The 72,089-nt window shown below is 41.0% G+C and overlaps 2 protein-coding genes across 6 annotated transcripts in view; both read left to right on the top strand.

Annotated features, from left to right (window-relative positions):
• The window catches only part of LOC134345208 (collagen alpha-5(IV) chain-like), a 205,084-nt gene extending 183,956 nt beyond the window's left edge, over nucleotides 1–21,128 (top strand). The window contains exons 46-52 of the mRNA XM_063045494.1: nucleotides 1,773–1,898; nucleotides 6,837–6,935; nucleotides 7,194–7,400; nucleotides 9,365–9,542; nucleotides 10,974–11,088; nucleotides 11,947–12,119; nucleotides 17,214–21,128. Of these exons, the coding sequence (XP_062901564.1) occupies nucleotides 1,773–1,898; nucleotides 6,837–6,935; nucleotides 7,194–7,400; nucleotides 9,365–9,542; nucleotides 10,974–11,088; nucleotides 11,947–12,119; nucleotides 17,214–17,289 (974 nt within the window). The 3' untranslated portion in view covers nucleotides 17,290–21,128. The remainder of the gene's footprint in view (nucleotides 1–1,772; nucleotides 1,899–6,836; nucleotides 6,936–7,193; nucleotides 7,401–9,364; nucleotides 9,543–10,973; nucleotides 11,089–11,946; nucleotides 12,120–17,213) is intronic.
• Nucleotides 21,129–32,365: 11,237 nt separating this feature from the next.
• mffa (mitochondrial fission factor a) lies at nucleotides 32,366–71,885 on the top strand. 5 transcript variants are annotated; one of them, XM_063045490.1, is made up of 8 exons: nucleotides 32,366–32,606; nucleotides 37,880–38,061; nucleotides 42,334–42,497; nucleotides 44,957–45,045; nucleotides 52,916–53,092; nucleotides 61,589–61,651; nucleotides 69,159–69,243; nucleotides 70,680–71,885. In XM_063045490.1, the coding sequence occupies exons 2-8, from the start codon at nucleotides 37,884–37,886 to the stop codon at nucleotides 70,809–70,811; spliced, it is 888 nt and encodes a 295-aa protein (XP_062901560.1). In that variant the 5' UTR covers nucleotides 32,366–32,606; nucleotides 37,880–37,883; the 3' UTR covers nucleotides 70,812–71,885. The 5 variants fall into 5 exon arrangements, with proteins under 5 accessions (XP_062901560.1, XP_062901559.1, XP_062901562.1 ...); XM_063045489.1 differs by having other exon boundaries at nucleotides 37,830–38,061; XM_063045492.1 differs by lacking the exon at nucleotides 52,916–53,092 and having other exon boundaries at nucleotides 37,830–38,061.
• Nucleotides 71,886–72,089: the final 204 nt, after the last annotated feature.

Genomic DNA, 72,089 nt, shown 5'->3' with positions numbered 1-72,089 from the left:
ACTACCTCAAGGGGCGCAAGCTGAAGGTTTTGCCGTGGCCCTCACAGTCCCCTGACCTAAACATCATCGAGAATCTGTGGATAGACCTCAAAAGAGCAGTGCAAGACGGCCCAAGAATCTCACAGAACTAGAAGCCTTTTGCAAGGAAGAATGGGCGAAAATCCCCCAAACAAGAATTGAAAGACTCTTAGCTGGCTACAAAAAGTGTTTACAAGCTCTGATACTTGCCAAAGGGGGTGTTACTAAGTACTGCCATGCAGGATGCCCAAACTTTTGCTTCGGGCCCTTTTCCTTTTTTGTTATTTTGAAACTGTAAAAGATGGAAATAAAGTTTTCTTGCTTAAAATATTAAAGAAATGTGTCATCTTTAACTTTATGCCTTTTGGAAATCAGTTCATCTTTTATTTGCTTAGCTGTTCACATAAGAGAAATTTTGACCAGGGATGCCCAAACTTTTGCATGCTACTGTATCTATTCAAAGTTTTGTTTTAAATGTTACAATTGAACTCTCATCCGCCACTTTCACTGGCAGCTGTTCCATACTTGCCCACCCTCTCAACTGAATAAATTCCCCCTCAGATTCCCTTTAAGTATTTCACCTTTCAACTTAAACCTATGACCTCTCACTCATCTTGAGGGGGAAAAGCCTGCAATTAGTCATCCTATCTATACCCTTCACAATTCTGCATACCTCTAAATGATCCCCCCCCCCACCACCACCACTGTTCTCCTGCGCTCCAGTTCTAACCTAATCAACCTTTCCCTATAATCAGGTCCTCAACACCTTTGTCTGAACTCTTACAACTTTATTGACACCTTTTCTGTAAATAGATGACCAGAACAAAACACAATGCTCCAAATTTGGCCTCACCAGTGTCTTAAACAACTTCCAACATAAAATCCCAACTCCTATACTCAACGTGCTAATCAACAAAGGCCAATGTGCCAAAAGTTCTCTTTATGACTCTATCTACCTGTGATGCCACTTTCAAGGAATTATGAATCTGTATGCCCAGGTTGCTTTGTTCTACCACTCACCTCAGTGCCCTACCATGCAATGTGTAAGTCTTACCCTGGCTCTTATTCTCCCAAAGTGCAACACCTTGCGCCTGTCTGCATCAAATTCCATCCGCCATTTTTTAGTCCATTTTCAGCGCTGATGCAAAACGCTTTGCAAGCTTTGATAGCCTTCCTCACTGTCCACTACACCCCCAATCTTGATGTCATCTACGAGTTTGCGGATCGACTTTGCATTATCATCTAAATCATTAAGATAGATGATAAGGAACAACGGATGGACCCATCTCCAGCCCTTGCTGCACGCTACCAGCCACTGCTCTTTAGGCAGAAAGACTAACATCCACATGGGCCCTTACTATAATCAATTCAGTGTGAACAGTGTCCGAATAATGTATATTCAGAGCCCTCTCCCAATGGATACCGATGAGGCCTTGGTCATTTAGTGGCTTTCAATTTTTGAAATTCATTTCTTCTAGAAGACATATTGTTTCAGTGAACTACATTTTTCTGTGAACAATGTCTTCCCTGTGTCCATTAATCAGGCCTACGTTCTGGTTCATTGGCAATAGAAAAGGTTCTATGCATTAGTGTCATCAAAGGAGGCCATGGCCTGTGTATTTCTTCAATTGGTTGCTGAGTTAATTACATTGAATAATGGGCATCTCTTTGAACAAAACTAAAATTAATAAAAAATGGGTTTGTCTACTTGGGATTGCTTCAACTTCTACTGTAAATGGTTATATTTCTCATAGGCCCGAAAGGATTTCCTACTGTCACCAACAGACCAGTTGTTAAGGGTGACCCAGGACCACCAGGTGAACCAGGGCCCAATGGGGAATGTGGGAGTCCTGGAGATCCCGGCCCGCCTGGATACCCCGGTATGTTCAAAACTCGGAACAAGTTGTAATTGAATTTCACTACTGTATCATTCACAAATAATTTTTACCATAGAGAAAGTTGAACCGATTTAGCATGGTTTGCAGTTGTAAAATGTGAAAGAATGCAGCCAGTTTTCATTTTCTTTTCTGTATTCCAAAGGGAACTAAAAGGATGTGGAAAGGCCTGCTACTATTCAAGACATTTATTGTCACACTCAATTGGATTGGGAATAGTCTCACTTCCTCCAGATATTCCAATTTTCTCCCACAGTTCAAGGATGTACGGGTTAGGGTTATTAAGTTAGTAAGTTGTGAGCATGATAAACTGCCGCTGGAAACATGACGATATTTGTAGGTTGCCCCTAGCACATATTCGGACCGTGTTGGTCGTTGACGCAAATGACACAATTCATTGTAATTTTCAATGTGCATGGGACAAATAAAACTAATCTTTCATCTTTAGTTGTACAGTATGGGAACCAGAACTGTGCACAGCTTTCCAGCTGAGATCCTGTCTCTTGTGGCAGACAGGGTGAAGATGCTGAACGTAGTTGATTTTTTGTTAGATAGCCACTTGAAACTAAACTAGGCTGTTAATAAACTGATTGAAACATGTAAGATTATTAAGAGATTGGACACGCTAGAGGCAGGAAACATGTTCCCGATGTTGGGTGAGTCCAGAACCAGAGGCCACAGTTTAAGAATAAGGAGTAGGCCATTTAGAACGGAGTTGAGGAAAAACTTTTTCACACAGAGAGTTGTGGATCTGTGGAATGCTCTGCCTCAGAGGGCAGTAGAGGCCAATTCTCTGGATGCTTTCAAGAAAGAGTTAGATAGAGCTCTGAAAGATAGTGGAGTTAAGGGATATGGGGAGAAGGCAGGAATGGGGTACTGATTGTGGATGATCAGCCATGATCACAGTGAATGGCAGTGCTGGCTTGAAGGTACGAATGGCCTACTCCTGCACCTATTGTCTATTGTCTATAATTTAATTCTTTAAAAATATCAGATTCTGCATGAGTATGATTGAAATAAGTCCTATTTCACCTGAATGACCCTTAGGGTTGTGGTGGGAGATTTTAATATCCCGAATATCGATTGGCATCTCCCTAGAGCGAGGGGCTGTAGTTTGTTAGGTATGTTCAGGAAGGCTTCCTGACACAATATGTAGATAAGCCTACAAGAGAAGAGGCTATACTTGATCTGGTATTGGGAAATGAACCTGGTCAGGGGTCAGGTCTCTCAGTGGGAGAGCATTTTTTGGAGATAGTGATCGCAATTCTATCTCCTTTACAATAGCATTGGAGAGGGACAGGAACAGACAAGTTAGGAAAGAATTTAATTGGAGTAAGGGGAAATATGAGGCTATCAGGCGGGAACTTGGAAGCATAAATTGAAAACAGATGTTCTCAGGGAAACGTACAGAAGAAATGTGGCAAATGTTCAGGGGATATCTGTGTGGCGTTTTGCATAGGTACGTTCCAATAAGGCAGGGAAAGGATGGTAGGGTACAGGAACCGTGGTGTAAAAACAGTGTTGAAAATCCAGTCAAGAAGAAAAGAAGAGCTTACGAAGGGTTCAGAATGATAGAGATTTAGAAGATTATAAGGCCAGCAGGAAGGAGCTTAAGAATGAAATTAGGAGAGCCAGAAGGGGCCATGAGAAGGCCTTAGTGGGCAGGAATAAGGAAAACCCCAAAGCATTCTACAAGTATATGAAGAGCAAGAGGATAAGACGTGAGAGAATAAGACCAATCAAATGTGACAGTGGAAAAGTGTGTATGGAACTGGAGGAGATAGCAGAGGTACTTAATGAATACTTTGCTTCAGTATTCACTACGGAAAAGGATGTTGGTGATTGTAGGGATGACTTACAGTGGATTGAAAAGCTTGAGCATGTAGATATTAAGGAAGAGGATGTGCTGGAGCTTTTGGAAAGCATCAAGTGGGATAAGTCACTGGGACCGGACAGGATGTACCCCAGGCTACTGTCGGAGGTGGGGGAGGAGATTGCTGAGCCTCTGGCAATGATCTTTGCATCAATGAGAGAGGTTCCGGAGGATTGGAGGGTTGCGGATGTTGTTCCCTTATTCAAGAAAGGGAGTAGAGATAGCCCAGGAAATTATAGACCAGTGAGTCTTACTTCAGTCGTTGGTAAGTTGATGGAGAAGATCCTGAGAGGCAGGATTTATGAACATTTGGAGAGGCATGGTATGATTAGGAATAGTCAGCATGGCTTTGTCAGAGGCAGGTCGTGCCTTACGAGCCTGATTGAATTTTTTGAGGATATGACTAAACACATTGATGAAGGTAGAGCAGTAGATGTAGTGTATATGGATTTCAGCAAGGCATTTGATAAGGTACCCCATGCAAGGCTTATTGAGAAAGTAAGGAGGCATGGGATCCAAGGGGATCTTGCTTTGTGGATCCAGAACTGGCTTGCCCACAGAAGGCAAAGAGTGGTTGTAGACGGGTTATATTCTGCACGGAGGCCGGTGACCAGTGATGTGCCTCGGGGATCTGTTCTAGGACCCCTACTCTTTGTGATTTTAATAAATGACCTGGATGAGCAAGTAGAGAAATGGGTTAGTAACTTTGCTGATGACACAAAAGTTGGGGGTGTTGCGGATAGTGTGGAGGGCTGGCAGAGGTTACAACGGGACCTTGATAGGATGCAAAACTGGGCTGAGAAGTGGCAGATGGAGTTCAACCCAGGTAAGTGTGAGGTGGTTCATTTTGGTAGGTCAAATATGATGGCAGAATATAGTATTAATGGTAAGACTCTTGGCAGTGTGGAGGGTCAGAGGGATCTTGGGGGCTGAGTCCATTGGACGCTCAAAGCAGCTGCGCAGGTTGACTCTGTGGTTAAGAAAGCATACGGTGCATTGGCCTTCATCAATCATGGAATTGAGCTTAGGTGCCGATAGGTAATGTTGCAGCTATATAGGACCCTGATCAGACCCGACTTGGAGTACTGTGCTCAGATCTGGTCGCCTCACTACAGGAAGGATGTGGAAACCATAGAGAGAGTGCAGGGGAGATTTATAAGGATGTTGCCTGGATTGGGGAGCATGCCTTATGAGAACAGGTTGAGTGAACTTGGCCTTTTTTCCTTGGAGCGACGGAGGATGAGAGGTGACCTGATAGAGGTGTATAAGATGATGAGAGGCATTGATCATGTGAATAGTGAGAGGCTTTTTCCCAGAGCTGAAATGGCTAGCATGAGAGGGCACAGTTTTAAGGTGCTTGGAAGTAGGTACAGAGGAGATGTCAGCGGTAAGTTTTTCACACAGAGAGTGGTGAGAGTGTGGAATGGGCTGCCGGCGACAGTGGTGGAGACGGAAACTATAGGGTCTTTTAAGAGACTCCTGGATAGGTACATTGAGCTTAGAAAAATAGAGGGCTATAGGTAACCCTAGGTAATTTCTCAGGTAGGGACATGTTCGGCACAGCTTTGTGGGCCGAAGGGCCTGTATTGTGCTGTGGGTTTTCTATGTTTCTATGATTTTTGATCGGCAATCTGACTCTCTGCAACGACATTGCAAATCATTGTTTTAAATGTCCTTTGTAGAATTTTGCCACCTGATTGAATATCTGCATCTTTATGTCTGCCAGTTTTCTGTTTAGTTAATCATATTGCACTGCACATTGGGATTTTTCCCTCTCTAACTCTGCTGCGTGTCAGACTGCTGCACCAGTAAGTGTCACTGCTTCACAGCTCCAGCGATTTGAATGGATTTGAATGACATTTTGCCTGGTGGTGACTCTGACATTTGCATGTTTTCACTGTGACAATGCTGATTTGTCCTGGTAGGTGAACTGACTATTATGTCATCCCCCTTGGTGTGAGTAGGTGGTAAAAAGAACCAAATGGTTTGATAGGGTCAATCTTATGCAGGATAGCATGGCTGACTAGCCTTCTATACTGTTGTAAGTTTGCTAAAGACACCATTTTTCTGCAAGCTTTTATAATGTTTTCTCAGAATGGGGGCTTCTCTAGCAAGGCTGGCAATTAGTCCCCATCTTTACGTGCTCTCAGAGCATGGCAGTAATTTCCATTTTGAACTGCTGACCTCCTTCTACAGATGAGTCCTGTCGGACAGAGAGTTGATATAAATGAGTTCCTAACTAGACTTTTTCCCCAGTACTGTTAATAATCTCTGACGTCGTAGAGCATCCAGTGTCATATATAACCCAGCCCAGGTAAGGATAGTATATATTTTTCCCTTAAGAACATTTGTATTTGATTACAAGTTTCATCATCACCAATACTGAAACTAGCTTATTTAGTTCCAGATTACATGGTTAACTGAATTGAATATTACAACTGCTCAGTTGGGAATTTGAACTCATCTCTCCAGCTCTTTTGAACAAGACTCTAGAATATGGTCCAGCAATACTGTTAGTGCCAATTTTAAGAATTATGGCATGTAGCCAACCACCACTCAGGGCAAGACACACGATGCTGGAGGAATTCAGCAGGCCAGGCAGCATCTATGGAGAAGAGTAAACAGTCGATTCTTCAGGGCGAACCCCTTCATTGTCCTGATGAAGGGTCTCTGCCCAAAACTTTGACTGTTTACTCTTTTCCCATAGATGCTGCCTGCACTGCTGAGTTCCTCCAGCATTTTGTGTGAGTTGCTTTGCGTTTCCAGCATCTGCATATTTCCTCATGTAGAGGAACCACCGTTCAGATGTCCTTTTAAACAATTCTGTATGGAACCAGTCCCCCCAAGTATGGAAGTAATCCACCATAAGGACGCTGTTCCTCAAAGTTTGTTTCACCCTTGTTTACTGGAGCAACCTTGTTGTTAATTAAAATCATAAACTATTTTCCAGTATCATATCTGAAAAAACTGAGACACTGAGATATTTTACTGCTATTGCCAGAGTCTTATTATAGGATAAACAAGTTTGTCTTGTTTTGGTTTACACATAGGAGAAGAGGGTCCAACTGGTCCATGTGGTCCAAATGGGCCTCCTGGAGATCCAGGACCTCCAGGACCAAAAGGCTCCCCAGGTTGTGATGGACAACCAGGTAAGCTGGGCAACTGTTTCAAATACTGTACTTCTTAATAAATTCCCACAAATCCTTTCTATTAATATGGAAAGGGATAGTGATTGCAGTGAGATCTTTTCTTATATTATCTTTTAAACATTTAATGTGACATTAAAGCTTATGCAATAATATGTTTGTAACAAGCATAAGTCAATCAATATGTCTCAGTCAAAACTCTGACATTGTTTCAAATAAGACAACATTAATTGGAACAAATATACTTTTGTTTAACATTAGGACTGAAGGGGTTTCCAGGTCAAAAAGGAAAGCAAGGAGCTAAGGGGCAACCTGGCCAGTGGAAACCGGTTATCCACAGGTTCACTTTTACAAGACACAGTCAATCCAGGGAGATACCGCTGTGTCCAAATAACACAAATGAGCTGAGTGTTGGCTACTCTCTCCTCTTTGTGCAGGGCAATAGACGTGCATACGGACAAGATCTAGGTATGCTCAAAGATACCTCTGAATATTTTTTAATTAATCAAAACATGATTCTTGACAGTATTGCTCAAGGTATTTGAGATTAACGTATATAAGACAATGAGAGTAAATTCATTTGTTTTACATTTATGATAATGTGGAGGTAAGCTGTTTGAGTCCGTGCTGACTCTATTTATCAATTCCTGGCACCTCTGTGCTGCAGTCAGTGTCAAACTTACCTGCTCATTGAAAGTCACCCCCCCCACCCCCCCCGTGGGAAGCAGGGAACGGCCTGACTAAGGAGCATTGCCACCCCTCTCACTACCTGCCGTTTATCTGATGACACCATGGCCACGGTAGAGTTTAAATCAAGCACATGGTAACCTTTTTGCTGTCCGGGTCACCACGGGCTGAGGGTTGCAGTAAACAGTGGGGGTGTGCTGCAGTAAAGGGGGCCTGGGTGCACACTTTAAATAAGTATTTGCCACTGTGTCTGTTTTATCCTGCCACTTTGGGTGCTCAATTTAGATATGTATTTGTAACCGAGTGTAACCTGAAGGGTTTACTGAATGTTTAGTGTCTATCTTGTCCTGTAAATAAATAGTTAACTTACTTACTAGTAGTTAGTGCCTTCTGTCCCCACTCATCGGACCAGTGAATCCGATTTCACACAATTGGTGTTGTGAGCAGGAATCAGTGATTGAACAGAAGATGAATACCTTTAGAAGGAAAAATAAGAGAGAGGACCCCCTCTGTGAGGTGTGCCAAGTCCTGGGGTGGTCCGGCAACGGTGCGGGATTTGGGAGTCCCACCAACGAGCAGAAATCGGGGAAGTTTTGGGTGCTGCACCCACACGGGCCACCAGAGCAGGGGGAGATCGTGGAGCACAATCTGTGGCATAAGGTTGTGGCAGCGACCAGTGTGTGAGTAAGCCAGTGTTAGAGTGAGGCTTTGGCTCAGCGGGGAGAGACGTAGGCTGTAGGTAAATTTATTTTGGTTATTGATTCTTCCTTTTTTATTGCACACTTAGTGCAGTGGGGATGCCAGGCAGGATAGTGGAATGCTCCTCTTTCGGAGTGTGGGAATGAAGGGAGACTTCCAGTTTCACTGACAACTACAGCTGCAAGATGTGCATCCAGCTGCATCTTCTACCAGACCACGTTAAGGAGTTGGAGCTGAAATTGAATGAACTCCAGATCATTTGGGAAGCTGAGGGGTTGATTAATAGCACATACAGGGAGGTAGTTACACCCAAGGTGCAGGACATAGGTGACTGTCAGGAGGGGGAAAGGGGATAGGCAGAGCACCCCTGTAAGGATTCGACTGAATAAAAGGTATACCACATTGGATACTGTTGGGGGGAATGACCTAGCAGAGGAAAGCCACAGCATTCAGGTCTCTGGCACTGAGTTTGGCTCTGTGTCTCTTGGAGGATTTACTGAATGTTTAATGTCTGTCTTGTCCTGTAAATAAATAGTTAATCTACTGACCAGTAGTGAGTGCCTTCTATACCCCCACACTGACCCACAAACCTGATCTCACACAACACTGTAGTCCTTGTGTTTTGTCCTCTTGAATGGAATTTGAATCTGCAGCCTTTTGAAAGTGCAAACAACTGAGCCAAAACAGTGCAGAGCAGACTCTGTGGGCGAATGGCCTAATTCTGCTCCTATGTTTTACAGTCTATACCCTAATGTCTACATTGGTGTTTCAGTGAACTTCCTGATATGTTTGCTGGTGTGAATAATGCTCATGTTTTCTGACTCTGCATAATGATAACCGAAGGTTTGAGACAGAGCAAAGATTTTAGAATTCCATGTGACATTTAACCCCAGCTCTTACATATCATTCATTTCCATGATCCTATTCAATCTTAAAAAAAAAGACATTTCTCCTTGGCATTTAAGATGAATATTTGAAGATTTTAGTAAACAGTGCACATATTGTACAAATCCTTTTTAATACTTCTTTGTATCTGTGGCTTTCAGGAACAGCTGGTAGCTGCTTGCCAAAGTTTAGTGTGATGCCATTTTTGTTCTGTAATATAAATGACATCTGTAACTATGCATCAAGAAATGACTACTCCTATTGGCTGTCAACTTCAAAACAAATGCGTGCGGACAAAGCTCCAATTAGAGGGCAAGAGCTGCAGCAGTATATTAGCAGGTACTGTCTTCCAAAACCAAATCTCTGTATTTTGAAGAAGTTTATGGATACCACCTAGAATTTAAAAAAAATTGAAACTTAGCCCAGGGCTAGCAAGTTAACCTGTGAATTGTTTGATCAGAGAAGTTCCAAATTCAATCCCTGCAGGTATAGAGACCAAGTCAATCAGGGTAATATGGTGGGGCTGGTTCTACAAATGGGCTTTGTGTACCTGACTGAGGGAGGGAAAATTAGGCAATACTCCCATTCCTGATTGAAAACCATGGCCAATACTAGAAATTTCTGTGCTAAAATGTGGGATGAGGAAAGGGTTAGGCTCAACATTGGTTGAGACGAGTATACTATCCTCAATAATGGCCTTTGCTTTAAAAAAAAGATATCTGGAATGTGCTGCTACAAGAGTGGATGGAATCAGAAACAATTATCACATTTAAGAGGAATTTAGACAGACACTTAATTAGTCAAGGCATAAAAGTATACAGCCTAATGAGGGCAAATGGGATAGTGTGTAGATGGGCAAGTGTGCCAGAGTGGACATGGTGGGTCAAAGGATGCTGTTAGAATCTATGGGAGGTCATGCTTTATAATAAAAATAAATTGTTGGCTGTTTTAACATAATGAAGTTTTCTTTTTTTTCCCACATAGATTGATATGAAATCAGTCTTCACTGTGGAAGACACTAGCAGTATGCTGGAAGTCCCAGGTGTCAAATGGCATGAAGTGTGTGAAGTTACCTTAACTAGAGAGAAACTTCTTGGGAAACTGAAAGGTCTGAAGGTAGATAGGTCACCTAGACCAGATGGTATACACTTCACAGTTCTGAAAGAGGTGGCTGAAGAGATTGTGGAGGCATTAGTAATGATCTTTCAACAATCACTAGATGGTTCCAGAAGACTGGAAAATTGCAAATATCATTCTACTCTTCAAGAAGGGAGAGAGAGGCAGAAGAAAGAAAACTATAAGCCAGTTCATCTGTTTCCTATGGTGCGGGAGTCTAAGACCAGAGGACACAGCCTCAGAATAGAGGGACGTCCTTTTAGAATGGAGATGAAGAGGAATTTCTTTAGCTAGGGAGTGGCGAATCTGTGGAATTCTTTGCCACAGGCAGCTGTGGAGGCCAAGTCTTTATATATATTTAAGACAGAGGTTGATAGCTTCTTAATTGGTCAGGGCATGAAGGGTTACGGGGAGAATGGAGCCGAGAGGAAAATTGGATCAGCCATGATAAAATGGCGGAGCAGACCTGTTGGGCCAAATGGCCTAATTCTGCTCCTATATCTTATGGTCTCATGGAAATCAGCCATTTCTCACACACCAGATGGAATTTCCAATGATGTGAAGAACCTGACAATTTGAGTTATGTAACCCCATTTTCAGGAAAGCTGACCATGTCTGAGGCTCATGCTAACTAGTGATGTGTGTCATTCCCAGGTGTGTTGTTTGTGAAAGTCTGGCAATGGTCATAGCTGTGCACAGTCAATCAATTCAGACCCCACCCTGCCCAAATGGCTGGAAATCCTTGTGGACTGGCTACTCATTTGTAATGGTATGTACATAAAGGAATGCCAATCCAAGTTTGGCAAGAAACTGAACTGAAAGTTGTCTTAAACTCTGGCTTGCAATTTACAATCAGGACATGGATATAAATGTCACTTAATTTGTATTTTGGTAAGCCCAATATGTGGTAGAGGAATGAAGTAAAACTGTTTTTAGTTTTAAACTCTGCAATAATCCTCCTACTGACCCAAGTTTCTCATCTTTTCTCTCCCCGTGCAGTCTCAGCTCCTTTTTTTAGAAATCTTCCCACCTGCTAGTGGACTTTGCCTTATAAATCTGCACTTAACACTTATATATTTAATATTTCTGTAGTATTTGAGTAATATTGTAAAATAATTGTTTGAGTAAGCATTCATTGTTGTTTATATAATTCATCATGTTTATATGTAAAAATATGTGAAATGCATATGTCATGACCCTACCATGTGAAATGTGTGTCTCTTGGCTCTCTTGATTTCCTTTAAATTGGTTTAATATTTTGAAGTTACAAAACATAACAGGCATGCACTATTACCCTAACCCCTACACAACAATTGTCAATCCTAGGCTTGACAATTTTGCCCTGGTGTTTCTTTTCTCAGGAAGCTGGAATGCTTCAAGTCTTTCTTGGTTGTCTCACTGGACTCTACTTTTTCTGTGGTTCATAGACTGCAGGATGACATGGAAGATTAGTTTCTCTCCATCCTGTAGGTGATCAATAAGAAAAATAAGGCATCAAATAAACAAAGTCTCCCTTTTCTGTGTTCCAGTTGACTGACTGGCTGCAACTCTATTCTGAAATAATTTCTCTGATCCTTACGTTGTGTGCGTATTCACAGAAACATGTTTCCCTCCACTCCTCTTATAGCACAGAGGCTCGGGTGCCCAGGGATCAGGTCAAGCTTTGGCTTCACCTGGTTCGTGTTTGGAAGAATTTCGCGTTGTGCCATTCATTGAATGCCACGGGAGGGGGACATGCAACTACTATGCAAATACCTACAGCTTTTGGCTAGCAACGCTGGATCCCTCAGAGATGTTCAGGTATAAACACTACACTTCAGAAAGGTTCGGACTGATTGCATGCTTTGATTAGAACTTATTCTCTAGTCCTTCCTGAAATTGTAAAGTTAAATTCAAAACCAAAAATCTCTGAAAACAAGATATTAATTTCAGTCTGTGTGTGAGATTGATTTGGCCGCCATTGATAAACTGTATAATGAAGAATAGATAGTTTCTTACTTTTTTAAGTGGATGCGATATGATTAAGATTTTGGAGACTCTAGAGACTTCAGGCACTGATGCAAAGTTTCCACCCAAAAATGTCAACGATTCCTCCGCACCCTGCCCCCAAACTCCTCCCCAGCTGCTCTAGCAGAGTAAGTTCAACAAAAATTTCAGTCAGTAATTTGCTTGTTGGATTGCATATTTCCTCAAGAAGCTGGCATTTTCGGGTAGTTTCCTGGGTGCTGACAAGGCCCTAGGTGACCTCTCCGGAAGCACATGCGGAGCGCTGATCCATGTTTCCAAACTCCCTTCAGATAACGAATGTCAATGAATGACCTTGTATATCAGTAGGCAGCAAGCTGCAGGATAAATTGGTAAAATTGGTAAACTGGTTTATTATCATCATGTACCAAGGTACCATGAAAATCTTTGTTTTGCATGTGCATTCTGAGAGATTATTTCATCACATCAGTATATTGTGGCAGTACTGAGGAAAAGCAATAACAGAATACAGAATAAGTGTTACTGTTTGGAAAAAGTGCAGTTTTGACAGTCAGTTAGGTTCATGATGGGGTGAATTGTGAGGTCATGAGTCCATCTTATTGTTCAAGGGTCAATAGTCTTCCAATAGCAGAGTAGAAGCTGTTCTTGAGCCTGATTGGAGTCAATGACTAGTCTGACGTAGCGATGAATGTAGGGCCATGGAGATGGCTTCAGCTATGGACCTGTTCCAGTGATAGGTGAACTACAATGGGTCCAAGGCTGCCTGAGATGCTGGGGTTGATGTGTACTATGACTGGCCTCTTGATGGTGTTTGTCAGATCCACAAGATGATACTAATTAAGGCAGGTGTTAGTATAAGGCAAGATATTGCATATAATTCCAACCTAGAGAGAGACAGGCACAGAGAAGTTCACTGCTATACTCTCATTCACAGCATCCCTTACACAAGCTGCAGACAGTGAAAGATTTCAGTGAGGAGATCCCTATCAATATTCAGGCATTGGTGCAATGCTCCCCCTTAATGTTCGGACAGGGGCCGTAACTCCCTGAACAACTTGGGCAGGTACGGCCTCCCGCTGAGGCCATTTTCTGTTTTCCTCTCTTTCAGCAGCCATCCCTGCTCCACTCATTCTCTCAGGAATGCTGGGCTCCGAGATGGGATGGCTATTAATGTCTGAAAACAAAGTCAGGACCGTCTGGCTTTGATTGGTGGTGAACTGGGAACTTAACTTCAAAAAGTGGGTGGAGATAATAGCTGTTTAAATAACCTTCCGGCCACTGTGTGCTCAGTAGTGCACGGTTAAAGGTTGCTTCATTTCTGAAGTCCATTCGGTGTTATGTGTTGACTGATGCCTGTTCTGTACTTCACCAACAGGCTTCCACTGTATTTGCATCAACTTCACTGGTGCAGTACATCTTTTTTTCTGGTTCTGATGAAGGGTCTCGACCCGAAACGTCGACTGTTCACTCTTTTCCATAGCCCAGCCTGCTGAGTTCCTCCAGCATTTTGTGTGCATTGCTTGGATTTCCATCATCTGAAGATTTTCTTGTGTTTGTGGTGCAGTACCCCGTTCAATTGGTCAAAGTACATTTGGAAAAGTATGTGGATAAGAGAGATTTAGAGGCACATGGGCTACGTGCAGGTAAATTGGACTGTCTTGGTCGGCAACGTAGTAAGCATGGATGAGTTAAGCCAAAGGACCTGTTTCCATGGTGTATTAGAGTCTGTGATTCTATATAACCATATAACCATGTAACAATTACAGCACGGAAACAGGCCATCTCGCCCTTCTAGTCCATGCCGAACTCTTACTCTCACCTAGTCCTATTGACCTGCACTCAGCCCATAACCCTCCATTCCTTTCCTGTCCATATATCTATCCAATTTAACTTTAAACGACAACATCAAACCTGCCTCAACCACTTCTGCTGGAAGCTCGTTCCACACAGCTACCACTCTCTGAGTAAAGAAGTTCCCCCTCATGTTACCCCTAAACTTTTGCCCTTTAAATCTCAACTCATGTCCTCTTGTTTGAATCTCCCCTACTCTCAATGGAAAAAGCCTATCCATGTCAACTCTATCTATCCCCCTCATAATTTTAAATACCTCTATCAAGTCCCCCCTCAACCTTCTACGTTCCAAAGAATAAAGACCCAACTTGTTCAACCTTTCTCTGTGACTTAGGTGATGAAACCCAGGTAACATTCTAGTAAACCTTCTCTGTACTCTCTCTATTTTGTTGACATCTTTCCTATAACTTGGTGACCAAACCTGTACACAATACTCCAAATTTGGCCTCACCAATGCCTTGTACAATTTCAACATTACATCCCAACTCCTATACTCAATGCTCTGATTTATAAAGGCCAGCATATCAAAAGCTTTCTTCACCACCCTATCCACATGTGATTCCACCTTCAGGGAACTATGCACCATTATTCCTAGATCCCTCTGTTCTACTGCATTCTTCAATGTCCTAGCATTTACCATGCATGTCCTATTTTGATTAGTCCTACCAAAATGTAGCACCTCACATTTATCAGCATTAAACTCCATCTGCCATCTTTCAGCCCACTCTTGTAACTGGCCTAAATCTTTCTGCAAGCTTTGAAAACCTACTTCACTATCCACAACTCCACCTATCTTAGTATCATCTGCATACTTACTAATTCAATTTACCATCCCATCATCCAGATCATTAATGTATATGACAAACAACATTGGACCCAGTACAGATCCCTGAGGCACACTACTAGTCACCGGCCTCCAATCTGACAAACAGTTATCCACCACTACTCTCTGGCGTCTCCCATCCAGCCACTACTGAATCCATTTTACTACTTCAATATTAATACCTAACGATTGAACCTTCCTAACTAACCTTCCGTGTGGAACTTTGTCAAAGACCTTACTGAAGTCCATATAGACAACATCCACCGCTTTACCCTCGTCAACTTTCCTTGTAACCTCTTCAAAAAATTGAATAAGATTTGTCAAACATGACCTTCCACGTACAAATCCTTGTTGACTGTTCCTAATCAGACCCTGTCTATCCAGATAATTATATATACCATCTCTAAGAATACCTTCCATCAATTTACCCACCACTGACATCAAACGCACATTCTATGGTCCCTAAAAGAAGTGGGCACACCATTCTGAACTTCTAAGTGTATTCATAGTACACCAACAACTTGGATTACCAAGTTAATTTGGTACCTGCATCCACTCAGTAATTTTATGTTTAAGTTATAGTAGTCTATTTAGTAACAGAGAACAAAAGAATTGAGAATGAAATGGGTTAAGATCGAATTAGCGTAAAAAATGGGCACTTGCAAGCTCAATGTGCTAAAGGGCCTTTTTCCTTGCTTTCACAAACAAGAGAAAATCTGCAGATGCTGGAAATCCAAGCAACATACACAAATGCTGGAGGAACTCAGCAAGCCAGGCTGCATCTATGGAAACGAGTTCAGTCGTCGTTCCGGGTCCGATACCCTTCAGCAGGACTGGAGAAACAAAGTTGAGAAGTAAAGTTAAAAGGTGGGGGGAAGGGGAGGGAGAAACAACAGGTGATAGGTGATATGGGGGGGAGGGGTGAAGTAAATTGCTGGGAAGTTGATTGGTGAAAGAGATACAAGGCTGGAGAAGGGGAAATCTAATAGGAGAGGACAGAAGGTCATGGAAGAAAGAAAAGGGGGAAGAGCACCAGAGGGAGGCAATGTGCAGACAAGGAGATAAGGTGAGAGAAGGAAAAGGGGATGGGAAATAGTGAAGGGGGGGATTGCGGCATGGGCATTACCAGGAGTTCAAGAAATTGGTTCATGCCATCAGGTTGGAGGCTACCCAGATGGAATATAAGGTGTTGTTCCTCCAACCTGAGTGTGGCCTCATCGCAACAGTAGAGGAGACCATGGATTGACATATTGGAATGGGAATGGCCATCTCCAATGGGATCCCACCACCAAGCACATCTTTCCCAATCCCCCCCCCACTTTCTGCTTTCTGCAGGGATTGCTCCCTACATGACTCCTTCGTCCATTCATCCTTCCCCACTGATCTCGCTCCTGTCACTTATCCTTGCAAGCGGAACAAGTGCTACACCTGCCCCTACACCTTCTCCCTCATTACCATTCAGGGCCCCAAACAGTCCTTCCAATTGAGGCGACACTTCACCTGTGGGTCTGTTGGGGTCATGTACTGTGTCCAGTGCTCCTGGTGTAGCCTCCTGTATATCGGTGAGACCCAACTTAGATTGGGAGACCGCTTCAACAAGCACCCACACTCCATCTGCCAGAACCTCCCATTCCCATTCCGATACGTCAATCCATGACCTCCTCCACTGTCACGATAAGGCCGTGCTCAGGTTGCAGGAACACCTTATATACCATCTGGGTAGCTTCTAATCTGATGGCATGAACATCGATTTCTCGAACTTCCAGTAATGGCCCTCCTTCCCCCTCTCCACTCCTTCATCATTCCCGAATCCCCTTTTCCCTCTCTCACCTTATCTCTTCATCTCCCTCGGGTGCTCCTTCCCCCTTTTCTTTCTTCCGTGGCCTTCTGTCCTCTCTTATGAGGTTCCTCCTTCTCCAGCCCTACATCTCTTTCACCAATCAGCTTCCCAGCTCTTTACTTCATCCCTCCCCCTTCTGGTTTCACTGATCACCTGTTGTTCCTCCCTCCCTTTCCCCCACCTTTTAAATCTACTCCTCATCTTTTCTCCTCCAGTCCTGCTGAAGAGTTTCAGCCCGAACCGTCAACTGAACTCTTCTCTACAGATGCTGCCCGGCCTGCTGAGTTCCTCCAGCATTTTGTGTGTGTTTCCATGCTTTATCTCTTTATGACTTCAATAGCAATTATAACATCAACTATGTGATCTTAAAACATTCTTCATGTTTTTGTTGCAGGAAACCAACGCCACAAACACTAAAAGCAGGAGACTTGCTATCAATAATAAGCCGGTGTCGAGTCTGTACAAAGTAAATGTGGACACAAAAGAAACAATGGTGCTCTTCCTCATAAGTTTTCAATTGTGTTAAAACAACAATGAAGAGAAGTTAAAAAGATTACTCCATGGTGCTGACTGAACTATAACAAATATACCCAATAGCCTGCCACATTGGTAATTTTGCTAATATTTACAAAAACATTCACATCAGCAAAGTAATTAGTAACCATTGAAAAAAATGAAGCTGTTACTAAACTCTGCCAAACATCTGCCAATTTTATATTGTATTAGTAAATATTTTAACCTTATCATGGTGCTGATGCAGACACCATAGATCACTATGTCATAAGAAAACTCTGGTATAGTACTTTGTTAAGAGTTTCACGTGCTAGTCTTTTTTGGTGAGCTGGTGAATACAACAAATCTTTGATTTTGTAAGCATATATTTAAAACTGTGTACCTAACATAGACGTCAGACTCAAACTTTACAGAACAGAACAAGACTGTTGAATTTATGGAAGAGATATAACTGTCGTATGGACATTTTGCCGAAGCATCATCTAGGATCTTTTATGCATAGTGATTTCACATTGACGATACATGCAGGAAAACAGTATGTTGCCTAGGAAACTGATAATTTTAGGGGTAGTTTTAACCTTAGGTGGTGAACTGGCTGAAATGTTTCCATTGACTTATACTGAATGAGTTACAGCCACGTTTTTACATGGCAAAAGAAAGGGTGATGTCATGCCTGTGATGCTTATGTCGTCAATGACAAAATAAGTTGATTTTAAAATGTAAAGCTGTTCTTCATCATACTGCTAGTCATCTAATTTTAGATGATTGAAGGACACAGAATCACTAAGCAGAGGTCATTCAGCCCATCCAGTCCTTGCTAATTTAACGCACTTCAAGTTTGATGAAGAAGTTTTCCCTAATACAAGAAATATTGGATGATATAGAAATATTTGCACTAACATTTTCCAATCTTAATCAGTTTCAGATGGGCTTCCATAAGTTTTATGATCAGAAAACCATGGTTTCCAAGCACTTTTTGTTGAATTGTAAAGTTTATATTTAAAAGATATTAAATACAAAAGCACATACGGAAGATAATTTTAATAAAAACCAATCTGCAGTTTTTGTACACTATATTGCATTCACAGTTCAGTTTTCTGAAAAGCGAACTTAAAACACACCAGCTGGTAAAATGCACATGTCATCTTGGGTCTGGATGGTAGTGAATGATTTCTACTGTCAGCCTGTATTTAAAACTTGAATTATTATATTGTAAAATGTATAGGTTTTCATGTCACATGGACATTTATAAGTGTACAAACATGTGAGCATATATCTGGCTTTGTATTAACTTCTATGCTTAAAATATGTTAATAACGTTAGTATGGTAGACCCAAGGCACCTTATTAGCAGTACAATTTGCTATTATCCTTGTTTTCGCTCTGGTAAAATCCTGGTGAATCTGTTTTAAATGCGAGAGGTTCTAAAATCATTTTACTCTGTCTGACCTCAGAGACATTGTTACTTGTCTTCATCCTCCTTTTCCACTTTACTTATAAGCACTATATTAAAATTATTGTTTTTATAATTGCACCCTCTCCTAACTTTAACATGGTCACTCCCCGGTCTGAAGTCGTACATTGTATGCTAGTAAGCTATCCAATATTCTCCAGTTTAATTCAGCACAATTCACTCCATATTTTTGGATTCAGTGTGGATAATAGCCAAAAAAAATCTCTAAGAGAAAAGGGATTTAAAATACATTTTTGACTGAAGAGATGAATTTTTTTGTTTCTGCATATCCTTTGGGTATGCCTTTAAGTTGTTCACTTCGCTAATGTGGTGTTCCCTTGTTGGTGTCCTTTCTGCCAGACTGACCCCATTTTTTCATAGCTTTTATGTTCCCTTGGTCATGTTCTCTCTCTATCTAAATGACCCCATGAACCAAATCACCAAGTGATCTAGTTTGCACGTGAGGCAACCCCGGCCTCACTTGATCAGAAATACTCCCTTTATCCTATCCATACTTCTCCCACGCTCTCTGCAACTTAAAATTACTTATTTTCTCACCTTCCCAATTCTGACAAAGGATGTTTTACCTGAAAAGTTAACACAGATTTTATCTGGCCTACTGAGTTAGTCATAGAACCCTCTGAGGCCTCCGTTGGTCAGGGTCAGCCATGAATATTGCGTTCTAGCTGTCGGTACGCAAACCAGAGCAGTAGGATATGGAGAGCAAGCTGTTGCCCATGTAGCAGGCAACCCTCTCTGTGAATCTGATGAACCCAAAGGAATGGCAGAAATCAATACAGTTTAACACCAGCGGCATCGCAGGAATTGCCATTCAACATTGAGCTCAAAGTAGGACTGCCTTAGGGACTCCAGCTCCGGATTTTTCCCTCAGGATTTACTCCCGAAGCCTTCCCCATGAGTAGCTGTAGCCGCAAGGCAGCAGAGGTTTGAGATAAGCAACACACATCAAAGTTGCTGGTGAACGCAGCAGGCCAGGCAGCATCTGTAGGAAGAGGTACAGTCGACGTTTCAGGCCGAGACCCTTCGTCAGGACTAACTGAAGGAAGAGTGAGTAAGGGATTTGAAAGAGGTTTGAGATCAGAGTTTTCCTTCTCCTAGATGAGTTGCCAACCACAGATGACAAGCCCCATCTGCCTGAAGTGAGTGGTTTTAAGGTACCAGTAACCCGTCTTTGCCCTTTCTCCCATCAGTAGAAATGTTTCAGCCAGGCTTAGTAGCTAAGCCTCATGTGAAGGCCCGGAACTGGACTCGGTAGTCAGAGGATATTTGAGGCGCATGCTATTGGGAGCATTTAATAGGTAGTGGAGGCTTATCCACATTACCACCCCTGGCTATAATAACCTTAGGAACAACCTCATAGAACACTACTGCACAGAAACAGATAAGAAAATTACGTCAATAATCAAAAAGGCATACATTATTTGGCCATTTTACGTCCTATACCAAATAAAGTGGCCACTGATTGTATGTTCACAGTCTTCTCCTGCTGCAGCCCATCCGCTTCAAGGTTGAATGTGCTGTGCATTCAGGGATGCTCTTCTGCACACCACTGTTGTAACACGTAGTTATTTGAGTTACTGCCACCTTCCTGTTTGCTTGAACCAGTCTAGCCATTCTACCCTGACTTTTCTCACTAGCAAGGAGTTTCTGCCACAGAACTGCCTCTCACTGGATGTCATCTGCTTTTGTTTTTTTTTTACACTATCCTCTGTAAACTCTGGAAATTGTTGTGTGTGAAAATCACAGATCAGTAGTTTCTGAGATACTTAAACCACCCTGTCTGGCACCAACAATCATTCCATGGTCAAAGTCACTTAGATCACATCTCTTCCCCATTCTTATGTTTGGCCCGAACAACAACTGAATCTCTCGACTGTTTTTATGCATCGCGTTGCACCACATGATTGACAGATTAGATATTTGCATTAACGAGCAGGTGAACAGGTGTACCTAATAAAGTGGCCACTGAGTGTGTACCAGAGGCATGATACAACAAACAGCAGTTTTCATGGTGAATTTGACTAATTGCTCCAAATATAGGAGCTTTAATCTAAATGTTTCAAAGTGCTGATTATTTTATGATTATTCTCCATATTAGATTTTTTTCTGCTTATCGTGCAATAAATGGGTGCATATGTGTGTTTATACTAGTTGGAGCGACACTGTGATAGTCGCTCATGTTAGTCAAAAAACCTTGTGCTGTAAGTGCAACTTTATTATAATTAAACAAAGCCAATGTTCATTTGGTAACTGCTAGTAATTTAAGTGGAAGTTCTCTCTATCTCTCACCTTAACCTCTGCAGAAAATTAATGGAAACTCCAAAGAAAGACTTTAATATTTATTTATTCCATTGCCCTGATGCTTTTGAATTAAAGTTACATTAGTAGAGCTCAGCAAGTTCATCTTTAATTATTTTATACCTCATGGTACAACATCTTTCCAGAACATTTACCACCGTGCAAAATTTTGATGTTTTATGAGCAGAACAGGGAATAATGTTTAATTAAAAATGGATAACTGTAGCACCTTTAATTGAGTAAAATATCCCAAGATGCTCAAAAAGAGAATTAGCAATAAATATATATTTCTTATTAATCAATAGGAACTTGCTCAAAGAGTTTAGGCTTTAATAAGCACCTCAAAAGGAGATAGTTATGTGTAGATGTGTATGGAGGGAACAATGGGGATGAGGAGCTTGGCATTTGAAGTTAAGCCTTTTAGAAGTGAAGTAATTCAAATTGGTGATATGCAAGAGGCATATCACCAATATACCTCTGAGAAGTTGTCAGACTAGGAGCACTGGTACATGGGTCTGGGTGAATGAAACTTGGAATGAGTTAAGATAAAGTCAGCAAAGTTATATAAATATAGGTTTATGGAGAATGAAAGGGCTGAGCATGGCCAAAGGAAATATGGAAAATAGTTGTATGTAGTGGTAATAAAAGTATAGAGGGTGCTTCCGTCAGGAGATGAGGTGAAGGAGGGTCACAGTTGGTTATGTTACTGGTAAGTAGTGCAAATGAAGTCCAGAGCTCTATTTGGTGTCAAAGTCAATGCTGTTTTGAGCAGTTCAGTTCAGTATCAAAAGTTGGAAGTGTAATGCCCTGGTTCACATCTTTACTGTTATGCTGTGTGTATTTCATTCAGCAGTTCTGTAAGAGCAATCTGTTCTGCTTAGAGCCTATTTGGGTTATCGTTGAAGATAAGGGATGATGAGAAATGTGTGCCATCCCATTAGGATGGTGGAACTGGGGTGGGGGGGAGGTTATTTTTGCTGAGGAACATGAAGGTTGGTCTTGGGCCTTTTGTTCGGCGGGAGATGAAGAGAGAAGACGCTGGGGAGAACCGGTGGGAGACCCGTTTGTTCAGGATGGATTGCGAGCAACATTCGGAAGGTGGTGTGTGCTTTCACGCAGACCGAAGGCCCAGTGCGTGACTGACAGAGAAGTTCAAGATGAGATTCAACTTGTGCACATTCGACCGTTTAATTATAATGAGCTCTTTTTGTTTTTTCTTTCTTTACTAACCCTTTAGTTAAGTAAAATTTATAAATATAATTCCTTTAGTCGTATGCCGTGTGCTGTCTGTTATTTCTTGGCACTGAGTCGTAACAGGGTAGAAAATTACACGGCATCCACACAAACCAGGGTTTGGGATGGGAGAGCAGTCTCAATCTCACGGGTTTGGTGGGACCAAACTGTGTCTTCCCTAGACTTACGCAGCCAAGAAAACCAGTGGGGTTTCAGAAGGAATGGAACTGGTGATCAAAAAATGTATAGTGTAAACCAGTACAAAAGTACTAACCTGGCATCAACTAAAAGCCAATAGTGCTAATCATTTTTTCTCAAGTAATGCAATAACTGTTTAGCCAAGAATACAGAATCAGGATCATTACTATTTATCAGCATTTGGCAGCTGTGGCAGAGAGTTTCAAAAAGAGAAAATATAAAACGCACTTCACCGCAGACTACACTAAAGTGTACCCCTGCCTAATAGGGGTCAAAAATAATGACAGTGTTGCTCGCTGCACTGTTTGTAACAGTGACTTTTCTATTGCCCATGGTGGGTTAGGACTGTAAAAGACATGTTGAGGTGAGTTTAACATGTGTCATTCGTTCATTAGCATAGCTAACGTTATTTAAACTAGCTGGCTAGCTGCTAAGGAGCGACTCTATTGATGTCCTACGTGATGAGGCCAAACTCCCTGTAGACGTGCTTAAAGTTGTAATAGAATTAAAAATGACTCTATGATAATATATAAGTACATATTTTAATGTCACATTTTCTGCATATACCCAGTTTACGGAGTACAGATTGGTTTACAGATTAGACAAAATCGCTAAACAAAGTATTACATAAGACAATATAATAAGGATACACCTTGTGCTTTTATTTCTTTTAGGGACCACAATTTATTAGGGAGGCTAATCACAGGAAAGGCTGCTCAAGTATTTTACAGTTCCTTTCAGCAGAGCCACATCACATTACAAGGAAAGTTTGCAAAAGAAATAGAAAAGTTATTTGCATTAGCATTGAGATTGCCAACAAAATACTCAACAAGGAACATATATATACATGTGTGTAAACAGTTTCAATATGTGTCAAATAAATTGTTGTGTTCTTTCATAATCAAATATCCCGTATACATGCGTCCTTGGAGGTCGACCGGGGAGGTGGGGTACATGGGGTTGTGGGGGACGGGTGTGCTACCTCCCTGAAATGAGTTTTTGCAGGTTTCTGCGAACAACTCTACAAACAATTACAACATTACTGAAGTAAAATGGACAGAAGTTGACAAGTTGACACCATAACAAGCTTGAGCAAAGTCAATATTATTGAACTGATTGATCAAGAATCTTGAATTTACTGAGGTATTATCTTGATGTAGGTGCTGGTGCAAATTTCCCATTTTTGTTAGAAGTTCATGTTTCTGGGAGAAAGTTTTTATTATACCAGAAAATATTGGGTTAACATGAAATGGAGTTAATAAAGCCAATGTCTTTTGTAGTTCTGTTCAAGGCAAATGAAACCAGCACCATTGATTTCCTCAAAGGTTCTGTCAATTGTCAGCAACAACTTTGGTGGAAGATCAGCAAAGATCCAGAGAGCTTTTAAGTGAAGTTATATTCTCTGGACGACTGTGCAATCCTCTGTGGAAATGCAAGCACCAGGAACCAACTGCTAGAACCTAATGACTTGGATTTACAAACAGTAGCAAAGACAGCTGTCCACCCAATTTTAATGAGTTCTAAAATGTGAACACACCCTTGTCACAGTCACTATTGCCACGCATCAGATCAAAAGCATTCCTGGCATCTGGAACAGCGACCTCATTAAGCTGGCTGAGCACTTTGAAGAAATCCCTCAGTTAGCACACCAGAAAGTAACAATCATGATTTAACTAATATTTTATACATGTTAAGAAATAATAACTATTATTTGGAATATATGCATATGATTAGGTAGAAGCTAATAGAAATAGCTTTTAAAATGAAATAAAGTAGTAATTGTTGAGTGTAACATTACAAACAAACGAACTTTATAACAATGTTCAATATTTTCAGGATATTTTATATTTAGACTGGTTTGCAGAAATTTGAAATGATCAGCTCACTAACTTCTGGATGTGCAGAGGCTTATGAACAAAAGTGAGCAAAACATGGGCAGCAGCTGAATCTCTGAGTTGGATTACACACATACAAACACTAAAGATGGTCGTGGATTTCTCAGTGGGCTGACTCTGATGACTCTGCCACCATTGTGGAAGTATCAGCATAGTTAGTGTGAAGACTATATACATATTAGTAGTAAAGCACTCCAAATTAAGATGGTGAGGGCAGTGCGGGGTAGGTGAAGCTACCTATGTGTCAGAATTGTGAAATTACAATGGTTACACATTTTGAAATTGGAACATTATATTTTCAATTTTCATTCCAGAGAGCAATAACATACAATAACTTAGAAACATGAATAAAGGGACGGTTGACTTTTAGGACAGACCCTCTCAGAGAATCCAGCACAAAGACCTAGACTGGCATTCTTGCATGGTACTGAAGGGGTGCTGTGTTGAATAGTTAGAGCAAGTCTCACCACCCTCTCCAAGGTAGACATGAAGATCCCATGGCACATTTTTAAAGAAGAGGGGGAAGTTGTTCTCATTGTCCAGACTATCTTTGTCCTTCAAAAAATATCTTACTAATTGATTGTTTGATCATTATCAACATTTTTCTGCATCTTACTGTGTCCAAGTTACCTACTGTCTTTCCTTCATTATGATGATGACGTATTTCAAAAATATTGAATTGAATGTGAATCATTTTGTGGCATATTGAGGTTGTGCAAGGTCTTATAACTATACAAATTTTTCATTCTCTACCGCACCAGGCCTTGGGAGTCATTGAAACAATCCCAGTGCAGACAGTAGTCACTGAATAGCTACTTGCTAAGCACAAACTGTGCCCGCAGTTAATTTGTATTTGTTGATTTGAGTTCTAATTCAGGGTTAGTTCAGAGAACTAATAGCAGTGTGCTGTTGGTATATAGGTTTTAAAACACCCAAGGTCAAGGGATTGTGAAATGCATCATCAATGCTGCTCAAGTTGTCCATAAAAGTCGATGGAAGGCAGCCAGTATGGATTAAACAGGAGAGACATAGGGTTTAGAGGTTTGTTCAGTTTCCTTTGGGCATTATTAAATATTCATTTGGAACTGAATTCAACAGTCTATTAGAGTGTAGTTATGTGTGAACCGTGGGCAAATATCCTTATTTCATTCATATTAGGTGTAACAGAACCAGTGGACAAATTTCCTACATTTAAATAAAAAGGACATAAAACAAATCCAGTGTGGTAAAGAAGGTAATGGAAATTTTACTCAGATTTCCATCATGACTTACATCAATGTGGGAAAACAGCTATAAGGCAAATGTACCATATAATAAAGAATAGCATGTACAAATTTTGGGAAGTGAGTCATGCTTGACCAACATTATTGAATCCATTCAATTTTTGAATAAGTAGTACAGTAGGTGTAATATATTTAGATATTCAAAGGGCCTTTGATAAGGCACGCTGAATAAAGGTAAAGTATGAAGTGTCAGGAAACAAGCTACAGCATGGAGAGCAAGTTGATTTTGGAACAGATATACCATAAGACATAGGAGCAGAATTAGGCCATTCAGGCCATCAAGTTTGCTCCGGGAATCAATCATGGCTGATTTATTTTCTCTCAAACTGATTCTCCTATCTTCTCTCTGTAACTTTTGACACCCTTACTAATCAAGAACATATAAACCTCTGCTTAAAGTATACTCAATGACTGGCCTCCGCAGTCATCTATGGGAATGATTTCCACTTGTTCAATAGCAAAGTTCAGTTAATTTATTTTCAAAGTATGTATATGTCACCATTTTATTTTGAACTTTGAAAAGACAAATAACCAAGGTACAAAAGAAGACACACTGTGTAAATACAAAAGGAAACAAATAATCATAATAATAAAATTGAGAACAAGAGTGTAGAGTACTTGAAAGTGAGTCCATAAGTTGTAAAAACAGTTCAGTGCTGAGGAGAGTGAAGTTATCCACACTGCTTCAGAAGCCTGATAGTTGAAGGGTAATAACTGTTCCTGAACCTGGAGATGTGGGACCTAAGGCTCCTGTACCTCCTTCCCAACAGCAGCAGTGAAAGTGAGAAGAGAGCATGGTCTGGATGTTGGGGGTCCTTGATGATAGATGCTGCTTTCTTGTAGCAGCGCTCCTTGTAGATATGCTCAGTGACGGGGAGGGCTTTTCCTGTGGTGAACTGGGCTGTATACACTACTTTTTGTAGGCCTTCTGTTCATGGGCACTGGTATTTCTATACCAGGATATGATGCAATCAGTCAGGATATGATGCAATCAGTCAGGATACTCTGCACTGTGCATCTATAAGAGTTTGTCAAAGCATGGATTAACATACATATTTGGGTTAGGAGAAAAACACAAAAGGAAATTTGACCAAGATCGTTGTTAAAGCCACTGTTAATGACAAAGTAAATTAATAACTTGGATTTATGAGTCTAACTTCTAAAGTAGCTGGCAAAACCAAATTGATGGTGTGGTGCAGAGGATGAAAATGACAGGATAATTTAGAGATATTACAGTATGTAATTGACAAATTACCCTCAGTAGCAATTGAGAAATGGTGATTTACAGTGTGAATGAGGAGGCAGAATGGAATGGAGGAGTAAGAGAATGAAGGTTACAGTTATACAAATCACTAAAAATATGCTCACAGAGTCTCAACTAATTCAGCTCATTTCTACTTCTCGTTCACTGAGATTTTTAACCTCTTGCTTCGGGAATGTAAGGTACCCACCTGCTTCAAGCAGGTTTCAATTAACTGTTGCCCAAGAAGATCATGGTGACCTGCTCAATGATTATCGCCCACCAGCGCTTACGCCCACAGCGATGAAACACTTTGAGAGATTGGTGATGAAACATATCAACTCCTACTTGAGCAATGATTTAGATTCGCTCCAATTTGCCTACTGTAGCAAAAGGACCACAGCAGATGACATCTCATTAGTCCTTCACTCAACCCTGGAACATCTGGACAGCAAAGATGCATTAATCAGGATGCTCTTTATCAGCTCGGCACTCAATACCATCGTCCCCTCAAAACTAACCAATAAGCTCCAAGACCTTGGCCTCAATAATTCCATGTGCATTTGAATCCTCGATTTCCTCACTTGCAGACCCCAGTCTGTTCGGATTGTCAACATTTCCTCCAGGACCTCCATCAGCACAGGTGCACCACAAGGCTGTGGCTTAGTCCCCTGCTCTACTTGCTTTACACTTAGACACCTTGTGTCTAAGCACAGCTCCAACGTCGTACTCAAGTTTGCTGATGACACACTGTTGTGGGCTGAATCAAAGAAGGCGATGAATCAGCGTATAGGAGGAAGATTGAAAATCTGGCTGCATGATGTCATAACAACAACCTCTCACTCAATGTCAGCAAGACCAAGGAATTCATTATAGACTTCAGAAGAAGGAAACCAGAGGTCCATGAGCCAGTCCTCATTGGACAATCAGACGTGGAGAGGGTTAGCAACTTAAAATTCCTTGGTGTTATTATTTCAGAGGACTTGTCCTGGGCCCTGCACAAAGAAAGCACAGCGTTGCCTCTACTTCCTTAAGAGTTTACGGAGATTTGGCAAGACATCTAAAACTTTGATAAACTTCTGCAAAAGTGTAGTGGAGTGTATGTTGACTAGCTGCATCACAGAATGGTATGGAAACACAAATGCCCTTGAATGGAAAATCTTAAAAAAAATACTGGATATGGCCCAGTCCATCATGGGTAAAGCCCTCTGAAATACTGTTGCAGGAAAGCAGCATTGATCATCCGAGACATCCACCACGAAGGACATGCTCTCTTCTCACTGCTGCCATCAGGAAGAAGGTACAGGAGCTTCAGGACTCGCACTACCTAGTTCACGAACAGTTACTACCTAGTTCAGGACTCGCACTACCTAGTTCACGAACAGTTACTACTCCTCAACCATCAGGCTCCTGAACAAAAGGGGATAACTTCACTCAGCTTCACTTGCCCCATCCTTGAAATGTTCCCATACCCTACGGACTCAACTTTCAAGGACTCTTCACCTCATGTTCTCAATATTTATTGCTATTTATTTATATTATTGTTTCTTCTTTTTGCATTTGCACCATTTGTTAATTTCTGCTCTATGATTGAATGCCCTAGTTCCGCAGTCTTTCATTGATTCCGTTATAGTTATGATTCTATAGATTTACTGAGTATGCCCACCATAAAATGAATTTCACAGCTGTATATAGTGACATATATGTACTTTGATAATAAAATTTACCTTGCACATTGAACTTTGGTTGCCCAGATGTTGCAGTCCAAGACAAACACACAATTGCTAGAATTATTCGTCAGACCATATTTGTGTCGTAAGAGCTGCTCTGGACACTATAATAAAAATCGCTTCAGTCCTGAAAGAAGTGTGAAAAATATAATATAAATAACAACATTTATTCTACAAAGTTATTTGTTCAAATTTGAATGCCTTCCGTATCATTCATTGAATGGACTGTTTCAAAAGCTACCATCTTTGGGGTGCCTGGCTTTGATTTCTTCAACAGTTCCTGCAGATGATTAACATCAATGTGATGAAATGTAAACTTTGGAGCTCTACTGTTCCAGATTCCTTGAATCATGGAGGCATGGTTTCCGGTGTCAGAATTGTGGAGAGAAAACAGTTAACATATTGGGTCCATGCTCTTCTTTGATGGGGAAAGTAAAACTCTCTTTCTCACACACTCTTTTCATCAATTCTGCCCAAGAGAGCATTTCCACAGTTTTCTAGTTTTACTTCACAGCTGCCACCACACACTCTTTCTAAGTGCAACAAGCTGTTCAGCATGGGCTTCCGTTCTATATAGAAAAGCCAGAAAGGTCAATTACTGCCTGGGATAAACACATGCAACAAAGCAGGGCTAAGATATGCAGGCGAGATGACTGTTCATTCTATACATCTCATCCTCCCCACAACCCCTTTCCCATTTCCTCCCATTACGTGCCTCTTTCTGCCATTGTTTTCTGATAATCTCTAAATATTAAGAAATTTGGCCTGTCCTTAAAACCCTCACTAATTTTTATAGCTGCACCGTAGAAAGCATTCTTCTAGGGTGCATCACAACCTGGTATGGAAGTTGTCCTGTCCAAGACTGAAAGAAGCTGCAGAAGATCGTGAACACGGCCTAGCACATCACACAAACCAATCTTCCGTCCTTGGACTCACTTCACACCGCATGCTGTCGGAGCAGTGCTGCCAAGATAATCAAGGACACGACCCAGCCAGCCAACACACTTTTCATCCCTCTTCCCTCTGGGAGAAGGCTCAGGAGCTTGAAGGCTCGTACGGCCAGATTTGGGAACAGCTTCTTTCCAACTGTGATTAGACTGCTGAACGGATCCTGACCCGGATCTGGGCCGTACCCTCCAAATATCTGGACCTGCCTCTCGGTTTTTTTGCACTACCTCACTTTCCATTTTTCTATTTTCTAATTATGAATTATAATTTAATTTTTTAATATTTACTAATTTTTACTATTTTTAATATTTAATATTTGTTATCCAGGGAGTGGGAAGCACAGACTCAAATATCGCTGTGATGATTGTATGTTCTAGTATCAATTGTTTGGTGACAATAAAGTATAAAGTATTAACCATCGTACAGAATGGAATTAGTCCTCAAATTTCGGAGGTTTATGGTTTTATAAGCAGGATGGTTGGATCAGTGCAGCATTCTAAAATACAGTGAATAAGGCTTTAGCTTAAAATAGTATTTATATCACTTCCTTCTGTACTTGTTCTGTTCTGAAGGAAGTGAAAGAAGGAAGTAAGTACAAAACTTTTGCTACTTAGGAAGCTGGGTGACATCAGGTGGCAGGTGTGACATGGACATCAAAAGAAGAATAGGGATGGCAAAAGACACCTTTACTAGAATGAAGAGTATACTGACCAACACTAAACTAGGCATGACAACCCGCCTCAGGAGTACTGAAATGTTATGTTTATCCAGTTATGTGAAATGGCTCAGAATGTTGGACAATATCTAGTAACATGAGGAAACGAATTGAAGCAGCAGAGCTATGGTTTTTGAGGAGGATGCAAAGAATATCATGGACGAAACAAATATCTAACATGAACAGAGCAAACACAAAAAGAGAAATAATGTATGAGACCATGAAAAGGCAACGTAACTTCACTGGACATGTGATTAGGAAAGAGGAGTTAGAATGCACAGTAATTATGGGAAAGATTGAAGGGAAGAAAGCAAGAGGAAGACAAGGACAAATGATGATAGAGGCAGCAGCCAGAGAACTGGAAATGAATACCAATCAATTGATCCACTTGACCCGAAACAGGAGTGTGTGGGCCATGGCAGTCAAAGCTCAAACTGGGCATGGCACCTGATGATGATGATGATGATGACTACAGACCTCCCACATCATGAAGACCCTGGAGAGACTTGTTCCGGAGCTGCTCCGGCCTATGGTCAGGCCACACTTAAATCCCCTCCAGTTCGCCTACCAGCCCTGACTAGGAGTTGAGGATGCCATCGTCTACCTGCTGAACTGTGTCTACGCCCACCTGGACAAGCCAGCGAGCACTGTGAGGGTCATGTTTTTTGACTTCTCCAGTGCATTCAACACCATCCGCCCTGCTCAGCTGGGGGAGAAGCTGACAGCGATGCAGGTGGATGCTTTCCTGGTGTCATGAATTCTTGATTACCTGACTGGCAGACCACAGTACGTGTGCTTGCAACACTGTGTGTCCGACAGAGTGATCAGCAGCACTGGGGCTCCACAGGGGACTGTCTTGTCTCCCTTTCTCTTCACCATTTACACCTTGGACTTCAACTACTGCACAGTCTTGTCATCTTCAGAAGTTTTCTGATGACTCTGCCATAGTTGGATGCATCAGCAAGGAAGATGAGGCTGAGTACAGGGCTACGGTAGGAAACTTTGTCACATGGTGTGAGCAGAATTATCTGCAGTTTAATGTGAAAAAGACTAAGGAGCTGGTGGTAGACCTGAGGAGAGCTAAGGTACCGGTGACCCCCGTTTCCATCCAGGGGGTCAGTGTGGACATGGTGGAGGATTACAAATACCTGGGGATATGAATTGACAATAAACTGGACTGGTCAAAGAACACTGAGGCTGTCTACAAGAAGGGTCAGAGCCGTCTCTATCTCCTGAGGAGACTGAGGTCCTTTAACATCTGCCGGACGATGCTGAGGATGTTCTACGAGTCTGTGGTGGCCAGTGTTATCATGTTTGCTGTTGTGTGCTGGGGCAGCAGGCTGAGGGTAGCAGACACCAACAGAATCAACAAACTCATTCGTAAGGCCAGTGATGTTGTGGGGCTGGAACTGGACTCTCTGACAGTGGTGTCTGAAAAGAGGATGCTGTCTAAGTTGCATGCCATCTTGGTCAATGTCTCCCATCCACTACATAATGTACTGGGTGGGCACAGGAGTACATTCAGCCAGAGACTCATTCCACCGAGATGCAGCACAGAGCATCATAGGAAGTCATTCCTGCCTGTGGCCATCAAACTTTACAACTCCTCCCTTGGAGGGTCAGACACCCTGAGCCAATAGGTTGGTCCTGGACTTATTTCCTGGCACAATTTACATATGACTATTTAACTATTTATGGTTCTATTACTATTTATTATTTATGGTGCAACTGTAACGAAAACCAATTTCCCCCGGGATCAATAAAGTATGACTATGACTATGATCACTTCCTTCATAATGTCACCCAATCACGCTACGATAATACAGTATTAAAATAAACTTTAACCCCAATTAGATACAATTTAATCTAAACTTGATCGTGTGAACAGTGGGAAGACTTCCCTAGCAACGAGCCAACACAAGGTTACAACCACCAGCAACACCCACGACAACTGAAAACTACAGGGCGACGGCTCCTTCACGCGTGCGCAGTCGCGCACTATGGCGGGCCTTGTGCTGAGCATGCGCAGTGATCGGGTACGGGGACTTGACCGAACAAGCTCCGTCAGTTGCTCCGACTTCCCGGTATTTGGTGTCAACCATCTCGAAATGGTTTCTGTTGTGTGAAGAGTTGCGGCAGGCCGTGGTGATCCGGGGAGGCGGCTGACCGGACCCAAGATCAAGATAAAATCATCCTGCTGGCCGTTAAGCAGCCGTGGCCTGCTGCCGGGAACCGAGCCGCCGCCTCCAGTGACAGCAAAGGTAAACAGAGAGAGTAGGGGAAAACCGGCGGGACGCAGCTTCACTGGGGAAAGGGGCAGATAAACAACTCAATGAGAATAACTTCAGGGGTCAGTGGTTTCTCTGACTTGACCTCCGTGTGGCAGGAGTGGAAGTGCTACATCCCTGGGCTGAGGATCAAGGTCAGAGCCCACGGCCAGGACAGATCGGAGGGCCCACAACCTTCCTGCACTTCCCACAAAATCAGCCGTCAGACACCAGCGGCTCTCATTAAAGTCAGTCGTGGCTGTTTTAGCAGAAGCAAAAGGGACATCAGGGTCTTCACTTTTGATGTCGAAGGTGGGGAGAGTGGTAGTACGGTAAATTTGTTTATTATTATCACATAAACGAATATCTAACAAGGATGTCATGAACAGAGCAAACACAAAAAGAGAAATAATGTATGAGATCATGTAATTAGGAAAGAGGCGTTAGAATGCACAGTATTTATGGGAAAGATTGAAGGGAAGAAAGCAAGAGGAAGGCAAAGACAAGTGATGATGGAGACAGCAGCCAGAGAACTGGAAATGAATACTAATGAATTGATCCAGTTGACCCGAAACAGGAGTGTGTGGGCCATGGCTGCCAAAGCTCAAACTGGGCACGGCACCTGATGATGATTGTCACATGTGGCGAGCTACAGTGAAAGACATAAATACTGTTCGTACAGATCAGTTCATTTCAGCTGGGCGTTGACAATAGCAGAATGCAAATGAAGTGTTATAATTGCCGAGGAAGTGCAGTGTGGTGGACAATCGGATGCCAGGTCACAACAATGGAGATTGTGAGGTCAAGAGTCTATCTTATTGCACAAGGGAGCCGTTTAATCATCTTGTAACAGTGGGATAGAGGATGTCTCTGAGCCATAAATCCTACAACAAGTAGTGGATTTGGCCTAGTACTTCACGAGTAAAGCCCTCCCAACCTACATATCTACATGAAGCCCTGACTTAGGAGGCCAGCATCCTTCATCAGGGATCCCCACCACCCAGGTCATGCTCTCTTCTTGCTCCTGGCTTCACGTAGAAGGTACAAGAGCCTCAGGACTCACACCACCAGGTTCAAGAACAGTTACTACTTGAAGGCTCAACACTCAGGCTTTTGGACAAAAGGGGATAACTTCACTCATCTTCACCTACCCCATAGTTGAAATGTTCCTGCAACCAATGGACTCACTTTCAAGGCCGCCTCTTCTCATGTTCTCCCATGTTCTTGTTATTTAATGCTATTTATTTATATTTGCATTTGCACAATTTGTTGTCTTCTGCACTTTGGGTGTTCTTTCATTGATCCTGTTATAGTTACTATTATGTAGATTTGTTGAGTACACCCACAAGAAAATGAATCCTATGGTTGTATATGGTGATGTATATGTATTTTGATAACAAAATTTCAGGCTTTTGTACCTTCTGCCAGCTTGGGAAGGGGTGGGGGAGACAAGAATGTTAAGGTGAGTGAGGGTTTTTGATTACATTGGTTACGTTACCAGTTCGTTAAGGTTGTTATAGCCAGTGGACGTAGTGGAGCCAAGCTCCCACTACCTATTAAATGCCTCAAATGGCATGTGTCTCAAATAGACCCTGACAACCAAGTCCAGCTCTTGGGTCATGTGTTGCTTAGTTACTAAGCCCAGTGGAACCGTTTCTCCTGACAGGAGTAGGGGCAAAGGCACCTTATGGTTGGCAGCTCACCTAGGAGAAGGAAAATTCGGATCTCAAACCTCTGCTTCCTTGAGGCTATATCCACTCATGGGGGAGGCTTGGGGAGGAAACCCCAGGGAAAAAAACAGAACTGGAGACCTTAAGGCAATCCTATGTTGAGTTCAATGCTGACTGGCAACTGCTGCAATGCCTTTGGTGCCAATCTGTGTCAGTTTCTGCTGTTCCTTTCGATTCATCAGCTGCCTGGAGTGGGGGAGCCTGCTATACGGGCACAGCTTGCTCTCCATATCAAGCTGCCCTGATTAGCGTATTACATAGACGGATGGTTCACCCCGACCAACGGAGGACCTACTGAGGAGTGTAAACAAAGTCTGTTGGAGGGGAGGCTAGTTTTTTTAGATTATGAAGACACACAGTCCTCTTTTATTGTCATTTAGTAATGCATGCATTATGAAATGATACAGTATTTCCTCCGGTGTGATATCACAAAACACAGGACAGACCAAGGCTGAAAAACTGACAAAACCACATAATTATAACATATAGTTACAACAGTGCAACAATACCATAACTTGATGAAGAAGTCCATGAGCACATTAAAAGTTCAAAGTCTCTCAAATGTTCCACATCTCACGCAGACGGGAGAAGGAAGAACTCTCCCTACCACGCCAACCACGGTCCGACTCTTGAGTCATCCGAAAACTTCAAGCTCTGATCAGCTCTCCAACACCGAGTACTGAGCGCCATCTCTGTCTGAACGATTCGACCTCAATCTCGGTCGCCAACAGCAGGCAAAGCCAGGGATTTTGAGGCCTACCCTCCGAAAGATTCCCGACCACGCAGTAACGACAGCAGGGAACAAGCGTTTCAGAAATTTCTCCAGATGTTCCTCTGTGCTTTCACGTCCCTCTCCATCAACTCAGAATTGTCCACGGCCCCTATTTAACAGATATGATATCATTTTTCACCAGAGGGCTGCGCACGCACGGTGCGCTGCTCTCTCTCCATCTGCCGGTGTATTGAGTTGTCTTCAGAATCCTTTGCCACTTCTTGAATTCATAAGCAGAGCAGTTGCCCTACCAAGCCATGGTTTATCCAGATAGGATGCTTTCTATGGTCCATAAAATTTAGTGAGGGTCAGCAGATCATGCCAATTTTCTTTATCCTCGTGAAGTTGAAAGGTTTAATCATAGAAAAGTCAGGTGTATTGAGGTCAAGTTCTGTCACCACCAATAAAAAGGGAACTAGAATGTGTTGTGGTTCCAGCCACTGTTTGTGCTCAGCTAGTGAGAGGAGCACATAATGGGAACAAGGGTGAGTTCAAAAACTGTAAGCATAGTTGTCTCTGGTGCTTGTGCCAGTTCTGGTTTCCGTGATGTACTGAGAACTGGCAGCCAATTCTTTGTTTGCCAGAAAACTTTTCAATTACATCCTGACTTTCCAGCACTAAAGAATTGAAGTTGCTTTTTATTTATTTAGAGGTACTGTCTCTTCTGGCCGGCCCAACGAGCTGCATCGCCCAGCAACCCACCTGCTTAACCCTAGCCTAATCACAGGACAGTTTACAATGACCAGTTGACCTATTGACCGGTATGTCTTTGGACTGGGAGGAAACCCGAGCAGCTGGGGGAAACCCATGTGGTCACGGAGAGAACATACAGTATAAGCTTCTTACAGACGGCGCCAAAATTGTACTCTGAGCTCCAGAACATCCCGAGCTATAACAACATAACGCTAACTGCTATGCTACCTACTTAACTGTGTTAGCTGAATTTAATATATTAAGTGATTAGTGCAACATTTTTTCACATTTATGATCTTTTCCAAAATTTGCTAAATTCTGGAAAGTTATGGAAGACTGAAAAGTAGCCACTGAAGGACTTGTTTGACAAGGGACGAAGACAGAGGCAGGGAACTACCTGCCAGCTAATTTCCATGGATGCTGCCTGACCTGCTGAGTTCCTCCAGCATTTATATGTGTTACTGTGGACTTACAGCCTCTGCACAATTTCTTGTGTTTATGTAGCTAATTTAATACCTTTTATTGGCAATTTGCTTGAGTAATCAAAGAGGAAGTAATACTCATTTAGGAAGCTCTATTATAATTAAACATGGTCAACGTGATTTTACGAAACTTAAATCTTTGATACATTTGACTGAATTCTTTGAAGATACAAGGAGAGCTGGTAGAGGTGAACACAAAGATTTCCAAAAGGTGTTTGCTGATGCAATAAATGTCCTTTTGTTGATGCAATGATAAAGGTAGTTTTCAGATTGGAGAGATGTGAGGACTGTAGTACCCCAAGCTTAGTTCTTGGCCCTCAAGTGTTTACTCATTATTTACATGAATGATCTGGAGGAGGGAACAAAGTGTAAAAGGGCATGTTAGAGTAGGAACAAGGTGATTCTTTATCAGGGTGTAGATAGACTTGGTGATTGAATGAAAACCTGGCAATAGGGTTTATTGTAGGAAAGTATATTACTTTTTGTCAGACGAATCTGAATCAACTTCAGCATTTCTTCTCTAAGGCAGCAGTCTTGCTTTTGAAGTTAGGATTAATTAGCACACATGCAGAAGTAATTTAAAAATTGCAGATGCTGGAAATCTAGACAAAAAAGAGAAAATACTGGAAATACTCTGCAAATTGTGCTGCTTCTCTTCCCATAAATGCAGTCTGATATAAGTATTTCCAGTATTTTCTGTTTTTATTTGCAAAGTAAGTACTATTTTTAGAATGTATTTTTTATTTTACCTTGGATGGATTGAAAAAGTTGAGCAAGGGACATGTTCCTTCCTACAAAATGCAAGTAAAAATACAATCACGAAGAAGTTTGCAGATGCCAGGAATCCATACAATGCCAGAGGAACTCAGCGAGTCAGGCAGCATCCATGGAAAAGAGTAAACAGTTGATGTCTCGCTAAATAAAGTAAAGCTAATTCTAGAATTTTTCAGCAGCCACTTAGAGGACTATGCAACTTCTTATTGGTGAGGAGGGAAGCAAAATGCATTTTATTTTGCAGGAACTTTGTTTTGAAAATCTAATTTGGGTGAAGATGAATATGATTTGTTCTGATTAAAAGAGGAGAGAGAGAGAATCATAGAATTTTACAGCATAGGATGGAGGTATCTAATTAGTGGAAAATAAACTGCAAATACAAAAAGAAAAGAAAGAAAATACTAAGTAGTAACTATCGAGAACATGAGTTGAAGAGTCCTTAAAAGTGATTCCATAGGTTGTGAAATCAGCTCAGTGTTGGGGTGATTGAAGTTTTCTCAACTGGTTCAAGAGCCTGATGGTTGAGGGGTAATGACTATTCCTGAACCTTGCATTAGGGTAGGGGGAAGTGTCAACAGAATACTCCCAATAATATTCCAATAGTTGATGTTGACACCTCTGAGGTTCTGTAGTTGTTTATGATTGAAATGATTCTAAAGTTTCATTATATTCATGCATATTGTTTGTGCTTGACTTCCAGTTGAGATTTTGTATGGTAACTAATTTAAAAATTTTTTTTGGTCAATGTGCTTTATTCTCCTGGCAGTTATTACTTTCCAGTATCATGAACGTAGCAGCATTTCCTTCTCCCACCAGTGATATGGCTGAAATTAACCGCATCCAGTATGAGATGGAATACACGGAGGGCATCAGTCAGCGAATGAGAGTGCCTGAGAGACTTCAGGTTGCACCAGAAACTGCCGAGGATAGGTGGGCAAAAGGAGACTTTCCAACCACCACGACTGTAATGGAGGTGCCAGAGAGGATTGTTGTAGCAGGTATTGTATTCCTCATTCAATCCAAGAGTCTTTAAATGTCATATCAGTAAGGGTGGGTTGCAGAGGGGAACCAATATCCTGGCAGAGAGGTTTGCTAAAGCTGTTGGGGAGAGTTTAAGCTGGAATTGCTGGTGGAGGTGGGAAGCGAACTGAAGAGGCGGAGGAAGGGCGGTGGAATAATAACAGGGTTGTCGTGATGGGAGATATTAATTACCCCGATATTGATTGGCATCTCCCTAGACCAAGGGGTTTAGATGGGGTGGAGTTTGTTAGGTGTGTCAGGAAGGTTTCCTGACACAATATGTAAGTAAGCCTACAAGAGGAGAGGCTGTACTTGATTTGGTATTGGGAAATGAACCTGGTCAGGTGTCAGGTCTCTCAATAGGAGAGAATTTTGAAGATAGTGATCACAATTCTATCTTCTTTACCATTGCATCGGAGAGGGATAGGAGCAGACAAGTTTGGAAAACATTTAATTGGAGTAAGGGGAAATATGAAGCTTATCAGGCAGGAACTTGGGAGCAGATGTTCTCAAGGAAAATATTCAGGGGATATTTGCGTGGTATTCTGCATAGGTACGTTCCAATGAGATGGAAAGGATGGTAGGGTACAGGAACCATGGAGTACAAAGGCTGTTGAAAATCTAGTCAAGAAGAAAAGAAAAGCTTACGAAAGGTTCAAAAAACTAGGCAATGATAGAGATCTAGAAAATTATAAGGCTAGCAGGAAGGAGTTTAAGAATGAAGTTAGGAGAGCCATGAGGGGCCACGAGAAGGCCTTGGCAAGCAGGATTAAGGAAAACCCCCAAGGCATTCTACAAGTATGTGAAGAACAAGAGGATAAGACATGAGAGAATAGAACCAATCAAGTGTGACAGTGGAAAAGTGTGTATGGTAACGGAGGTACTTAATGAATACTTTGCTTCAGTATTCACTACGGAAAAGGACCTTGGTAATTGTGGGGGTGACTTACAGCGGACTGAAAAGCTTGAGCATATAGACATTAAGAAAGAGGATGTGCTGGAGCTTCAAGTTGGATAAGTCACCAGGACTGAATGAGATATACCCCAAGCTACTGTGGGAGGCAAAGGAGAAGATTGCTGAGCCTCTAGCAATGATCTTTGCATCATCAATGGGGACAGGAGAGTTTCTGGAGGATTGGAGGGTTGCAGATGTTGTTCCCTTATTCAAGAAAGGAAGTGGAGATAGCCTAGGAAATTATAGACCAGTGAGTCTTACTTCAGTGGTTGGTAAATTGATCCTGAGAGGCAGGATTTATGATTAGGAATAGTCAGAGTGGCTTTGTCAATGGCTGGTCATGTCTTACGAGCCTGATTGAATTTTTTGAGGATGTGACTAAACACATTGATGAAGGTAGAGCAGTAGATGTAGCGTATATAGATTTCAGCAAGGCATTTGATAAGGTACCCCGTGCAAGGCTTATTGAGAAAGTAAGGAGGCATGGGATCCAAGGGGACCTTGCTTTGTGGATCCAAAATTGGCTTGCTCACAGAAGACAAAGAGTGGTTGCAGAGGGGTCATGTTCTGCATGGAGGTCAGTGACCAGTGGTGCGCCTCAGGGATCTGTTCTGGAACCCCTTCTCTTTGTGATTTTTATAAATGAGCTGGATAAGGAAGTAGAGGGATGGGTTAGTAAATTTGCTGATGACACAAAGGTTGGGGGTGTTGTGGATAGTTTGGAGGGCTGTCAGAGGTTACAACGGGACATTGATAGGATATAAAACTGGGCTGAGAAGTGGCAGATGGAGTTCAACCGAGATAAGTGTGAGGTGGTTCATTTTGGTAAGTCAAATATGATGGCAGAATTTAGTATTAATGGTAAGACTCTTGGCAGTGTGGAGGATCAGAGGGATCTTGGGGTCCAAGTCCATAGGACACTCAAAGCTACTGCGCAGGTTGACTTTGTGGTTAGGAAGGCAATAGTGGGATTGAGTTTAGGAGCCGAGAGGTAATGTTACAGCTATATAGGACCCTGGTGAGACCCCACTTGGAGTACTGTGCTCAGTTCTGGTCACCTCACTACCGGAAGGATGTGGAAACTGTAGAAAGGGTGCAGAGGAGATTTACAAGGATGTTGCCTGGATTGGGCAGCATGCCTTATGAGAATAGGTTTGGCAAAATTGGTCTTTTCTCCTTGGAGCGACGGAGGATGAGGAGTGACCTGATAGAGGTGTATAAGATGATGAGAGGCATTGATCGTGTGGATAATCAGAGGCTTTTTCCTAGGGCTGAAATGGCTAACATGAGAGGGCACAGTTTTAAGGTACTTGGAAGTAGGTACAGAGAAGATGTCAGGGGTATGTTTTTTTTACACAGAGAGTGGTGTGTGCGTGGAATGGGCTGCCGGCGATGGTGGTGGAGGCGGATACAATAGGGTCTTTTAAGAAACTCTTGGATAGGTGCATGGATCTTAGAAAAATAGAGGGCTATGTGTTACTCCAGGTAATTTCTGAAGTAAGTAAATGTTCGGCACAGCATTGAAGGCAGAAGGGCCTGTAATGTGCTGTAGGTTTTCTATGTTTCTATATCACTTCTCGTGACATTCAATTTAAATTAATCCTTTAATTATAACGCTGCTTGCACATCCTCGGGAACCACTCCCAAACTGCATTCCGGCAGTCTTAATACAGTCAAAACATATTTACTGCTGTCCCTTTTTTGACATTTCGGTATCTCACACTTCTCTACACTAGAGGGGTTTGTTCAATAACCGGGATGGGATTCTTGGCCTGAGACAGCAAGACTGTCTTGCTCAGGAAACAATTTTTATTGCAGTGAGCATTGGTGACAAACAATTGTGGACCAGAGTAGGAACAAAGTAGTTAACTTTCAGTAAGGAGAGAAAGGAAGATTCTTGCATTTAATATTTAATATAGAAACCGATAGATATTGCTACTCTTGAGTTCTTCGGGCGCCTGAATTCCAAGCACAAATGCCAGGTCCTGCACAACTGCGATGTAACTGCTAATTTCCAAGATCACTGCAGGCTTGATATAACACTACTCATTTTTGTGCTTTTGAATATTACCATGTTCCCCGAGAAATGAATTGGGTAAATATTAGTTACACTGCTAATGAATGTTAAAGCTCTCCCCTGTCATCCAGGGGAGATGTTGCACTGTAGTTGTAAATTGTGACCAGGACTTGACATGAAACCATTATATTCCCAGTAAAATGGAAGAATTTGCTATTATAGTAGGTCACCTGTTCATTCTTTCTCAAAAGTGATTTGCAATCACTAAAATCCTTTGTAGGTCATCTTAATTTTCAAATAGAACAGTACAGATCAGGGACAATCTGTGCCAATCATGATGCCTAGATAAATTAATTTCATCTGCCTGCACGTGAATTTCATTCTTCCTTTCCCTGCACGTTCATGTGCCTGCCTGCGTGGCTCATAAACTCTTCTATCATGTTCTCTTCAACCATCCACCCCGGCAGTATATTCCAGGTACCTACCACTCTGTGTCAAAAAAAAAATGCCCCTCGCATCGCCTTTAAACTTTCTCCTCTTACCTTAAAGCCCTGCCCTCTAGTATTTGACATTTCTCCCCTTGAGGAACAAAAACCCTGTATACCCTATTTATTCATTTTATAATTTTATAAACTTCTACCAGGTTTCTCTCAGCTTCTGATGTTCCAGAGGAAATAATCCGAGTTTGTTTTACCATTTCTTGTAGCTAATATTCTCTAATCTAGACAGCATCCTAGAGAACCTCTTCTGCATCCCCCGCAAAGCCTCCTCATGCTTCCTGTGATGGGAGAACAGAACTGCACACAATATACCAAATGCAGCCTAACTAAAGTTATATACATGTTAAATCTTTTATTGTGAATGGTAGTTTGTTGTTTATTCATGTAAATCCTTCCTTTTGAATGGATAGGATTGGAATGTTTGTTGCAGGGCCACTTCAGCACAGATAAAATATTACCAGGTTATCCTTGGCATTCTCCACCTCGTTTGACCATGGATGATCAGAAAATACTTCCTATTTAAGTAAGGAATGATGCAATGATAGGCCAAAGGACCTTTACCTTGCTATATAACGAAATGACTCCTCATCATTATCATTATCATTCTCCCTCCCTAACCTTGGTGATACTTGCATATTTCCTGCATAATTCTTAACAATTTTTTGTTTGTAGTGTTTTTTCCTGTAATTTGATTGAAGATTGTTGTATGTTTTTGCATCTGTTCTTTCCACTCTAATTTTACACTTTCAAAGAGTGACAAACTTGTTTATTCTATTAGGTGACCATAACAGTTCCAGACCAAGGGATCTGGATCTAATGACATCAGCTCCTACAGAGCCTTTAGCATTGAAAACACCTCCACGAGTGCTCACCCTAAATGAGAAACCTTTAGACTTCTTGGACCTAGAGCGCCCTGTTGTCTCAACTCCACAGACTGAGGAAGTGAGTGATACAACTCTTGCCCATTGTAATTGTTGTATTGTTGCTAAATTAATTGATCTGAATAACAGGTTGTGTAATATTGCTGTCGCAACAGTTTTTTTGTTTAGACATACCTTCTTCTGAAGCAACTGGGGCTCATTTCCTTTCGGATAACGAAGCTATCAGAATATCCATGTGGGATTAGTGATTATTTGCTTTGTATTGTTTTTGTATTAGATGGGAGTTTAAGAGAAATCTGCTACAATGAACTAGCATTTACAATTTGACAATTTTTGCACGTTTTAACAGGAATCGAAATATTTTTAGTGAACTATTATTTGGTGCTGATAAATCTGTCTGATTCAGTTAGATTTCTGGTCAATGATGAACCCCTCTTCAACTAGGAAAGTCATTGTAGAATCTGTTCTGGACATCTACATTTTAAAATAATTGAGAGTCTCATGTTGATCATGAGACTTGAGAATACTTTTCTGCCCCTGGTGCTCTCCACAGGTGGTATGCAAGATGTTATGTTCTTTGATGTACTCCATTTTTTCAATCTCTACATTTTCCCTGAATCTACTGGCCCATCTTACTGGCTATTGCTTTTTTAAAATTTATTTTATGTGCTTCCTCTGATTGTTGCTATAATAACATGGTCAAATCCTCTGTATTAACAATTAATTTGCTTAAAACATGCCATTTATACATTGAAGTATTGGCTATACTGGCCTGAAATAAGTATATGTTGGTCTTTGATGTATTTATTCAGATAGATACTTTATTGATCCCAAAGGAAATTACAGTGTCACAGTAGCATTACAAGTGCACAGATATACAAATCTTGGAAGTGAAGAAAGAATAAAAAAAAGTTACCTCAAACAGTCTAACAAGAGGGAAGTCATCACTTCCCTGGCTATTGGTTGACTCATTATAGAGCCTAATGGCCAAGGGCAAGAATAAACTCATATAGTGCTCTTTGGAACACCGCAGTTGTCTTAGTCTGTTACTGAAGTACTCCTGTGTTCAGCCACGGTGGCATGCAGAGGGTGAGAAACATTGTCTAAAATTGCCAGGATTTTTCGTAGGGTCCTTTGTTCTACCACAGCCTCCAGTGTGTCTAGTCTGATTCCTATAACAGAGCCTGCCTTTCTCATTAGTTTATTGAACCTGTGGGCATCACCCGTATTTATGCCGTTGCCGCAGAAGCACCGCATAGAAGATTGTACTGGTGACAACAGACTGGTAGAACATATGAAGGAGAGGCCTGCATACTCCAAAGGACCCCAGTCTCCTCAGGAAGTAGAGGCGACTCTAGCTCTTCTTGTACACAGCCCCTGTGTTGGTGCTGCACTCAAGTCTGACATCCAGGTGCACCCCCAGGTACCTGTAGGTCCTCATCATCAATAGTAACAGGGAGCAATGCAGGCTTAGTCTTCCTAAAGTCCATCACTATCGCTGTTGTTTTACTGATGTTGAGCTGCAGATGATTCAGCTTGCATCATTTGACAAAGTCCACCACCAGGGCCCTGTATTCATCCTCCCGTCCTCCCATTATACACCCAACTATTGCCAGGTCTTCAGAGAATTTCTGCAGATGACATGACTCAGTGGTGTATCTAAAGTCCAAGGTAAACAGGAAGGGAGTCAATGCAGGTCCTTGTGGGGTCCCAGTGCTGCTTATACCCATGTCTGACACACACACCACTCTGAAGACGCACAAACTGTCATCTGTCAGTCAGGTAGTCCATTATTCAGGATACAATGGAAGTGCCAACCTGCACTGAATGGTGCTTTTCCCCCAGCGATGAGGGCTGTATGGTATTAGAGGCATTTGAGAAACCAAAAAACACAATCCTCACAGTGCTGCCCTGCTTATCCAAATGGGAGTAGGCTCTGTTCAGCAATAGATGATAGTATCATCAACTCCAATGTGCTCCTGGTAGGAAAACTGCAGGGGATCAGGGCTGATCTGACCATGGGTCGGAGGTTTGCCAGGACTAGCCTCGCTAGGGTCTTCATGATGAGTGAGGACAAGACCACTAGAAAGTAGTCATACAAGACTTTCGGTTGACACTTCTTGGTTAATGGGACCACACATGATTTTTTCCACATAGTTGGGACCTTTTCCAGGCTGAGACTGAGATTGAAAATGCACTGGAGAACACAGCTGCTCAGCATACTCCTTCAGGACCTTGGGGTTCACACCATCCGTCCCAATGTTTTATTGAATTCCTAAAATAATCATTGAATTTTTGGGAGAATAAATTTCTCTGGAGAAGTCTGGAAACAGAGAAACCTGATTATAGCTGGAAGGATGACTGATTTTACTCATTATCATGCTTGCTTTATTTGTCAGCTTTTAGTAGGCAAATTACTTGAGTTTTGAAATCTTCCTGTGAAAGACCAAGATTGGAGATAGACAAATACTTTTTTCTTTTAAAAAAAAAAGAGATGCTTAATCTTTTTTTCATCCTCAGGGTCGCTCCCATGCTCGTGTAAGGAGGGAACGTTCAATGAGTGAAAATGCCACCCGACCAAATGGGCAGCTTGTCCGAACAGAATCCATGTGAGTAGGTCTCCAGGTGATAATTATATTCAATCTATGTCAAACTTCCTTTCCATGGTCCTTTGTTATTTGGTATGTTCTCACCCCAGGTGATCATTTGCATTTTTGATGACACGTGGAATGGTTGATGCTTTAGGGTTGATAATCTGTATGTAAAAGTCTACAACTTGAATGTTTAGTTTACATGTTTTTAAAGGAAAAGAGCAACCTGTTTGAAACTGGAGTGGTGCTACAAATTTTGTGAACCCTGTAGAATTTTCTCTGTTTCTGCATAATTATGACCTAAAATGTGATCAGACTTTCACGGAAGTCCTAAAACTAGATCAAGAGAACCCAATTAAATAAATAACACTAAAAACATTATACTTCATTTATTTATTGAGAAAAAATATCCAATATTACATGTATTTGTTGGAAAAAAGTATGTGAATCTTTGCCTTCAGTAACTGGTATGATTTCTCCACCACCCCCGCTCCCCACCTCCCCATACAACAATAACTTCAATCAAACATTTCTGGTAACTATTCATCAGTCCTGCACATCAACTTGGAAGAATTTTAGCCATTTCTCCATTTCTCCTTACAAAACTGCTTCAACTCTGGGATGTTGGTGGTCTTCCTTGAAAGAACTGCTTGCTTCAGGTCCTTCCAAAACATTTCTGTAGGATTAAGGTCAGGACTTTGCCATGGCCATTCCAAAACACAAGTTTTCTTCTTTTTAAACCATTCTGTTACTGGTATACTGTTGTATTTTGGATCATTGTCTTATTGCATTGTCCAACTTCTATTAAGCATCAGGTGATGGACTGTTTCCCTGACATTCTTCTGTAAAATGTCTTGATGCAATTTTGAATTCATTGTTTCCACAACGATTGCAAGCTGTCCGGGCCCTGAAGCAGCAAAGCAGCCCCAAACCATGATTCTCCTTCCACCATGTTTCACAGTTGGGATGAGGTTTTGGTGTTGGTGTGTGCCTTTTTTCCTCCAAACATAGCTGTGTGTATTTCTGTCAAAAAGTTCAACTTCTGTCCTCATCTGCCCACAGAACATTGTCCTGGAAGTGTTGTGGAACAGCCAGGTTATCTTTGCAAATTTGAGACATACAGCAATGTTTTTTTTGGAGAGCAGTGTTTTTTTTTTCTGTGGTGTCCTTCAATGAACACCATTCTTGTTCAGTGTTTTTCTTCTCGTGCTCACATGAACAGAGACTTTAGAAAGTTCTAGAGATTTCTGCTGGTCTTTTGCTGCTATCCTTGGGTTCTTTTTCACCTTCTTCAGCATTGCTCATTGTGTTCTTGATGTGATCTTTGCAGATGCCCACTCCTAGGGAAAGTAGCAACAGTACTGAGTTTCCTCCATTTGTAGACAATTTCTCTTACTGTGAATACTCAGGTCTTTAAAAATGCTTTTGTAGCCTTTTCCAGCTTCATGCATCTCTACAATTCTTCTAAAGTCCTCTGAAAGTTGTTTTAATTGAGGCATGGTGCATGTAAACAAACCTTCCTGAAAAGAGCGGGCCCTGTCAGTAACCTGACTTTGTGTGTCTTTATAGGGCAGGGTACCTCTGCAACCCACACATCCGATCTCATCTTCTTAATTGGAAATAGCTTTTGTACCCCAGAGGTCCACATACTTTTTCCAATAAAAACATGTAATATTGGATCATTTTTCTCAATAAATAAATTAATAAGTATAATATTTTCTGTGTTATTTATTTAATTGGGTTCTCTTTATCTAGTTTTAGGACTTGCATGAAGACCTGATCACATTCTAGGTCATTTATGCAGAAAAAGAAAATGCTACAGGGTTCATAAACTTTCTAGCACCACTGCAGGTGCAGGCATTTTCTGACATTTGTTCTAAATTACATTTAATTGCGTGTTGAAATATACATTGCATTAGCTCTGAACAAAGTTCATTGTTCTATTATATGTACCTCATCTCCCTGCAAAGAAACTGCATATCTTTTCTCTCAATTCCATTTCTAGAAGGTGAAGTATGGCTAAACGTTTTACATTTTATAATAGCTAATTGTACTGTTTGCCTAATGCTATCCTTTCCATAATTAAGTACGGATAATTCAGGTGAGTTTTACAATTCTTGAACGCTATTTATTATTTTTTCCTTCAACTTATTGTCATTAGTCACTATTTGAGTTTGACAAGTTAGATTTTTTTAAAAATCAAGCAGTGACAGAAAATCTGATCTGTAGTTAAAATCACTCTAATGTAAATTAAGTTTAAAGATGATAAATTAGGGAAGGATTAGAGTTGGTGGTTTGTAGCTGGAAAGGTTATCCGTGCCCTTTGAATTGGGATGAAAGTACAAAATACCATTTTATCAGCTGAAATTGTGAAATTTGAGGATGTGTGTATCAATGGTGTAAGATATTTAAGTTCAATGAAGATGTTGGCTTGTATCAAACATATGTCTTGGATGGCACGGTAGCATAGCTGTTAGCATAACACGATTGGAGCACCAGTGACTAGAGTTCTATTCCACCGGCCCCTGTGAGGGGTTTCTATGTTCTCACCATGACTGTGGGTTTCCTTCAGCTGCTCTGGTTCCCTCCCAAATTCCAAAGGGTTAGTAAGTTAATTGGTCACATGGATGTAAATGGGTGGCACAGAATCATTGGGCTGGAGAGGCCAGTTACTGTGCTGTATCTAAATAAAATCATGCCAATGCTAAACATAGTTGCATTGACGTGTACACCCAACAGTTTCATTAACTGGATAACTACTGAGTTTATTTCACCTGCTCAAAAGATATTTGTGGGATGGTGAGAAGTTTCTTCTTAATTGTAGTAAAATCTTAATTGCATTTAAGATTTTGCTACAAATTTCAAACCAGCTATTTTTAATAGTTTTGGTATAATTTATCACACTTGCAGATGGGGATTGGGAATTTTTTATTTTGCTCATGCTCCTCTCCAATTGTATATGGCAACACTGGCAACTTACTAATGTTTAAAGTTGTATTGATTAATGATTGTGGACTAATAAATAAACTGAAGCCAAAGAATTTTATAAATGGGAGAAACAAGTTCTCTATTTATTTTGAGTAGTTCTGAAATACGTTTATATTGGCCTTACCTTTCCATTTGTAGAACTCACCTGGAAAATAGGCAGCTTGACATTCTGAACTCTGATCTTTCCTCATCATTCATCATACAATTAAATTCATTCCCAAGAAACACCACTGTTATTAAATCTGAAAGACCAGAAGTAGGCAAGATTTATTGAAAATTTAAAATTATTGAGGTTTTTTAATCTCTATTTCATCACATACTGCATCATTTAGGTTTCTAAAGCATTCCAAAATTCGAAGACCAGATGTTTTGGTGGGGGGGGGGTAAGAAATCGTTTGTTTATAGAACAAAGAATTTCATGGTTTTGATATTTCAAGGAGAAAATTGAGAGTAAAATTTGATTCTTAAAGACCCTGGGCAACTTTTTCATTAATTTGCCCCCTGCAGAAATAAAATTTTCCTTTACGCACTTGTCTGGACTGTTTGGTAGTTGGAGAGGTGTATTATGAATGTCACTACTGTGGGAAAAAGAAGGAACTCAATGATTAGCAAACGAGAGAAAATCTGCAGATGCTGGAAATCCGAGCAACACACACAAAATGCTGGAGGAACTCAGCAGACCAGGCAGCATCTATGGAAAAAAGCACAGTCGTCATTTTGGGCCAAAACCCTTCTGCAGGACTGGAGAAAAAAAAGTAGATTTGAAAGGTGGGGTGAGGGAGAGAGAAACACCAGGTGATCAGTGAAACTTGGAGGGGGAGGGATGAAACAAAGAGCTAAGAAGTTGATTGGTGAAAGAGACAGAAGGCCATGGAAGAAAAGAATGGAGGTGGGGAGGAACACCAGAGGGAGGTGACGGGCAGGCAAGGGGATAACATGAGAGAGGGAAAAGGGGATGGGAAGTGGTGAAGGTGGGAGAGAGGCATTACTGGACGTTTGAGAAATCGATGTTCGTGCAATCAGGTTGGAGACTACCCAAACGGAATATAAGGTGTTGTTCCTCTAACCTAAGTGTAGGCCTTATCGTGACAGTGGAGGAGGCCATGGATGGACATACGGGAAGTGGAATTAAAATGGGTGGTCACTGGGAGATCCTGCTTGCTCTGGTGGACAAAACGTAGATGCTCGGCGAAACAATCTCCCAGTCTATGGTCGGGTCTCACCAATATACAAGAGGCCAACTGGGTGCACTGAATGCAGTATATGACCCCAAAAGACTCACAGGCGAACTGTCACCTCTTCTGGAAGGACTGTTTAGGGCCTTGAATGGTAGTGAGGGAGGAGGTGTAGAGGCAGGTGTAGTACTTGTTCCGCTTGGAAGCACCCGTGCTGAACTCATCGATTTCATCCACTTTACCTCCAACTTCCACCCTGCCTTCAAACTTACCTGGTCCATTTCCAACACTTCCGTTCCCTTTCTCAATCTCACTGTCTCTACCCTCTGGAGACGTCGTGGGCTTATCAATGAACTGTCAAAGAATGAGGGTGCCCACCTGATGACCCCGATGACGTATCTACCCTCCCTCCTTGTCACCACTCCAAACCCACTGCCAACATTGAGAATGCCAACTTACCATAGGGATTGAAACATCAAGTCCTAGTAGCTCTTACTACTCTCCAAAGAGAGCATATCCACCGATGTCAGTTATAAACCAACAGACTCTTACAGCTACCTGGACTATACCTCGTCCCACCCTGCTACTTGTAAAAACACCATCCCCTACTCTCAATTCCTCCGTCTCTGCCACATGTGCTCTCAGGATGAAGCTTTTCATTCTAGAATGAAGGCGATGTTGTCCTTTTTCAAAGAAAGTGGCTTCCCTTCCTCCACCATCAGTGCTTCCCTCAACTGCATTTCTTCCATTTCACGCACGTCTGCTCTTATCCCATCCTCCCTCCACCCTACCAGGGATAGGGTTCCTCTTTTTCTCCCCTACCACCCTACCAGCCTCCGCATCCAGCGCATAATTCTCCAAAATTTCCGCCACCTCCAACTGGATCCGATCATCAAACACATCTTTCCCTCTCCCCCCCCCCACCACTTTCTGCTTTCCGCAGGGATCGCTTCCTATGCAAACCCCTTGTCCATTCATCCCTCCCCACTGATCTCCCTCCTGGCACTTATCCTTGCAATCAGAACAAGTGCTACACCTGCTCCTACACCACCTCCCTCACTACCATTCAGAGCCCCAAACAGTCCTTCCAGATGAGGTGATACCTCATCTGTGAGTCTGTTGGGGTCATATACAGTGTTCGGTGCTCCCGATGTGGCCTCCTGTATATCAGTGAGACCCGACATAGATTGGGAGACAGCTCCGCCAAGCATCTACGCTCCATCCACCAGAACAAGTGGGATCTCCCAGTGGCCACCCATTCTAATTCCACTTCCCATATGTCCGTTCATGGCCTTCTCCACTGTCGTGATAAGGCTACACTTAGGTTGGAGGAACAACACCTTGTATTCCGTTTGGGTAGCCTCCAACCTGATGGCATGAACATCGATTTCTCAAACTTCCAGTCATGCCTCACCCTTTACCATTTCCCATTCCCTTTTCCCTCCCTCATCTGCTTTCCCGCCCATCACCTCCCTTTGGTGTTCCTCTCCCTCCACCCCCCCCCCTTTTTCTTTCTTCCATGGCCTTCTGGCTCTTTCACCAATCAACTTTCTAGCTGTTTGCTGCATCCCTCTCCCTCCACTCTACTTATCACCTGGTATCATCTTCAGAAGTTTTCGGATGACTCTGCCATAGTTATATGCATCAGCAAGGGAGATGAGGCTGAGTACGGGGCTACGGTAGGAAACATTGTCACATGGTTTGAGCAGAATTATCTGCAGCTTAATGTGAAAAAAGACTAAGGAGCTGGTGGTAGATCTGAGGAGAGCTAAGGCCTGGTGACCCCTGTTTCCATGGAGGAGGTCAGTGTGGATATGGTGGAGGATTACAAATACCTGGGGATACCAATTGACAATAAACTGGACAGGTCAAAGAACACCGAGGCTGTCTACAAGAAGGGTCAGAGCCGTCTCTACTTCCTGAGGAGACTGAGGTCCTTTAACATCTGCTGGACGATGCTGAGGATGTTCTACGAGTCTGTGGTGGCCAGTGCTATCATGTTTGCTGTTGTGTGCTGGGGCAGCAGGCTGAGGGTAGCAGACACCAACAGAATCAACAAACTCATTCGTAAGGCCAGTGATGTTGTGGGGATGGAACTGGACTCTCTCATGGTGGTGTCTGAAAAGAGGATGCTGTCTAAGTTGCATGCCATCTTGGTCAATGTCTCCCATCCACTACATAATGTACTGGGTGGGCACAGGAGTACATTCAGCCAGAGACTCATTCCACCGAGATGCAGCACTGAGTGTCATAGGAAGTCATTCCTGCCTGTGGCCATCAAACTTTACAACTCCTCCCTTGGAGGGTCAGACACCCTGAGCCAATAGGCTGGTCCTGGACTTATTTCATAATTTACTGGCATAATTTACATATTACTATTTAACTATTGATTGTTCTATTACTATTTATTATTTATGGTGCAACTGTAACGAAAACCAATTTCCCCCAGGATCAATAAAGTATGACTATTTCTCCCTCCCCTCCTCCCACCTTTCAAATCTACTCAGCATTCTTTCTCCAGTGCTGCTGAAGGGTTTCAGCCCAAAATGTCAACAGTGCATTTTTCCATAGATGCTGCCTGTCCTGCTGAGTTGCTCCAGCATTTTGTGTGTGTTTCAATGATTAGCAAAGTGGAATTCTCATTTGATGACCATTGAACCAAAATGAGCCCATAGTAGATACTTAACTGCCTCTTCTAACTTTGTTTTTGCCACCTTAGTATTCTTCCATTTGGTTTTCAATTTGGTTTTCTGTCCAACAACAAAAAGCCCCCAGGGTTAAGTGCCCAGAATGTGATGCTTATGTTTAATTTCAGCTGTGCTTACATTCAGCTATCTGTTGTCCACATATTTCTGCTTCTGTACATACCAGCTTTTAATTCTCCACTTAAAAGGTGAAAAGTTGTCTACAATTCAGAACTAGCTTACTGTAATAGTAATTGGTTGTAATTAACCATGCTACTCCTAAACTGTTGTATTCCTGTAAAATCAAACTTTTCTAATGTCAAATCATAATTTAATATTCAGTGCTGCATCCAAAATCCAGAGGATAATCTTTTTTTTTAAATTCACTGACCCCAGATGTAACAAGGTGAGCTAATTAACAAATATCATCTGTAGATTTAATTTTTAAAGTTACACCATTGTTATTTATAGGCAGGTTAGCATTATATATTTTGTTACTTCAGTTAAAATAAAGCAATGCCAGTAGTGCAAGCCAAGAGGATCTCTGATAATGCTTCTGAATTAAAGTAGGTATTGATTTGATTAAGTGGATTAAAATGTGTCTATTGATTGACTGTTTATAGTTCTGATTTCTGAATAGTTACTTAAAAATGCAAAGTAGTGGATGGGGCCTGTGGGAGGGGTAAAATGGGAGTTAATTCTTATATGGCATTAGTATTATGGATGAAATATGCTCTATGGGGATTCTCTTGGCAATGCCCATTTTTGCCTGCTTTCAGTTTCAGTGTTTGCTGAAGAAAATAGTGATCCAAGATTTGCTGATATTTTGAAAAGTATTTATTTAAAACAGTCAAAGTAAGTCATATAATTGCATCTAAAAGTTTAAGCTTGCATTAAATGTCAACAATATTAAGAGTTCGGAAATAATAAAGCTACAAGTACTCTTCCGTATCATTCATGAAGCTTTTCCGATATTTGTAGTTCTGTCTGAATCTGATTTCCATGTTTTTCTCTTGCTCTGTTGTGTACATATGTGAACAGTGTGACACCAGCCCCCCAACCTCAACCTCAGCCTCAGCCTCGTCTTTATCCTCCACTCATCTCCTCTGAAGATGGACCAAACGCATACTCTCCTCATGGCATTTTGTCAGTAATCCACTCTACCACCCGTAGGGCCTACCAGCAAGTCATGGACATGCTAGATGAAAATCGCAGAAGGTGATTGGCTGTTGGACTTGTGTTGTGCTGTGATACAGTTGAGGTTACTATAGTATTTGCTTTCCACAGGCTTTCCTTTCCATGATGTATGCATTTAAAACAATTGTTTATGTCTGAAACCATGTTGATATTTAAAAGGTGGGTCCAAAATTCACTTTTAACTAATTGGTAGCAATGTATCTATTTGTTTCAGCATTTTCCCTGTACTATGGGTTCTTGTTGTCAGGTGGTAGAATAACTTAGAATATGGGAGCATGGGGGAAAATGGACGCTAAAAAAGGAGGCAAAATGGATTCCATCTTAATATGTGAAATTTCTTTTGCATTCATTAACCATTCAGATATTGATTATCCCAGTCTCAGCCTCAATATTGTCAACTTAACCTACAGTCCTGTTATTACAACTATTGTCTTTCAATCATAGCTTATCCAAGATTGATTACTTGCCAATCACTTGGACACCCTGGGCTAAGTTAAAGAAAAGTCAGTCAGTCAAGATTACAGAGTTTTTCACTCTATAGTAAGGCTCAGTAAAGGTATAGTGTGTGTGTGTGTGTGTGTGTGTGTGAGAGTGAGAGAGTGTGTATGTGTGTGTGTGTATACTGTATGTATATACGCATGTACACATACAACTGTGCAAAAGTCTTAGGCATGTAAAGAAAATTCTGTAAAGTGAGGATGCGTTCAAAAATAATGAAATGAAAAATATCTAAATGTCAAAAAAATTACAGAGCAGTAAAAATTAAATCAGATCAATATTTGGTGTGACTACCCTTTGCCTTTAAAACTGCATCAATTTTCTTTGGTATACTGCCATACCGTTTCGATAAGAAAATCAGCTGGTCAGTTGTTCCAAGCAACCAGACACATTTCTTCTGCAGAGCTTGCCTGTCTCGCTTGCTTCTTGCTCTCCAGGTAACCCCAGATGATGTTGAGATTAGGGCATTCTGGAGGTCATACCATGTGAAACCATATAAAAAATCTTGGGTGCCTAAGATTTTTGCACAGTCCTAATATACACTATATAGTGTACGTGATTGCAAAAGTATACTTAGGTCCTTGTTCCTCCCTTCAACATGAATTATGCTAATTTAGATAAAGATAGCATCATAAAAGTAATGCTCCAGAGAAGGATGGAATTAACTAGTAGTGTGATATTTTTTCTCTCTCCAAGGTCTACCTCTGGTAAGTTAATCATTAACTGTAGATTTAGTGAATCTAACATAGCTGCATCTGGGCTTTTCTTCAGTGCAATTCAGTTTGGCTGGCGTGGTTCTTAGAAATCTAAGTGTAATCCTCTTTACAACACTGAAAATGACCAGTATTTTTCCTCCAAATTTCATGCTATCCTTTTCCTTATTTTGCTGGTCACAGGCTTGTCACAATGGTACTTGACCTACTTAAGTTAAAAAAGGCTATCCAAACACTAGAATGTTAGTTGTTTACAGGAATATTTATGTACATTGGCTGAAGCAAAATATATTAATAGAATAATTCTTGCTTCTGTAAAATGTATCAGTGAGCTCTTATTTTCTCATAATATAGAATAAGGCTTTTTAAATCTAATGAGTGTGCTGGTTCTGGGAGCAGTCCCATCAATCGTATGTATTTGCTCTCTGTCTCTTGTGTGTCCATCAATTCCACCCTGATTCTCCCACTAAAATAAATCAATGGCAATCAACAGGAAAACATTCCCAATAGCTGGAGGTCCTCCTTGAACAAAGGATTGTTGTGGTTATTGAAGGTCACTCGTCTTGACCCTAAGAAATTGCCACAGGAATTCTTAAGGGTATTGTTCTAGGCCCAACTATCTTAAGTTGCTTCATCAGTGTCTTTTCTGCCATCTTAAGGTCAGAAGTGGGAATGTTATCTGATGATGGTTCCATTCTATTCAGAGTAATCTACGGTTGACCTCCTAACCAGGACGTAGGAGGAAGCCCAAGCACCACAGGAAGAAGGTGCTAGCTCCACACAAATGACACCCGAGGTCAGGATCAAGCTCAGTCACTGGAGCAGTGCTTCCTGCTGTGCTGGCTTTAAAGATAAAAATTGGAATGATACCAAAGTTAGCAGTGGCTGATTGTGAGAAAGTTGTAAGTCATAAGAAAATAAGTCATTGTATTAGAAAAGGCTGCAAAATACAACACAATCTATGGGACTGGATAATGTTGTAACTTTAGTATTGAATACCAAAACTAGTTTCTAGCTGACCAGGCTGTTCAAGCAGACTTACAACATTGGCATCTACCTAACAGGTAGAGGTGAGAATCCATGTGATCTTCGCAAGATCACAAGACAAAGGAGCAGAAGTAGGCCATTCGGCCCGTCAAGTCTGCTCCGCAGCTCCCCCATGAGCTAAACTATTCACTCATCTAGTTCCAATTTCCAGCTTTTTCCCCATATCCCTTGATACCCTGACTAATTAGGTAGCTGTCAATCTCCTCCTTAAACACCCTCAATGATCGGGCCTCCACAGCTGTATGTGGCAACGAATTCCACAAATCCACGACCCTCTGGCCAAAAAAATTTCTCCTCATCTCTGCTTTAACTGGGTACCCTCTAATTCTAAGACTATGGCCCCTTGTCCTGGACTCACCCACCAAGGGAAACAACCTTTCCACATCTACTCTGTCCAACCCTTTCAACATTCGAAATGCTTCTATGAGATCCCCTCTCATTCTTCTATACTCTAATGAATACAGTCCAAGAGCCGACAAACCCTCCTCAAATGTTAGCCCCTGCATTCCAGGAATCATCCTCGTAAATCTTCTCTGAACTCTCTCCAACATCAGTACATCCTTTCTAAGATAGGGGGCCCAAAACTGCACACAGTATTCCAAATGAGGTCTCACTAATACCCCATAGAGCCTCATCAACACCTCCTTACTCTTATACACTATTCCTCTTGAAATGAATGCCAACATAGCATTCACTTTCCTTACCGCTGATTCAACTTGGTGGTTAACCTTTAGGGTATCCTGCACGAGGACCCCCAAGTCCCTTTGCACTTACGATTTTTGAATTTTCTCCCCATCTAAATAATAATCTGCCCGATTATTTCTTCTTCCAAAATGTACAACCGTACATTTGTCAACGTTGTATCTCATCTGCCATTTCTTTGCCCAATTTCCTAAACTGACTAAGTCTCTCTGCAACCTTTCCGTTTCTTCAACATTTCCTGCTGCTCCACCGATCTTGGTGTCATCCGCAAATTTAGCCACAAAACCATTTAATCCATAATCCAAATCATTGATATACATCATAAAAAGAAGCGGCCCCAACACCGACCCCTGCGGAACACCACTAGTAACCGGCAACCAATCAGAATAGGATCCCTTTATTCCCACCCTTTGCTTTCTGCCTATCAACCAATGCTCCACCCATTTCAATATCTTTCCTATAATTCCATGGGCTCTCATCTTATTGAGCAGCCTCATATGCGGCACCTTATTGAAGGCCTTTTGAAAATCCAAATACACAACATTCACAGCCTCTCCCTTGTCAATCTTATTCGCGATTACCTCAAAAAATTCCAATAGGTTGGTGAGGCAGGATCTTCCCTTCATGAAACCATGCTGGCTTTGGCCTACCTTGTCATGCACCTCGAGGTATTTCATAACCTCGTCTTTGAGGATTGACTCCAATATCTTTCCAACTACCAATGTGAGACTAATAGGTCAGTAATTTTCTTTTTGCTGCCTCCTTCCTTTCTTAAATAGCGGAACTACATTTGCGACCTTCCAGTCCTCCGGAACCATGCCAGAGTCTATTGATTCCTGGAAGATCATTTCCAATGCTTCCACAATCTCCAAAGCCACCTCCTTCAGAACCCTTGGGTGCACCTCATCCGGACCGGGAGACTTATCTATTCTTAGTCCACTTAGCTTCCCAAGCACTTTCTCTCTAGTAATCTTGACTGTACCTAATTCTATTCCCTGATATCTCTGGCTATCAGGTATATTGCTCATGTCTTCCACTGTGAAGACCGATGCAAAATACTCATTCAGTTCCTCCGCCATCTCTTTGTTATCCATTATAATTTCTCCAGCATCATTTTTAATTGGTCCCGTATCTACCCTTGTCACTCTTTTACTCTTCATATATTTAAAAAAAACTCTTAGTATCCTTTTTTATGTTAATCGCCATCTTCCTTTCATAATTCATCTTTTCTTTCCTACTGACTTTCTTAGTTTCCTTCTGTAAGTTTTTAAAAGTCTTCCAGTCCTCATTTTTCCCACTAATTTTTGCTTCCTCATACGCCGTTTCTTTTGCTTTTATATTTGCCTTAACCTCTCTCGTTAGCCACATTTGTGCCATTTTTCCATTCATGATTTTCTTTTTTCTTGGAATATATTTTTCCTACATTTTCCTTATTTCTTGTAGGAATTTCATCCAATTCTGCTCTGCCGTCCCTCCATTTGGCTTACTTTTCCAATCGACTTGGGCCAGTTCCTTTCTCATACCACTGTAATTTCCCCTGTTCCACTGAAATATCAATACACCTGATACCAGCTTCTCCTTTTCAAATTTGAAACTGAACTCAATCATATTATGGTCACTACTTCCAAGGGGTTCCTTTACCTCCAGCTCCCTAATCGCCTCAGGTTCGTTACACAGCACCCAATCCAAAACAGCAGGCCCCCTGGTGGGCTTCTGGACAAGCTGCTCCAAAAAGCCATCCTGTAGGCATTCTACAAACTCCCTCTCCTGAGATCCATTACCTTCCTGACTTTCCCAATCCACTTTCATATTAAAATCCCCCATAATTATCTTGACATTTTCCTTCGGACATTTTCCTTCTTTTCGCAAAAAAAGCAAGAAAAATTCAATCTGACCAATGACTCACATATGTCTACCCACAATCATCAGCAAAATGATGGAAAGTGTTGTCACAGTACTGTAAAGTGGCACATTTTCCCAAATCCTCTTCAACATTGTCCATTTTGAGTTTTGTCAGACCACTTGACTTCAGAAGACATCATAACCTTGGTCCAAACATGGATCTAAAAGCTGAATTCCAGAGGTCAGAGTAATTGCACTTGACATCAAGGCAAATTTGACTGAGTGAGGCATCAAGGAGCTCTCATAAAATAAGTACTGGAAATTAAGATGAAATCACTCCAATAGTTGGAATCATGCCTTCCACAAAAACAGATAAGTCGTACAGTAGTTGTTGGATATCAATAATCTCAGCCCAAGACATTTCTGCAAGAATTCCCTAAGGCCCAAATATCTTCAGGCACTTCATCAATGACTTTCCTTCCATCATAAGGTCAGAAATGGGGATGTTATCTGACGATTATACAGTTCTAGCCGCAATTCCTCAGCAGGTGTGAACTGCTCCATGCCTCTGGAAAGAGCAACATTCCTTCTATTTTTTTTGCAGCTGCGCAGACCAACCATTGCTCTGAGCAGGAAATTTTCACGTGGCCTTAAAACTGCGCAGCACATTATATTTTAAAAATTCCAGCAGTGCGGCAACAAAGGCTACGTGCGCAGAAGCATTTCAGTCACTGCACAGCCACGCATCCACGGAGCTTAGTGGCAATGAGACCAAGACAAAATTTAGGCAAGGGGTGGTAAGTGGCAAGTAACATAAACTGAAAATGGGAATTGAAAATTTGCACGTGGTGGAAATCTGAAATTAAAAAGAAATATTGTTGCTCTTTTATTGTTGTGTCTAAATCCTGGAACTCCATGCCAAGCAGCATTTTGGATACACTTCCTCAAAGGTGCAGCAGCAGTTCAAGAAACTACCATTTCTGTGGGTGAATTAGGGATGGCCTACTAGTCTTGCCATGATGCCCCGATGAAGAAAAATGAAAAAAAAACACTTGCTCTCCTTAACAGGGCACAGTCTGAAAGGATAACGAAGGCAGAAATACCTGGTAATCTCTTCAACCATTGCACTAAGCAGTACCATAGAAAGGTGCAATATCGTGATAGACTCATTGACTTTACTAAGTTGGGTTCCCACATGCAGTTGCTTATAGCAATTCAATTTATTCAAAATATTGGACAAATCTGAAGTATAGAAACTAAACCCTTAACCGTGCACCCTTATACTCACTGGCAGGAATATTCCTGAATCATCCGTATTAGAGGGCAGACCTGACCTGTTGTTTCCATTTTGTTAGGCATAATGGTGCACGCTTGTTATTTTAATATATTGAAAGTTTATCTTACTTGCTTATTTGTGGTTATATAAAGTTGTTAAATTCTATTTATCAGTAATAGTTTTGTAATAAATCATATTTGAGTACTCCTTCCTACATGCATTGGAAAAATGCTATACAGCCCCTTTCTTCAGCATTCAGTAAGATCATAATTGATCATTTGGCCCATCTTCTTTTCCATCGGTTGCCAAAAATCTATGCTAATCCATAAGAAAGCCTGTTTTATATGGTGTATTAACTTTATAAATACAGTCATGAATGTACTGTACTGTTCATACCATCCGGCAAAGTAGTGAGAGGGTACTCAGCTATGATGATGGAATTGTAGTGAGTGCCACTGCTTTTCAATTTATCAAATATTCAACTCTGATATAAATTCCATGCTGGTTTAGTTTTTGAATAGGATTTATTTTTCAAGCATTGTATTTGGTATAATTTTATGTGTTGGAAAGCTGCGTGGCTTCACTTGTTCAATAAATGTTTAAAACTCTGCAGTTTATATTTGGCATATTATTTCTATAAATATTAATATGAAGAAATTCATGAAAGTGAATTTTGGACCTGTCTGTCGTGCCTTTCATTTACTTTTATTTGCCTGTATATTAATTTAGTGTCTATTGGCATAGTTGTAACTCGTGTAACCCATTAGCTTTACTAATTAATTACACATTTCAGATGATTTGTATTTTACTGCTGTGTTGTATCCAGCTCTGAGATGGATTGGCCGGCACTCAGCTCAAATGGAGCAGTCTACAGCAGAATTCGTGCTTGTAAAAATCATGTTACAGGTTTTCATCATGAATTTTATGATGCCACATTTGAACTGAGTTTAACATTCCAAATATGCAGGAGTGAAACTTCGTTCACATTCTTTTCTCAGCTTGAGCCAAATGATGAAGTACACTTAGAACTTGATTAAAACAAGCAGATCCCTGTGTTTCATCAATCTGTTTCTGTCAACCTCCACTTGATCTTATGTGAGCTAGAGAGATGTGCCACTTTGTAAAACAAAAAGATACTGTAAATAGATTAAGCTGTGAGAGGGAAGTTGTACATGCCTTCAGAATAGGATAAGGATACAATTGTGTGATGAAGGCGAAGTTGTTTTCCAGTGTATTTAAATACAGTAGTTTGTTTCAAATGCATCCTTTCATTCTTCATGTAGTGTATTGAATGTGTACTCTCTTCAGTCTCTCCATCACGTCCCTTTCCACCAATCCTAGAGCGTTCTTTAAAAATTAGCCTTGTGCATTATGCATTTATAGAGCATTTGATACTGCATTAATGTGACCGCAATTTATTTTATGAAAACACAGCTATACACTATAGAGACTCCAACCAAGCTTTGTTGTACACAGCTGAGTGTCATTGTCATGTGATAAATCATCAGTATAGTGATTGAAACTGTTGATTTGCCCAGAATCTTCAGACAAACACTTTCAACATGCAACAGATTACCTAGTGGCCACTGAGTTAATTTTTGTGGTCTGATGCTGTGGCTCATATACTTCAAAGTTTGACATGTTGTGCATTCAGTGATGCTCTTCTGCGCACCTCTGTTGTAACATGTGCTTATTTGAACTACAGTCACCTTCCTGTCAGCTTGAACCAGTCTGGCCATTCTCCTCTGATCTTTCTCATTAACAAAGCATTTTTGCCCACAGGACTGCCATTCACTGTATGTTTTATTGTTTTTGCACCATCCTCTGTAAACTCTGCAGACTATTGTGCGTGAAAATCCCAGGAGATCAGTCTTTGAGATACTCAAACCATCCCATCTGGTACCAACAATCATTCCATATTCAAAGTTACTTAGATCACATTTCTTTCCCATTCTGATGTTTAATCTGGACAAAAATTGAACCGCTTGATCATGTATGCATATTTTTATGAATTGCTGCATATGATTGGCTGGTTCGATATTTGCATTATCAATCAAGTACAAGTGTACTTAATAAAGTGGTCACTGAGTGTATGCCATTCTATTATTCCAATATTAGTGAGGGCACAGGGAATTGGATTGTTGCATTGTGGATGACTTCTGGAGCTGTTATTAAGACTATTGTTGTCTACAGTAAAGGCTTTGTCACACAGCAAAGATTTTGTTTCCTAAAATAAAGTGTCTTCATGTTCTTGCTACAATAAATGCTCTATTAAAAATGTATTTATGTTAAGCAGGCATCACTGTCTTTTAATACTCTGAGGCCTGTCTAAGTCTATGTACTTTTTTTCTTCTATAAATACTTATTCCTGGTCTTTTAATCATTCTACATCCTGAATGCTCTCATCTGTCCTGTTGTCTTTTTTCCCCTGGAAACTAGAACAGTACTTCGTGGAGGGTCAACTTGCGCTACTTCATCTAACCCTCTGCCTGACAGTTCCAGGTAAATATAGCCATTTGTGACCTTTATTGCAGGCTTCACAATTAGCCCTACATCCTCTTTCTGTTGGAATCTACTTCTCATTAGAAACTTGTTCAAGCTTGCAATAAATGTATGAGTGATTCTAATTCCACAATGAGAAGAGGCAGCAGGTCAGGCAGCATCTGTGATGTTAGCAGATAATGTCACGTCAATGGCCTTCCATCAGAAGTAGAAAAACATTTTTAAAAATAATGTCCTAAATTGCAGGGGACCAGGAAGGGATGAAGGAATAAAAGGACTGCCTGTGATTGTGTCAACACAGGTGCATTTGGTGTCCACAGAGAACAGACACTGAGTGTTTATTGCAACTAATCTGACTAGTGGAAATGCACATAGAGCAAGATGTATGAGAAAAAGAGAGTGCAGGAAAATAAGTGCTAGAACTAAGATACAAAAACAACAAATGCCAGAAATCTGAACCAAAGCAGAATATCAAAAAATACTTAGGGTTAGACACCAACTGTGGAAAGGGAAAAACTGGGTTAGAGTTACTGGTTGATAACCGTACATGACAACTGGCTGGGCTGGTAATGCTAAAATGGTTGAACTCAATGCTGAGTCACAATGACCCTAACATGAACATCTAGATGGTGAGATATTGTTCCAAGAGCTTGTGTTGGGCTTTGTTGTTACAGTACATGGGGCCAAAAATATGCAAGTCGAAGGATGACAGACAGCGTAAATTCAGGATCATCCTTGTGGACTGTGCAATTTGCCTTCTCTGTTGCAGAGCAGACTCCCAACGTGCCCATTGAATGTAGTACACTGAAATGGAAGAAGTACAAGTGAACCACAGATTCATGTTAAGTGTTTAGGGGCCTGAATGATGGGAGGGATTCATAAATTATCTTGTATCTTGCATAACAAAACAACAAATTCCGTGAGATATGTCAGTAGTAATAAATCTGAATGTGAAGTAGAAGGGTAGGCAGGCACTGTGTGAGAAGAAGTGGGTGTAGATTGAAATTAAAGAGTGAACCAGAGAAGTGTGGAAAGAATCAGTCAATTTGGAATCAGTCAAAGAGGAAGGGAAAATATGGCTGGAGACAGGTTCTGTCAAGGTAGGTAGTGGAAGTTGTAGAGTCTGATACATTGAATAAGGAATTTTGGCTGGAAGGTGAAAAGGGAATTCTATCTTTGGGTGGAATGAGAGAAGATGTGTGAGAAATGAAATACGTAGGGTTGAGAGTCCTGTCAATTGGTGGAGGAGAGGCCATGGTTAAAAGAAAAAGAGGTGTCAGAAGAGGTCTAATAGAGCCAGAGAAACTGTGAAAGGACAATGATGCAAGTCATTTATCAGACGATGAAAACTTGAGCAATACACACAAAATGCCGAAGGAACTCAGCAAGTCAGGCAGCATCTGAGGAGGAAAGTAAACAGTTGATGTTTGAAACCAAGACTCTTCACCAGCTTTTTGTGTTGCTTAAGTGAATGGACATAATCCTTGCAAGAAAAACAAGTGGGAGAATGCGTAATCAAGATAGATGTGGTGTCTCTGAGCATGTAATGGAAACTGGTTTCTAACCTATACCCTAAAATAAAGATCGTGAACCCTAGAAAGGAAAGAGAAGAGTAAGGGATGCAGCTGTGAAATAGAGAGCAGTGAAAATTGGCAGTTTATGCTTTTGTACCCCACACCCATGTTGAGTTGTTTCATCTTCTGTTTTACTTAGTGGTTACAATGGCCCCCAAATGATAATTTGGTGCTAATTTTTAAACAATGGTCAGCAACTTGAAATTAAGCAATATACAGTAGCATGCAAAAGTTTGGGCACCCCGGTCAAAATCTCTGTTACTGTGAATAGCTAAGCGAGTAAAAGATGACCTGATTTCCAAAAGGCGTGAAGTTAAAGATGACACATTTCTTTAATATTTTAAGCAAGATTTTTTTTCCATCTTTTACAGTTTCAAAATAACAAAAAAGGAAAAGGGCCTGATGCAAAAGTTTCGGCACCCTGCATGATCAGTACTTAGTAACACCCCCTTTGGCAAGTATCACAGCTTTGAAATGCTTTCTGCAGCCAGCTAAGAGTCTTTCAGTTCTTGTTTGGGGAATTTTTGCCCATTCTTCCTTGCAAAAGGCTTCTAGTTCTGTGAGATTCTTGGGCCATATTGCATGCACTGCTCTTTTGAGGTCTATCCACAGATTCTCGATGATGTTTAGGTGGGGGGACTGTGAGGGCCATGGCAAAACCTTCAGCTTGCATCTCTTGAGGTAGTCCATTGTGGATTTTGAGGTGTGTTTAGGATCATTATCCTGTTGTAGAAGCCATCTTCTTTTCATCTTCAGCTTTTTTTTTCAGACGGTGTGATGTTTACTTCCAGAATTTGCTGGTATTTAATTGAATTCATTCTTCCCTCTACCAGTGAAATTTTCCCCCTGCCACTGGCTGAAACACAAGCCCAAAGCATGATCGATCCAGCCCCGTGCTTAACAGTTGGAGAGGTGTTCTTTTCATGAAATCCTCAACCTTTTTTTCTCCAAACATACCTTTGCTCATTGTGGCCAAAACTTCATCAGTCCACAGGACTTATTTCCAAAATGCATCAGGCTTGTTTAGATGTTCCTTTGCAAACTTATGACGCTGAATTTTGTGATGAGGACGCAGGATGACTTCTTCTGATGACTCTTCCATGAAAGTCGTATTTGTGCAGGTGTCGCTGCACAGTTGAACAGTGCACCACCACTCCAGAGTCTGCTAAATCTTCCTGAAGGTCTTTTGCAGTCAAACGGGGGTTTTGATTTGCCTTTCTAGCAATCCTACCAGCAGTTCTCTTGGAACGTTTTCTTGGTCTTCTAGACCTCAACTTGACCTCCACCGTTCCTGTTAACTGCCATTTCTTAATTACATTACAAACTGAGGAAACGGCTACCTGAAAACGCTTTGCTATCTTCTTATAGCCTTCTCCTGCTTTGTGAGCATCATTTATTTTAATTTTCAGAGTTCTAGGCAGCTGCTTAGAGGAGCCCATTGCTGCTGATTGTTGGGACAAGGTTTGAGGAGTCAGGGTATATGTAAAGCTTTGAAATTTGCACCACCTGGCCTTTCCTAACGACGACTGTGAACAAGCCATAGCCCTAACAAGCTAAATAAGGTCTGAGACCTTGGTAAAAGTTATCTGAGAGCTCAAATCTCTTGGGGTGCCCAAACTTTTCCATAGTGCTCCTTTCCTTTTTCTCACTCTAAAATTGTACAAGACTAAAATAATACACTAATCTTGCCTAAAATGTTGAAAAGAATGTTTCATCTTTAACTTTATGGCTTTTGGAGATCAGTTCATCATCTACTCACTTAGCTATTCACAGTAACAGAAATTTTGGCTGGGGTGCCCTAACTTTTACATGCCACTGTAAATAGGAAAGTGGGAAAGGGAGCTTAAAAATTAAGAATTTGAATTAAGCAACTTTATTAATAGCCTGTAACATGTCTCATTTGGTGAAATCTGGTCTGGCTGCATTGCATGCAAGCATGTTGTATAAAGCTGTTTGCTCTTGTTTTTAGTAAAATGCAAATAAAATGTTACCATGTTCTTATTTAGCTGGTTGGGTGTTTTGGATGTCATGTTGCAGTCTCTGCAACACCAATAAAGATTTTACTAATGCCTTACAAACATAACTATCTTTGTAAGGTGTTAGTAAAATCTTTAGTAGTGTTGCGGAAACGAGCAAAATTTGTGTATTAATATTCATTATAGAACAACTGTAGAAGGAAAAGAATCAACTGTGGGTTTGTCACAGTTTATGTAATATACTTCAAAATGGGTTTTACGAGAAATTTACTGTGGAAGTCGGTTTCCTAATTTGGTGTGCATACCTTTTTGAGTCCAGTTGCTAAGCGAGGATAAAATCCGATTATTTTCTGGCCTAACTCTGCTGAATGGATTTCCCCTATGCCAGCTTGAGGTTCAGAATATAAGTAATTTAGTAACATTTCAGCATTAGCGTGTGGTTATCTATTTGCCAAATAATAAGTATTTAAATACGTGACTAGGTTCTGGAATGGTTTTGAAGAACTAGAAAATTGCCTCCACTCTTTAAGAAGGGAGGGAGGCAGAAGAAAGAAAATTGTAGGTCAGTTAGTCTAACTTCAGAAGTTACATAAGAACATAAGAAATAGGAGCAGGAGTAGGCCATCTGGTCCATCGATCCTGCCCCACCATTCAATAAGATCATAGCTGATCTCTCCGTAAACTCAGCTCCATCTACCTGCCTTTTCCCCATAACCCTTAATTCCCTTACTATGTAAAAACCTATCAAACTATATCTTAAATATATTTAGTGAAGAAGCCTCAACTGTTTCCCTGAGCAGAGAATTCCACAGATTCACCACTCTCTGGGAAAAACAGTTTCTCCTCATTTCCTTCCTAAATCTTCTCCCCTGAATCTTGAGGCAATGTCCCCTAGTTCTAGTCTCGCCTCTCAATGGAAACAACTTTCCTACTTCTATTTTATCTATCCCTTTCAAAATTTTGTATGTCTCTATAAGATCTCCTCTCATTCTTCTGAATTCCAGAGAGTATAGTCCCAGGCGATTCAATCCCTCCACATAGGTTAACCCTTCATCCCTGGAATCAACCTGGTGAACCTCCTCTGCACTGCCTCCAAAACCAGTGTATCCTTCCTCAAGTATGGAGACCAGAATTGCACACAGTACTCCAGGTGCGGCCTCACCAGTACCCTGTATAGTTGCAGCATGACCTCCCTGCTCTTGAATTCAATCCCTCTAACAATGAAGGCCAACGTTCCGTTTGCCTTCTTAATAACCTGTTGTACCTGTCAGCCAACTTTTTGCGATTCATGAACAAGCACTCCCAAGTCCCTCTGCACAACAGCACGCTGCAATCTTTCACCATTTAAATAATAATCTCCTCTTCTATTATTCCTTCCAAAGTGGATGATTTCGCATTTACCAACATTGTATTCCATCTGCCAGACCTTGGCCCACTCACTTAACCTATCTGTATCTGTCTGCAGACTGTCCACATCCTCTGTACAATTTGCTTTTCCACTCAGTTTAGTGTCATCAGCAAATTTTGCTACGCTGCACTCAGTCCCCTCTTCCAAATCATCAGTGTAAATTGTAAACAGCTGCGGTCCCAGCACCGACCCCTGCGGCACCCCACTCACCACTGACTTCCAACCGGAGAAACACCCATTTATACCAACTGCATTCCTCCGACTGCATGCATCCGTACCTTATTTATAAGTCTCTTGTGCGGCACCTTATCGAACGCCTTCTGGAAATCCAAGTATACGACATCCACCTGTTCCCCTCTATCCACTGCACTCATTATGTCCTCAAAGAACTCCAGTAAGTTTGTGAAACAGGACCTGCCCTTTCTGAGTCCATGCTGCGTCTGTCTAATGGAACCACTCCTTTTTAAATGTTTCACTATTTCTTCCTTAATGACAGCTTCAAGCATTTTCCCAACTACAGATGTTAAGCTAACTGGCCTATAGTTGCCTGTCTTTTGCCTACATCCTTTTTTAAAAAGTGGTGTGACATTTGCTGTCTTCCAATCCGCTGGGACCTGCCCAGAGTCTAGAGAGTTTTGATAAATGTTTACAAACGCATCTACTATAACCTCCGCCAATTCCTTCTGCACCCTAGGATGCATCCCATCAAGACCAGGGGACTTATCTACCTTCAGGCCCTCTAGTTTGCTCATCACTATCTCTTTAGTGACAATGATTTTATCGAGGTCCTCATCTCCCATTTCGTCCATAGCATCCTTCTTTGGTATATTAGACGTGTCCTCCACCCTGAAGACCGACACAAAATAGTTGTTCAATGCCTCAGCTATTTCCTTATCACCCAATATCAATTTCTTCTTCTCATCTTCCAAGGGACCTATGTTGACTTTAGCCACCCTCTTCCGCTTTATATATTTATAAAAACTTTTGCTATCTGTTTTTATATTTTGTGCTAATTTACTCTATCTTCCCTTTCCTTATTTCTTGTTTAGTTGTTCTCTGTTGCTTTTTAAAGTTTTCCCAGTCCTCCAGTCTCCCAGTATTCTTGGCGACTTTGTACACGTGAGCTTTTAATTTGATACTATCTTTTATTTCCTTAGTTATCCAAGGCTGGCTCTCCCCACACTTACTGTCCTTACTTTTGACTGGAATATACTTTTGTTGAGCACTGTGAAAAATCTCTTTGAAAGTATTCCACTGTTCCTCAACTGTCCTACAAATAGCCTGTGCTCCCAATCCACATTAGCCAACTCCTCCCTCATCAAATTGTTGTCTCCCTTGTTCAAGCATAATACACTAATTTTAGATCTAACTATTTCATCCTCCGTCTGACTGTGAATTCAATCATACTATGATCACACTTTTCTAGAGGATCCCTGACTACAAGATCATTAATCTTACCTGTCTCATTGCACAGGTTGGGAAGATGTTGTAGTCTATTATTAAGGATGAGGTTTTGGGGTACTTGGAGGCACATGATAAAATAAGCCAAAGTCAGCATGGTTTCCTTAAGGAGAAACCTTGCCTGACAAATCTGTTGGAACTATTTGAGTAAATAACAAGCAGCATACACAAAGGAGAGTCAATGGATGTTGTTTGCTTGGATTTTCAGAGGGCCTTTGACAAGCTTAACAAGATGAGAGCCCATGGTATTACAGGAATGATTCTGGCTTGATTCTCATTGAAACTTATCGGAATATTGAAAAATATAGATGGAGTGGACTTGGAGAGGATGTTTCCTGTAGTCGGTGAGTCTAGGACCAGAGGGCACAACTTCAGAACAGAGGGACATCTGTTTAGAAGAGTTGAGGTGGAATTTTTTTTAGCCTGAGAGTGGTGAATCTGTGGAATTCATTGAGTATATTTAAAGTGGAGATTGATAGATTCTTGATTAGTAAGGGTGTCAAAGGTTACAGGGAGAAGGCAGGAGAATGGAGTTGAGGAATAATAAATCAGCCATGATGGAATGGTGGAGCAGACTCGATGGGTCAAGTGGCCTAATTGTACACCTATGTCTTTTGGTCTTAGGGTCTTACTAAAGAGAACTAATTTCTCCACCTTTTATTCCATTAATGGCAACAAATGTACTATTCCTTCTAGTGAATCCAGAATATACTTTATACTTTACTGTCACCAAACAATTGATACTAGAACGTACAATCATCACAGCGATATTTGATTCTGCACTTTCCACTCCCTGGATTACAAATATTAAAAATAGTAAAAAATAGTAAATATTAAAAATTTAAATTATAAATCATAAATAGAAAACAGAAAAATGGAAAGTAAGGTAGTGCAAAAAAACAGAGAGGTAGGTCCAGATATTTGGAGGGTACGGCCATATATCATATATACAAATATATGATAAATAGTTATTGATAACTGTTTTAATATAAAACAACTTCACCCACAGATTTTTTATCTTTTGATAAAGTAGAATAGAAAGAACTATTGCTAATTTGGATCTAAAAAGAATCTTATTTTGTTTATAGGTATAGCCTTTCCAACTATGACCCTACATTGGAAGGAACACAAGATGATGTGGCTCTTGTGGATTCGGTTTCCCTACGAAGACAGGTACTGAACTGTATTAATTTATAAACTCTGTCAAGCTAGTATTGAGCAAATGAATAATCGTGATTGTGTGAAACTCTGGCAAGTTATTTGAGGAACATCTTTGATAGGTGCTTCGGGGTTGCAATCATTTTTGGTCCGGAAACTTCCCTTCCCATAGATTGATAGCTATCTGAAAATAAAACAAGAGTTTTCACAATTTACATTATATTTGTCTTCAAGTTTAACTTGTGCCTCGCTATCTAACCCATTGTTAAAACTATTTCCACCAACCAAATATCCCTAACTGTTTCATCTTCTCGTTTGCTACATGCAGACCTGAATATTCCAACATATCCTGGCCAGTGCAGAGGCTTGGGTGACCACATACTCACTGCTAAGATTGACACTGGCTTTCTGTTAAACAATCCCCTAATTTTAAGATTTTCAGCCTTGTTTATAATTTCTTCCATGCCCTTGTCTGTCTTAATTTCTGTAATCATCTCATGCAGTGAAACACTGATAATAAATGCATTTCCCAATTTTTATGGCTTGAACAAATTTGTCTACAAACGCTGTAAGTTCTGGAATTTCCTCAACAAATGTTTCACTCCACTTTTTTGTTTAAGATTTTGGTCAGTTAGTTTTAATATCTAATGGTGTGTTTCAATATAAAACTATATTTGAGTACGTGCCTATTTCTTTAGATGTTTTGCTGTTAAAGAGTTTATATACGGTACTGTGCAAAAGTCCTGGGCACGTATATAGAGCTAGGGTGCCTAAGACTTTTGCACAGTACTGTACTTGACAACATGGAGCGGAGAGTAAGTTTGTAAATCTGGCGGGAGCAAAGGGTATTGGGAATGGCGAGGGGGAGCACCACGGGAGGGCTGTGGGATAGGTGGTAGAGAAGGAATGCCAGGGGCAGGGGTGGCACAGGTGCACACACCCAGCCCTGAGAAACCAGTCAAGGTCATTTGATTCTAAACAATTGGTTTACATTACAGAATGTCCCTCTGGTGCTTCCTGCTCCCTACCCCGTTTCTCAACCATGATTCCCCGCCCTGCCCCCTTCCCACTGTCAGTCCACAATAAAGACCCATATTAGAATCAGGTTTATCATCACTCACATATTTCATGATAGTTTTTTTTTGCGCACCAGTACTGTGCAATAAAATTACATAAATAAAATAATATATACACCTATTAAATAAAATTATATACACACCTAAGACTTTAACACAGTACTGTAAGCACAATGGTTTGTATGTCTTCAGCACTTTGTAATGAAGGAAAATAAAATAATGCTTTTGCTATTGTTCCCCTTTCCTTCCAACTTATTTTAAAAAAAATCTACAGTTAAAAATACAATGCAATCTCACTGTTTTATAACCCACTTCAAACAAAAATGTTTGGCATATTTCTTTCAATCTTATATTTATTTACTTTCTTTCTGTCAGATAATTAAACTGAATCGTCGGCTCCAGCTTCTAGAGGAAGAAAACCGTGAACGTACTCGCCGTGAAATCATTGTATATTCGATCACTGTGGGGTTCTGGTTGATTAATAGCTGGCTGTGGTTACGGCGCTGAGCACTGTATCAAAAGATCTTGTGCTAAATGAATACCAGTTTTCTCAGAAACAGTTGGCGATACAGATGGTCAAAGATGGTTTTTGCCTCTTCTGTACCATATAGACTTTTCTCCAGGTTCTTGCACTGATTGCTCACTCCTTGTAACACGGGGAAAGGAATAATGTGGACAAAAGAATATATTGTTGCCTCAACTTTAAATATTTATTAGCTCACTTTATTAAAAATCATTTTGCATGTCTGTAATTAGAGAATGTGTAGTTTTCAGTATTTTTTTAAACATGTAATTAAACCTGATGTGTAAGTGACAGTATAGGCCCAGGGGAGCATTATTATAAAACAGGACAGGGAATAAAGCTCAGAATGCATTTTTTTAACTTTTACTTTCTGATGAGAAAGGTTAAATTTGAAGATTTTGCAAGAGCTGCATATGACCAAGAATCATATTTTCTTCTACTTCATTTTGTATTGAAGTTGACTTTTGGGCTATGGATCCTTCATTTTTTCTCCAACGACTTTGAAAGGAATAAATGCGGGCCGAGGCAATAAAATTCTCAAATCTGTATCAAAAATATATTCCACTTTCATTGATTTTTATTTTGAATGTCACCATGTGCTGTGGCTATATTTGAAAAGATAGGACTGATTATTTCAGTGTTATGGTAATTGAACAGAAAAATTCCCAAACAAATTGTTCTGAAAATATATGGACTTGGATGGGAAGAGGAATATGTTTTCTATGAATGCTGAACAAGAGTAGTCATTGTGTAACCTTGACCATTAATTTTTGAATCAAACAAATGTTTACAGTGTATTTTTTGATCTTGACCTGCTGATGTACAAATTTACAATGTTGACCTTGTACTGAAGACATTTATTGAAGGAGCATTGAATACAAATGTAACTTTGAAGAAAATGTACTTATAAATATATGTCATATAAATATTTTATGTGGCACACTTTTTTTTTCGATTGTATCTTTTTAAGTGAACAGGCTTGCAGAGGATTATCGGAAGTACAACACTGTATACCATTGACTAGATATGGCTGTAAAGAAAATTAAAATTGAGTGTTTTACTTCCACCTGGACTGTGACAGTTGCAATTTTTTTACATGTTTGTTATTCTATCGTATTTGTTACCCAAAAGAAGAGGATATAGTAATATCACCAGAAATCCAAGGCCTGAAACTGCTCCAGGAAGTATAGGTTTATATCTTCCACACCAATATGATAATTTAAAGTAAGTTTCTAGTCTACTGTACACATTAAAACCAAACA

The sequence above is a fragment of the Mobula hypostoma genome, chromosome 4 (genome assembly GCF_963921235.1).
Source record: "Mobula hypostoma chromosome 4, sMobHyp1.1, whole genome shotgun sequence".
Classification (NCBI taxonomy): Eukaryota; Metazoa; Chordata; class Chondrichthyes; order Myliobatiformes; family Myliobatidae; genus Mobula; species Mobula hypostoma.
This window is presented reverse-complemented; position numbering and strand designations above follow the sequence as displayed.

Excerpts from the sequence above, each read along its gene's own strand:
- mffa (XM_063045489.1), top strand. The coding sequence starts at position 37,848 with ATGAACGTAGCAGCATTTCCTTCTCCCACCAGTGATATGGCTGAAATT. Across the intron at positions 53,093-61,588 it reads CTAGATGAAAATCGCAGAAG|AACAGTACTTCGTGGAGGGT; the intron begins GTGATTGGCTGT and ends CCTGGAAACTAG. Across the intron at positions 69,244-70,679 it reads CGGTTTCCCTACGAAGACAG|ATAATTAAACTGAATCGTCG; the intron begins GTACTGAACTGT and ends TCTTTCTGTCAG.